The sequence below is a fragment of the Monodelphis domestica genome, chromosome 1 (assembly GCF_027887165.1).
Source record: "Monodelphis domestica isolate mMonDom1 chromosome 1, mMonDom1.pri, whole genome shotgun sequence".
Classification (NCBI taxonomy): Eukaryota; Metazoa; Chordata; class Mammalia; order Didelphimorphia; family Didelphidae; genus Monodelphis; species Monodelphis domestica.
In genome coordinates this window covers 503706982-503771110 of record NC_077227.1, presented here as the reverse complement: position 1 = coordinate 503771110, position 64129 = coordinate 503706982, and the positions used below count along the sequence as shown (strand labels likewise).

General features: G+C 41.9%; 1 protein-coding gene across 2 annotated transcripts; it reads right to left on the bottom strand.

The window, feature by feature from the left end:
• Positions 1-5739: 5739 nt before the first annotated feature.
• PEDS1 (plasmanylethanolamine desaturase 1) lies at positions 5740-49096 on the bottom strand. 2 transcript variants are annotated; one of them, NM_001205090.1, is given in 6 exon segments: positions 6919-7040; positions 7947-8159; positions 9962-10106; positions 11450-11541; positions 36689-36808; positions 48692-48902. In NM_001205090.1, coding segments are annotated over 6 exon segments (903 nt in total).
• Positions 49097-64129: the final 15033 nt, after the last annotated feature.

Here is a 64129-nt window from a genome sequence, read left to right as displayed (position 1 = left end):
AAAGTTGAGTCTTCCTGACTCTTGGCTTAGCTGCCTTTTGCATAGAGTAACCACTAAATTATTAAATATTTATTTACTGATTGCTAAGAGTTATAGAAGGTTGAGGCAGCTGAGTGGCTCAGTGGATGGAGAACCAGGCCTAGAGGCAGGAAGTCCTGGGTTCAAATCTGACCTCAGACACTTCCTAGCTGTATGACTCTGGGTAAGTCACTTGACCCCCATTGCCTAGTCCTTACCACTCTTCTGCCTTGGTGCCAATACACAGTATAGATTCTAAGATGAAAGGTAAATTTTTTTTTTTTAAGTTATAGGAGTTCATGATCACTCTTGGCTGGCTAGGTTAAGGAAGGCTTTTTGGAAGACTTGGGAGTTTGAGTTGGTCCTTGAAGGCAGGTTAAAAAAAAAAAAAGATGGTCTGCAGAAAAGCACAGGTAGAAAATGTGAAACATATTGGGAGAATAATAATGAGTACAGCCTAGAGAGGAAAAAGGTTCATAAAGAGAACCAGTAGGGGATAAAGCTGGAAAGGTAAATTGTAGAAGACTGTGAATTCTGACCAGGCTGAGGAACTTGGAAAGTAAAACACCATAGACATATAAGCTACTATTTACATTAGATTATGCCTGCTTTGTAGGCAATGGAGTTCTACTTTGAATAGGGAACAAGAATGCTCTGCTGTTTGTAAAATGGCTCTCCAAGCATGGGTAGGCTACACTGGGGGATCCAAAGAGGAGGGAGACCGGTGAGGCTTTTATAAGTCATTGGTAAAATGATTATAATAAAGAACACTGGTCTTGAAGCTTAGCAGCTAGATAACCCTGATCAAATCATTCAGGTCACTCTTGGGTTTGTGTATCTAGAAATTGGGAATAATATCTAGGCATTCAGCAGTGGCTGGGAAGAAAACACTTTACAAACATTAAAGTACCATAGGAGCGTACATTATCATCATTCTTGTAGTCCTAATACGGTGGAAGAAGGGTTGGGATTAGAGAGAGGAGCTTTGGAGTGAGTCACTGCACTAGTTGGTACATGTTCCATGCTAGTTCTCAGAAATGAATGGAATGGGAGGTGGTGAAGGGGAAAGAGGAAGCCAACCTAGAACCATTCTTTACTCCTGAACTCTTCCAGAGCCTGTATTCATGTAGGGATAAAAGCTAGTCATGAAACACTGGGGAAACTGTTTCTGATTGCCATCTGGAAGTTATGGAGTACATAGTGGCTACTCCAGCCCTCTCCAGTGTCATTCCCAGATACTAACTCCATGACACGCTTCCCCCTACAACTAGATGGCAGCACCTCCACACACGTAAAATATGCATATCCCTAAAGTTTTGGCCAGAATTCTTCTACCTACCTCATAAGTAGATTAGAAGACTAAGCTTCTTGCGCCTCCAGTGCCAAATATAGGGACTATCCATATTACTATTTTTTAAACCCTTACCTTCTAGAAGTGTCTGAGGTCATATTTGAACCCAGGACCTCCCATCTCTAGGTCTGGCTCTCTACCCATTGAACCGCCTAGCTGCCCCTGATGGTAGATTCTTAATGTTTTTTTAATTGAATCCTGTCAAAGAGGTAGCACGCTTTTTATTATCCCCATCTTACAGAAGAGGTAAGAGTGGTCTGGTCTAAGGCCAGGGTGGAAACTTGTGCCTTCCAATCACAATACTGAAATTAACGGAAGATGGCTATCACTGTAGAATGGATCCCTGACTCTCTGGGGGACAACACTGGAACAGCTTAGGTATACCCAGGTTAGGAAATTAAAAAAAAATGTTTCCTGGCTTACCAACTACCTTTCAGCTAATCATGCACGCATGGTACACTGCTGCCAGAGAACTATCAGTGAGCCATGCTCTGCAGATTCTCGCCAGGTGTGGCAGTGAGTGTACCCCTCACACTGGCAAGTGGGCCAATAGGGTCAAATGGATCCTTGCGGCTCTGGGCTTGATTCAAGCCCCCCATCCTCATTCTGGATCCAGATTCCAAGTGCATGATCACAGGAATGGTTATAGGATGAGTCAGAGTTGGAAGGGAATTTGGAGGACATCGACTCTAGACCCTCATTAACAACCACTTAATATACAGGCCAAATACCCACACTTTTTGTTCATGTATTTACCACAATCCGAACCTCATGTTACAAAAGTATAAAGAATAAGTCTGGTCCCAAATTAGAGGCAGAAGAAGTCACCCACCCCACTCCCTCCTTTGCAAAGGTGGGAGATCCATTATGGATCTGAAACACTGCACATATATATATGTGACTGGTTTTGTTGAATATCTTTGCTCTTATTCCTCCTCTTAAAAAAACAAACTTGTTAAACAAAAGACAAGAAACCTATTTTTTAAGTTAAAGACATGTATTTACCTCCCTCCCAAGTATTGCTGTGAGGAAAGTGCTTTTGAAGGATTATTGAAATGAGAGCTATAAGGTGACAGTTTCTAAGTTGCAGAGGTAGATTCTGAACACAGGTTCCATTGAGCCCTCCTTGCCCTGCATCAAGTTGCCTCGATGACCTGTTTCAAGTATTGGGCATTCTCTAGCACACTGTAGGAACAAGAATGGATTTGAAGTAAACAAAACAGTTTTGAATCCCATCTCAGACACTCTCCTCTCTGGGCCTGTTTCCTCCTCTAAGAGAGTCTAAAGTTCCCAACAACTCTAAAGTTCTATAATTGTCAAGGATGGGTACTTTCTGGGGGAAACATAGTTCTGTTCTGACAGCCAGAACAGAGGATGCCCTCTCCCCAAGGTTTAAGAATGAATGGGCTGGGGGGCAGCTGGGTGGCTCAGTGGATTGAGAGCCAGGCCTAGAGACGGGAGGCCCTGGGTTCAAATCTGGCCTCAGACACTTCCTAGTTGTGTGACCCTGGGCAAGTCACTTAACTCCCATTGCCTAGCCCATACCACTCTTCTGCCTTGGAACCAATACACAGTATTGACTCCAAGACCTAAGGTAAGGGTTAAAAAAAAAAAAGTCTGAATGGGCTGCCTGAGACCTCTCTCCATGGTTCTTAGTTACCCTGAGTGCTGGTGCTTGAGGCAGTAGCTATGTGTGGTGGAGAGGGGATAAGGGCTTTTGCTATCCACCTTTCCAAAATGGAATTATTGAAGGTGCAAAGAGCACCTGCAACTTCACCATGAAATGCCAAGCTGACAGTGCCTCGGACTCCAGGTGTTTTTGAATTCCACCTCAGGGTATTTACAGGGTAAACCCTTTAAAAATGTTTCTGGGTTCTTCCTTCTTCAGACATCTCTCTCATTAGCTAAACTCTAATTGGCTAAGTGGGTCCACTTTTCTCCTTAAAGTCTTTTGGTAATTACTGAGGTACTCTGTGAGAAAGATTATTAGACTTGAGTCATAAGACCTAGGTGAGAATCCTAGCTAGTTATGAGCTGTGTGACTATAGACAAGTTGGTCCATTGTTCTGACCCCATTTTGTCACCTGTAAGATGGTGAGTACATTACTCTATTATGGTGTAAAGAGATTTAGACTCTTTTGAGTCAGAGGATCTGGGTTCTAATTCTATATCTGCCCTTTCTGCTTGTGTGACCCTGGATAAGTCACTTAAATCAGTATCTAGACTTGTAAAGGGAGTTAGAATAGATGGCCTGTGGAGTTGATTCCTGCTGTGATCTTTTAGGATTGCTTTGAAGAAAGCTCTTTATAAACCCTTAAACACTATACCCCAGGCCTGGAGTTCAAATTTGGCCTGAGATACTTTCTAGCTGTGACCTAAGGCAAGTCTCTTAACTCCATTTTTTACTTTATTCACCACAGGGGCTCACTTCTGTCCTGCAGGTGCTGAAATTAGACTCTCGAAAAGCTTAAAAAAAATTCCTCCTCTATTCTTCCTCCTGGGTGGCCCTCTCTAAATGGGCCAGAGGTTCCACAGGGTCCATGCTGTTGGAAGGGGTTAGGAATTTATCATAAAAGGTGTGAGATTAGGAAATCATATTCTATCAGCTACCTGGCTACCCTTCCTTTCCTTCAGTCCATCCTGGAAACTCCTGTTGATCAATCTACAGATGACAGATCAGTGCTGCTTTCAACACAGGATGCCATCCCTAGTTGAGGGATTGGCCAGATGCCTCCCAACATCTCCCAAAAGCTTCCAGTGGCCCTCTATTTCTTCTGCCTTAAATTCGAGCCCTCTATCCCAACTAATAAGACAGGCTGCTAATACATGGTGACTTAAGATTTACAAAGTACATAAATATTCTATCTCATCTGTTCCTATTAGCTTGGTTTTTCTATTGGGTATTATCATCACCTCCATTTTATAGATGTGGAATCTCAGAAAGTTTAGATAACTTGCCTATGGTCACAGTTGGTGTCCTCCCGGGCACAATTGGTATTTAGTGCAAGATTTACACCCAGATCTTTCCTGACACTACACCAAACTGCCTCCCTAACTAGACCAAGTTCCATGAAGTCAGGGGCCATTTTTCATACACACTGTCCTTAACCCCTAGCAATTACCACCAGGCTAGTCTCTTACTTTCTTGTTCAGACCTATGACCTCTCATTGGTGTAACTGTAAGGGATCTTGGAAATCATAGAAGCCACAGCAAACTCCTTGGTAGGATGCATGAATCCCAGCTGTAAATATTTGATGATTAACTAGATTCAGCTTGAATACTTCTGGGGTTAGAAACTCATTACCCATTAGGGCAGCCTATTCCATTGCTCAAGGTTTTAAAATGATAAATTTAGGATTTTAAAATTATAAACTTAGAATTGGAAAGAAGTTAAACTGTTGCTTAAGAACTGAGCCAAATTCTATCTTTATAACTTCCACCCATTGGTCTTAATTCTATACATACTTAATTTCTTCTTTGTCATGGAAACCCTGATGCTTAAAGATTCTGATCATGTCTTCCCTAAATCTCCTCTTTTCCATTCCTAGAGTCTTAACTAGTACCGACACATCTAATCTCTTTTCCATCGCAGTTGTCTTACTCTAAATATGTTCCAGATATGTCCACATTCCAGATCCTAAATGTGGTGCCTGAATTTGAGGTCTGAGAAGGGTGGAAGACGATGGGCCCATCACCTCTGCTGCTTTGTTCAGCCAGCATTTATAGCATTTCAGAATTGGGAGGGACAGGAGTCTCATCTCTCATATGATAATGAATCATCTGATTTACAGTCTCTGATTGGACCAAACACTTCCAGTGAAGGAGATAGCCCATTTCTAGAGGAAGTGCATTCCTTTATTCCTTTGCTGGACTTAGCTTTAATTATGAAGAAATTGTCTCACTACTGAGTCAGAACCTGCTCCTCACTCCTAATAATCTAGCCCAAAATTAGATCAGGATTTCACCTTGCCATTTAAAACTATAGTCACTTGCTGAATTTTGTTAGTCTTCTCAAACCTCATGTTGAATGACTTATGAACCTTAGTCCATACTGACTGCTGGAGTGGGTGGCTCCAGTGGGAGTCATGAGAGTACTAGCTTCCTGACCAATGCTTTGCTCACAGTAATTGCTCAATAAATGTGTCCAAAGAAGGAAATTTATCTATTGTAATTATCTACTACAATAAGCTACATTACCTAATAAGAAGTGGGATCATCCTTTGGAAACAAGTATGGTTAAAGCCCTAGAGGGCAGGCAACATTTGCAATATCGTAGGAGGACAGGTTGAGGCCTTGGGCCTAGAGGAACAGAGAATACCTTTTAAACTCCCCCACTCCCCAGTCTAAAAACACCAAGTAGCAAACAAAGTTAGTATTCTCGGCTGCTTTGTTATAAATATATTATGTACATTCAAAACATCACCGTAAAATATTATTCCATGTTACAGAAAAGATATTAAGGCTTTATATTATTTACATTAAACAAGCAAGCACCTTAAAAAAAACAACCCTCTCCTCTCCTGACAACCCTTTCCCAAGAGGGCTATCATTTCCCTCCCATCCAGTCATCACTTTAGCTCATGGCTCTTGCAGTGCAAATAGCACCAGCTGAATTATCGCCTTTCGATGAAAAGGGAAATGTCCGACTCAAGTCTGCTCCTGTGGGGTGGGTAGAGGCGTGGGGTTCCTGAACTGAGCTGGGAGTCAGGGGGCCAGCACAGGTTACACACAGATCTCCCTCAGTCTTGGCAGAGGTGGGGACCAGACTGGCCCAGGGAAGCTTTCCCCCTTGTCTCCCAAGCTCAATGGGAGAGGTCAGTTGGCCCTGCTGGCAACCCCCATCCCCAAGGGCACAAAGGAGATGTTATGATGAATGAACCGTTAAGAGCATGAAGGTCTGTCTGTTGTGCAGGCTTCTTTGCCTCCAATGGGCTGTTTTCATGCAGAGCAGCCCCAGAGGACTGCATTCAAAATAAAAACTAACAACCGCAATGGACTGGAGTCAAAGTCATGATAACCCTCCTCCTTTTGCTCTTCCTCCTATCTGTTTGGCCCCAGCTCTCCTAGGCATTGCAGAAACATGACAATGTCAACCAACCCCCTGTGAGCTGGTTTTTCCTTCCTTTTCCACAAGCTTCCTTGAGTTTTTATGGAGTGTTGTGAGGAGGGGACTGCCCTACTCTTGAAGAGGAAAGGCACCCCAGGATGCTAGCCAGAAGGCACATGGGCCTTGGCCTGCCCCCCCAGCCACCATGTTAATCTATTATGTGTCAAGTATCATCTTTGTTTCAAAGGAGAGAGAAGCCATTGGTGCTGCCCATCTACTGAGCAGGTCTCCAAGTAATTTCACTTCAAGTCTGGCACTTGGCGGATGGGGCGTGTGTGTGTGTGTGTGTGTGTGTGTGTGTGTGTGTGTGTGTGTGTGTGTGTGTGTTGCGGTGTGGTGTGGTGTGTGTGAAAGAGAGAGAGAGAGATGATGGATGGATGGAGGGAGGCTGTTTGGAAAGGTTGGCAACAAGGTTAGAGCTCATAGGAAAGCTTTTGGGGACTACTTTATCTTCTGGGCCCACTTCATATCATCTGCTCTGGGCTTTTCTCCAGTTAGTCCTTGGATAATATCCTCTAGCCGTCTCCAAAATCCAATCTTCTCCAATGGGTAGTTGAGCCAGCCTGAAAAATGTCAGGGAAGAAAAGAAATAGGGAAGCCTAGATTATTTTCTTGAGCTCCTCTAGAAGAACATCGGGCTCTAAATGAAGATCCTATCTGCTCTTCTGGAGAGGAGGGCAGGACATATTCAAATTCACTGACCAGGTAGGGCTCTGGCAGCCACCTGAACAAGGGAAAAGAATACTGGTTCATACAAAGGCTCACCCCTGAGAAGGTCTCCTTTCCAGGTCATTTCACATGAAAGGAATTAGTGGCCTCTGCTAAAAAGCACTTCTAAAAACTTTTCAATTAAAAACCTTTAGCTTGGCACTCCCAAATCGGAGGAATAACATGGCAGACTGAATGGAGGCATCAGCAAACCACAAGACAGAACTAGAAGAGACTTTAAAAGTCATCCTCTTGCAAACTCTCATTTAAAATCAGAACTTGGTGGACTCTAAAGTCTTATGTTCTTTCAGTTCTCATGTTCTAATGATCAGTAGATTAACCTAGCCCTGATCTTCATTACAGCCCTATCTCCCACTATATCAGAACAGAAATTCCCCTTTGGGCCAAGCTGATCTCCTTGTCTCAATGTATCTCAAGCTCTTCTACCCGAGTAGGCTTAGACTACACTGTTCCTACCACCTGTAACACCTTTAATCCCTACCTTATCCAAATCCTGACTATCCTTCAAGTCCAGATAGAGTCCACCTCTTCTCTGGGAAGCCTTACCTAGTGATACCCCTGCCTCCAACCCCAATTTTCTCTTCTTCCTTTGGGTTCCTATAGCTCTTGCAAGTATTTCTCACCTAGTAAACATACATTGTCTGATCTTTTCACCTATTTATTTCTCTCTTCCCTTTTACTAGAGCTGTCCAAGAGGGCAGGGGCTCTGTAATGATTCCATGTCTACTCCAACAACTCACCTGTGGTAATACAGAAGTAGGTCTCATGGGGGGACACATGGTGGATTCGGTGGTGCTTTCGGGGAAGGATGATGTGCCAGTCCTGAAGGAAAGTGACCCATTGAGGAAGCCCAACGTAGGTATGAGACCATTTGTGAATTTGGTTGGTGAAGGTCCCAAAGATGATGAGACAGAAGACAAAACACTCCCAGGGATAGAGTTGATAAAGTTCATCTATGGGAAGGAAGAGTCACAGATATAGCCATGCTAGTAAAAAGGTTTGCAATATGATGATGTTCTCATCTCAGTACTGTAAATCACTACCAGTGTGACCTTGGGTATAACATAATCTCTGTAGGCTTGTTCTACCCAACCCCCTTATATAAAGAGGGGATTGGATTATATGATCTCCAAGTCTTATGATTTTATCCATACATACCCCGACCCTGGCCAGGATGATAGTGCCCAAAAGTATGTTAGGGACCTAGTTCAGAGGGGTCTCGTTACATCACCACCCTTTACTTGAGACTAGAATTTCCTAAATAAGATCATGTTTGAAATATTCTTCATTTAAATGGCTTTCAAGGAAGAGGAGATCCAGTGTCATTAATTCATTCCTTGGCCGTCTGCTGAAGAAGGCTTCTCTAGGTTAGACGTTCTTCCTTGGGACCAACTTAAAGCCCTGTAGAGGCTCTTCATTTCATAATATCCCTCCTAACAGAGGAAGCAGACAGGAATGGCTTTGCTCATTATGATTCATAGGATATCAAGGATTTAGAGCTTGAAGGAATCTTAAAGAGATCATCTTGTCCTGTGATGGCAAACCCATGACACACATGTCACACGTGTAGCCATTTTCTATGACACATGGCTGCATACAGAGAAGTATGGGGCTGCATGCCAAGGACTTTTTTTCTCGAAGTGACACACCACCTGAGTTATGCTCGGTTTTTTGGCAAATTTTGACACACCAAGCTCAAAAGGTTGCTCATCACTGAACTAGTCCAACCCCTGCATTCATTTAATGGAGGAGAGAACTAAAGCTAAAAAGGTCAAGGGACTCTGATAACCTCGATTAAATCCAATCCAGTAAACATGTATTAAGTGCCTCTGTGTCTGAGGTCCTAGGCAACTTGGTGTAACTAAAAAGATATGTAAAGGGATTTATCTTCTCTCTGTGTGTGAGATGGGTGGGAAGAGATGATAATACCCCCCTCCCCCCATTCATTATCTCATTTGATCCTATACTCCAAAGAGACAACTTCTATAGGTATTCTCTGCATTTCTATAGATTGGGGAAATCAGACTGCCCCAGCCACAAAGCTAGAAAATGTGAAAAATGGAATCTGAGCCCAGGTCTTTCATGGCTTCAAGCCCAGTGCTCTTTTCATTACACCATGTTGACTCTGTATCACAGACAGTAAGAGGTAGAGGCACATAAATCCCAAGAATGGGAACTCCACTTTCAGGTATCACATTCATTGGCACTTCAGTGTCGCCTACTATGTTGCCTTTGCCTAGAATGCACCCCAGGTCTCTTTCCCATTATTCATACTCTGCCCAGGGGAGCCATAACCCTGGGTGACTAGGTCTTTGCCCCAGAGCATCAACATGGGGACAACTTGCTAGTGTTGGCGGAGAATGGCAAGGAGGAAGCATGATCTCTTTCACCTGGTGATACTCTACCTCACAAGTCTTAATTACTCTACCCCACTCTTCCCCATGGGTATTTATGTTATTGGGTCATGCTTGTGTGTGGCTTGGGGACAAAACCAAGAAAAATAATATTAGAGATCAGTAGCTATGAGGACATACTGAGCCTTGGGGTAACACCTTGGTTCTCTGCCTCTTGTCCATGTTCCTCCCACCCACCCCCCTACTTTGCCCTCTAATATGCCAGAACTACAATTATGGATGTTACCCAGATTTTGAGTATTACTTTTTCTATTATTCCCTCTCTGATTCCCAGTGAAGTGTTCTTTCCACATTACCTTGCTTCTGGTTTAAAATCTGTGCCCTCCCCCCACTCTCCTCACCAGGACTAAGGGTGCCGAACTTGTAGGCCATGTTCATCAGAGGCAGCAGCGTCACCAGGCAGTTGTCTCCATTGGTCTCAACAAAGTCATGCCGGGTGATGGCTGTGGGGTCAATGTGGTGCTCTCGGAAGGGCCGGATGAAAGCCTGAGAGAAGGTGTAAGACATCCTCTAAGCACCTCTCATCAGCACCAGGCCAAAGCTCCCTCCAACTCCAGCAACCTTGTCTGTTACCCCTTCTTGCTAATTTTCACTTAGTCTATCAGATAAGTCCTTATTAGCTCACCTTCCCCCCAACACCACCAGAGCATTCATTCAGGTCATCTACACCTTTGCCCATGCCATCCCTATTTCTCAGATCCTGCCCAGTATTCAAAGCCAACCTCCATACAATATATATATATATTTGCCTGATTACTCTAACTCACATTTTCTTCTTCTCTGAACTCCTAAACCATCAAACATTATTTGTCATTTGAATCTAAGATGGTTGGTGTTTTTCTCTACTTCTTGGTATCTCCCACAAGCCTGGACAAAGAGCAGAGTTCAGTAAATTCTTGTGGCTTAATTAAAGCCAGTGCCCTCTGGGAGAGGAAAGAAAGTGAGAACTGTAGCTAGATTTTGATCTCTAGTAGCCACAAGCTATGGCAGTAGCTACAAAGGGCTGCTCAGCCTTGACCTCACTAACTGCGAGGGCAGAACAGACTTGCCCTGAAGCCCTGCTGACCAGGAAGCCCTAGATGGCTTTGTTCATTTTCCCTTTCCATTTTGCTAGTGAATCAGCATGGCTCTAGGATAAGTGTTAAAAGAGGATAGTCAAAGAGTAAATATCATAGTCCTAAACCCTTAAGGAGCTCAGGGCCTAATTCTTCATAAGAAATTGGTTCAGGGGGCAGCTAGTTGGCGTAGTGGATTGAGAGCCAGGCCTAGAGATGGGAAGTCCTAGGGTCAAATCTGACCTCAGATACTTCCTGGCTGTGTGACCCTGGGCAAGTCACTTAACCCCCATTGCCTAGCCCTTACCACTCTTCTGCCTAAGAGCCAATACACAATAATGATTGACTGTAAGACCAAAGGTAAGGGTTAAAAAAAAAAAAAGAATCTTAGAATCAATACTGAATATTGGTTCCAAGGCAGAAGAGTGGTAAGGGCTAGGCAATGGAGGTTACGTGACCTACTCAGGGTCTCACAGCTAGGTTGTATCTGAGGCCAGATTTGAACCTAGGACCTCCTATATCTAGGCCTGGCTCTTAATCACTGAGCCACCCAGCTGCCCCCTGTTTCTAAGATTCTAAAATCAGGAAGATAAGAGTTTAGAAAGAAAGAAATGATCCCAAAGGAAGAAGCTAGGCAGCTAGCCCTTACTGTTCTTCTGTCTTAAGAGTTGTTACTAGGGCAGAAAATAAGGGTTTTAAAAAAGAAAAAGAAATTAACCCAGTATAGTGGCACCCAGAAGGCAAGAGCTAGCAGAATCAGGCTTGAGTACAAACCTTTCCCACCACAGGCAGTTCCACAGAACCCCAGGTATCGGCTCCCCAGTGCACCAGCCCTGACAGGAAGTCAGCAATAAGGGCCCCTGCAACTGAGAAAAAAGAGGGGGAGAGTGAGTATTCTGGTAAGGAGGAGGATAGGTAACAGACTGAGGGACAGAAAAATGTCCCCCTTTTCTCTAACAACTATGGAAACTAACAGCTTCCCCTCCAAAACCTGTCAAGCCCAGCAATACCTGGCAGAAACCAGGACTTTGTTCCTCAGCCTGTCTTACATGGCTGAACCACCCCCAAAGACTGGGACTCCCCACCCCTGTCAGGGACATCCAATGAAGTTAACCCAAGTAGCTCACCTTCCCCAGAGACAACCAACAGAGGCAATCTGAGTTGCCTTATTCTTTTATACCCCCTTCCTTCACCCAAACCTATAAGACCCTATATCCCCCTCCCCCCACCCAGTGGGAACTGCCAACAACTCTCTTGGCATTGGGTTCCCCCTTGCTGCTCCTTTTCCCCATTCCCCTGCCCAGTGGGCCTCCATAGCTACCTCTTCTGGCATTGGATTCCTCCCCACTTGCTGCTCCACATAAATCTTGCTGTATCTCCCTACTCTGTGCTCTTTGTCTCTTGTGTTGGGACACCCCCCACCCACCCCTGTCAGACTGATAGGAGGGAAGGATTCCTACTTGAAACTCAAAGAGTTACTTCCTGAATCCCCAAATTCAAGTTCTATCCCTAACATCCCTGGATAAACCTCCTGCTATGTCCTTTGAGCCCCTCCCACCCAGGGATCAACAAAGTTATCTATATGCTCTACTTAGCTCCCTCCCCCACAGGGAGTCCATTTGAGAATGGAAAGGAAAGTATAGGGGCAGCTAGGTGTTGAAGTGGATAGTTTCTAAGCTTAGCTAGAGTCAGGAAGGCCTGAGTTCAAATCCAGCCTCAGACACTTAACAGAGAGAGAGACAGACAGACAGAGATAGATTGAGTTTGAGGGATGAGAGAAAGAGGGATGGAGAGAATTGAGAAGAGAGAAATTGAGAGTTTGAGAGAAAGGGATTGAGAAAGAGATTGACAAGAGAGAAACTGAGAAAGATTGATAAGAGAGATTAAAAGAGATTGACAAGAGAGAGACTGTGAAAGAGTGGGGGGGGGGGGGGAGAGAGAGAGAGAGAGAGAGAGAGAGAGAGAGAGAGAGAGAGAGAGAGAGAGAGAAAGAACTGGATTTGGAATTTTGGAATCCTGGCTCTGCCACTTACTAATCTCTGTGACCCTGGACAAATCATGTCACCTTCTTGGGTCTCAGTTTCCTCACCTGAAAAATGAGGAGATGGCCTAGATTATCTCTGCAGTCTTTCCCCCCTCTATCTTTCCCCCCCTCTATCATTGTAATTTTACGACTCCAAGAAATTCTTTTGTCTACTCCCTTCCCTTCTCCACGATTTCCCTCCCCCAGGCTAAGGGCAAACTATTAGGGTTAAAGAGTGGCTCTTCCTGTTAGTAAGGAAGAAAGAAAGGGGGGGGGGGGGAGGAAGAAAGATTAAGGATCGTATAAAGTACACCAAAGCTGATTGATTATTACCTGGCTTCCTGTGTGACTGACCCCCTTGGGCCAGGGTCTATCCCTCTCTGGGCTATGGCTTCCCTAGGTGAAATGGGGATGTAACTGATTAGCAAGGAAGCTCTGATGACACACTGGTCCAGAAGAGAGTCTGCCACTCTGACTGACCACTGCTCAGGACCTCTGCTATCACTAGAATAAATACCACTTTGGGAGAAGGGGACACCTGGCCATACCAGTTTCAGAAGGGAAGCCTTGAGGGAGTGCTTTTCTGGAGGAAAAGTCTAGGCTTTGCCTGTTGGATTGTTCACTCTCACCCTCCAGCTTTGAATAAGGTTCCTTACATAGTGTGGCTGAAGTACATTTAGAGGAGTGGATGGTTAACAGGAACAACTAAGGACAAGTGCTCAGCAAAAAATCTGTGATCATCTACCTTACTCAGGAAGGGCCCAGTGCTTGGACCCTAGGAAAGATGAAGATGGGTAAAACGTAACCCTCACACTGCATACAATCCAGAAGGACGGAGGAAAGTGGGAGGAGGGGATGAACATACTGTAGGATAGGTAAAGGGCATATGAACAAGGGCAGCTGGGTGGCCTAGTGGACTGAGAGCCGGACCTAGAGAGGGGACGTCTTGGATTCAAATATGATCTTAGGCACTTTTGAGCTGTGTAACTCTGGGTCTGTCACTTAACACCTCCCCCCCTTGCTCCTCCCTCCACTGTCTTCGAACCAATACATAGTATTGATTCTAAGATGGAAGGTGAGGGTTAAAAAAAAATGGGCCTATGAGGAAAACCATCAAAATGCCACGGCTGGCAGAAAACCTCTTTGTTAGGGAGGCAGCGGTGGGTAATGGAAAGAGCCCTAGGTCTCATGTTTGAGTTCTGCCTCTGCTACTTTCTAAGCTGTACAACCTTGGGTGAGTAACTGCCAGTTGTCTCCTCTATACTACTTATATTAGCTCCTTCACAAGGCTGTGACAAGGATCAAAAGAAAGCCATATAAAGACAGACAAATGTGAGCTATCCCCATTGGCATTACTGTTGTGCACCCTTTATCTATTTGGGTGCCGGGAGGAGCTGCTACCTCTCACAACTGCTCTGATTACAAAGACTGGGCCTCTTTCAATGGCATTGGCATTTCCTTAGCATCCAGGAATGACTCATTCACACCCTCCTTAAATGGGTGGATTGGGCATCAGGGGAAACCCGTGGCCTGTACACCTGCCCTGCAAGATGATGCCCTCCCTGAACCCAGCTGGAGCCATCCTCTACCCAAGAGGAACTTGGAGTCAGCTGCTTCTTGAGGGCCATGCCCAGGAAATCCTGCCTCTGGCACTGCTCGCCTGCTGGGGCTGCCCTCTGTGTGCTGTGCCCAGAGGGTGGGGACAGTTGGCTCTGGTTTCTTGGGCTGCAGGGTGGGGAGAGGAGAAAGAGGAGTTAAGACAGTCCCAGGAAGGGAGCTCTGGGGCAGGCTCAGTGTGATCTGGGCTGGGGGAGGCACCTTAGGGTGTGGCATGCCCCTGGGGCCTTCTTACATGCCTCTGTGTGCAACCACCAGGGCGTGGGCTGCCTCTGGAGGACAGGGCCCCTGAATACCTCCGAGCATAGGCTGAGAGAAGGGCCCTCACGTCCTAGGACAGTGGGAAACCTTGGATGTGGACTTCCTGGGTTACCTTTAGTTTCCTTCCAGGGAAATGAGGGGCTAAACTAAAGAATAAACTTGGATTAGAGAAAAACACTGTGTTTTGATTTCCATTAACCTTCAAATGAGTTTTCAATTATGAATGCACATTCATAACACACATTCTTCTGAGAAGGGATCTACAGGCATCACCAGACTGCCACAGGGGTTCATGACACAAAAATAGTTAAAAACCCCTTCTCTAAGGTCCCTTCCAGGGGTGAGGCTCTATTCTCCTCTGCAGAGCGAGTGGGCTTATTTTCATACAGGTTTCACACATACTCATCTACAGCTTACATGGGAACAAGGGAAGAATATTATAGAAAATGTTCAATTAGGTTCCCTCTTTTCCAAATATATGAGCCAATGAAGGATTTGTACTCAGGAGAGGAGACCATGAAAAGGCAAAAAGCTACTTCACAAAAACAGCTAGTGGCTCAGTGGATGGAGAGCCCTGGTTTTAAATCTTGCCTCAAGACACTTCCTGTGTGACTCTGTACAAGTCACTTAACTCCCATTGCCTAGCCCTTACAGCTCCTTCTGCCTTGGAACTAATATCCAGTATTGATTCTAAAATGGAAGATGAGAGGAAGGGATGAAGGAAGGAAACAGGGAGGAAGAGGAAGGGAGGGAGGGAAAAAGGAATGAATGAAAGAAGGAAAGAGGGAAGAAGAGAAAGGGAGGGAAGAAGAAAGGAAGGAAAGGGAGGAAGAGGAAGGAATGAAGGAAGAGAGGGAGGAAGAAAGAAGGGAAGGAGAAAGGATGGAAAAAAAACTTCAGCACTGTGCTCCATCCCTCTACCCCCCCTTACCCCAGTACATCTCTGATATTATTAGTCTGACAACTACTATTCTGGTTAGAGGGAACTAGGCATAGAGACCATCCCCAAGATTTCCCAACTTGCACATGGGGTCCCCTGTGTTCTGTTTTTGCTATTCTTTAACCCTCATTAGGTGCACTAGACTTTGACACTCAGGCCACAAAAGACAACCACCTTTGGAAATCTGTCCGACCTTGGAAACTCCTTGGCACCACAGGATCAGAAAATCTCAGGGCTGGGAGGGACCCCAGGGAGTCTGAACTGCAGTCTAAAGCAGGAATCGCTTTGACAGTCTTCCCTGAAGAGAGCTTATTCAGCACTCAGAGTGGAGAGGGTATGCTGGATTAGAATATGTGCTAGCCTCAGTCAGGTGTTTTCCATTTGATTCTGTGTTATGATGAAGGTGCTAACTTCCTTAGAGAATATGGCTGTGCAAAGTGTGACTGGTTCACCTATATGGTCACATGCCCCCTTCCAACACTGGGTCCTATTTCTAGGACATTTTTCAACCCCTGAAGTTCCTTTGTTCATTCTTTCCTCCCCTCCTTCCCTTGTAGACTCCCCCCCAATCCCCCCCCCCTTAAAATCTCTAATTAGGCAGGAAGATCTAAGGTTACATCTGCACCCAGGACCTCCTGTCTCTCTTGGCTCTCAAGCCAGCTACCCCACAAACAAGCTTTCTTAGGTACTTCCCACTGATCTTTGACCTTCATCTTATGACTCATTTTCCTTATGTGAGGTTGTGACCTACAAAAAATCTTGTCCTGGGAGATTCTTATTCAATGTCTTTTAAAATACATTCACATTTAACATCAGAAACTCTGTTTTCATCCATTGATATAGGAAATTCTTGGTGAAAACATGATCATATCACATAGGCAATTCTATGGAAAGCTTTTAAGTTAAATGAAAGTTGCCCATCTGTATATCTGCAATGAGACGTGCTGGGATGAGGGTGTGTGAGGGTGTGTGAGTGATAGTTATGGATCAAGAGGAAAGGTTGACTGACTTGTCCAGAATCACACAGTGGCCATGATGAAATCTGAACCTAGGACATATGGATCCCACGGCTGCCTCTCTGTCCAATGTCTGTCCCCCTGTAAATCTTTTATGAAAGTTTTATCCAACATGCCAGAAGCCTTCCTCTGGCTGAAGTACTGAAAATATTTCATGACTTGGGGCAAGTAGATAGGAGAGCCAGGCCTGGAGATGGGAGGTCCTGGTTTCAAATCTGATTACAGATACTTCCTGACTGTGTGACCCTGGGCAAGTCATTTAACCCTAATTGCCTAGCCCCTACTGTTTTTCTGCCTTGGAACTGATATACAGTATTGATTCTAAGGTGGAATATAAGAGTTTTTAAAAAAATCTTCATTCTGACCCACTGTGTTCCCAGCCCTGCTGGTCAGTGTTGGGGGAAGATGTCACTTAGTTAATCTGTCATGGTAGGCAAGTCACATATCTCACCTGTGTGCAAAGTGTCATGTACTTATTAGGAAGGAACTGAACTGCACAGGCCCACTTCTTTTGCTGATGGGAATTCTATAAAAATTTGTCTTACTATGAAAAGTTTTGTTATAAAAAGATGGTCCACCCTGAAATCCAGGTTGATTCCCAGGGATCAACCAGTCAACATGTTGCTACTTTGACATATTTTTAATAAACCACTTTCATTTCTTTGTCCTGAGTTTTGCCTCATTAGTTAGTTAGGGTAAAAGCCCAAAAGAAAAGATTTTTTTCTTTCAATTGGTATCAGGAATTGGGTTCAAATCTGAAATATGCTACTTCCTAACAAAGTTATGGTGGAGAAGTCATTTAATTTCAAAGCCTCAGTTTGCTCATGTTGTAAAATGTGAATAATAATGCTATCACAAAACAATTCCTACTTCACAAGTTAGTGGTAAGGAAAGTGCTTTGCAAGCCTTAAAGAACTATGTATATGTAAATTATTATTATTTGTGTAACCTCAGGCAAATGATTGTCATTTATAAAATGGGACATTGGGCTAGATATAGATAGCCTTTAAGTTCCCTTCTGATTCTAAATCCTACAATTTATTTAAAACAAATGAAATTTTGTAAATGGCACAACAGTGTTTGGATTGTTCATCTGATAAATTGTACCTAGGTTCTGCAATATGACCTCTCATCTTTTCTGGTCATAAATATCCTGGATAACGAGTTTTTTTTGGTTACCAGAATACCTGTGAGTCATCCCTTGTGATGTAATCTGTTCACCTGTACCACTGTGTTTCTTTACTGCCCTTTGGGCTACTGTCTCCAAATAAGTAGCAAGTATCCTAGTTCAGACAGAAGCTTGATCTGTTCTGAGTAGTCCTAGAGGATAAAATGAAGCCCTTTGGAGGAGGTAAGAGGGGATTGGGGGTAGGGTAGGGTGAGTGTAGTGTTACAAAGAATCATAATTTAGCTCAATAATAACACGCTTTTTAATAATTAGATATGCCCAACTGCAGAAAGAACTTCCTGGAGTCCTCATTGGAGGTGTTCAGGAAGAGATTGGATAAGGGGGTCTCCTTATCCAAGTTCCTGATGTTTCTAGGATTCTCATTTCTTAAGAGTAGACAGTTTTTGAAATGTTTGCTCAATAGAAATCCTTTGAAACCCTAAGAGCCTTCTCAGGATTCATGTGAAAAAAAAATAGTCCCGTTAGGGCCTGTTTTCTTATTGATAAAATAAAAATAATATCCTTATTGTACAGTAAAAGCTTGCAAATTGCTCCCTATCTCACTTATGTCACATATCAATCCTGAGTCGGGCATTATACTATTTTAAAGATGAAACTACTTAAGTGCTCAAAACAAGTTGAACATTTTGCCAGGGTCACATAAGACTAATATCAGAGTGGGATTGGAACCAAGGGGTTCCTGACTCCAAGTCTAGCATTCTATCCACTCTCAGCACCCTCATTTAGGAGTTGGGCAAAGATCACAGTCTTAGACAACAAAAGACCTTGAATCCCCCCCAAAGAAAGGGGTATTGAGTATGGTAGCAGGACTAAAGGTGGCAATTTTAGGGTATGCTAAGGCCTTAAGAACTAGTGTTGGGGGCAGCTGGGTAGCTCAGTGGATTGAGAGTCAGGCCCAGAGACAGGAGGTCCTAGGTTCAAATCTGGCCTCAGCCACTTCCCAGCTGTGTGATCCTGGACAAGTCACTTGACCCCCATTGCCTAGCCCTTACCTCTCTTCTGCCTTGGAGCCAATACAGTAGTGATTCCACAATGAACAGAACAACTAGTATAATTGGTAGCTCTCCTTTGTATAAGAAAATGATGTGCATGTATGTATGAAGTGGTCATGGAGGAGAGGCTTCAGGGATGAGGCATGTCAGGGAAGGGAGAAGTGTCTGCATCATGGCAAACAAGTGGGGTGTGGGGTGGGGGTACGTGCTTAGTGTGCACAAATCAAGAGAAAAGTCTACTGCCCCAGAGCCATGTCTGTCTCCTATGCAAACAGCAGATACAAGGTCGATGGAATGTTTGCTGCCAGTACCAGATTCTTTGGCCCCTCAGCCCTATTTCTATCAGTAATTAATAAGAGTACTGCAGCCACTGCACAGGTTGGAATGGGCACCTCTGAAGTATTCCTGACTATAGCCAAGCAATGCTCAGTGACAAAACCGAAACAGATGCAACCATCACAATCCCATTCCAGCTCCCCACACCCCCAACCCCTGCCTCAAATAGTTTAGTGGGTAAGGCACAATGGTTGTTCCTGACTTTATACCCCACAGGCCACCGCTCATAGCCTTCAACTCAGTGGCTGAACTTCAGCCAACTTCAGTGGAGGCCAAGCCTAGAGGACTCAAAACTCAATGGCAGATCACAAAACAAATGACCCAGAGTGTGTGTGTGTGTTTGGGGGGTGGGGGGTGGGGCAGGGCTGGATTTGGAGTCAAGAAAACTTAATTTTAAATCCTAAGTGAACCAATAACTTACCATGTGGTCTTGAGTAAATGTCTCAATTTCCTTCTCCTCTGTAAAATGAGGGTTTGAAGGGGCAGCTGAGTGGCTCAGTGGATTGAAGATTAAATTAACTCTCCCCTGCCCATTTTTAATCACCAGAAGCGTAAACACCCCACTTACACTTGAGTAGGGGAAGTCTGTGACTCACGTGTGTGTGATAGTGGGTGAAGAATCAGAGTCAACTGACTGCCCCCTGGACAGACCTAAGCAAAACTGTAGCTATAATTAGTACACATAAAATGGAAGGAAGTCACAGGAAGTGAGAAAAAGGAATGATCTTTAAAAATGCCAAGAACTTCCTGTGAAAGGGCTTTGAGGTTTTTTTGCCTTCAACTTGACCTTGGAGGAGCTCTGACTGAGGACCTCAGACTGCTTCTATTTTCCTTAAAACTACCACGTGGGTGAGTGAAAAAGGCTGACTCCTTTCCTGGATTTTCTGAAGGGACCAGCCTCGGGAGAGGCCTTCCCTCTTGAGAGAGGCTTCCTGCATCCCCAGGTTCTCAGTTCAAGGCTGAGGCCCCTCCAGCTAAGGACTAATTAGCCCTGCCTGGGTTGAGCCAGGGGTTGGAGCAAAATACTTAGTGTGTAGGTTAGATATCTTACCCTATCCTCTCTCTGACTTTCTTACTTTCGCTCTTTCTATATTTTATAAATAAATTGTTAAAAAAATAATTTTGAAATTGATTATATTCCTGGCAACCCTATTTATAATCCAGTTCAACCTTTTATATTAACCCCTTACATTCTGCACCTTATAGGTTTGAGATTCAGGCCTAGAGATGTGAAGGTCAAATCTAGCTATAGACACACTTCCTAGCTGTGTGACCCTGGACAAGTCACTTAACCCCTATTGCCTAGCCCTTACCACTCTTCTGCCTTGGAACCAACATACAGTATTGATTCTAAGGTGGAAGGTAAGGGTTTAAAAACAAAAGAAAATGAAGGTTTGGACTAGGGTTTTTCCAGGGTCTCACTGAGTCTCAAATTCTAAGATTCTATGACTGGCTACCTGGAAGCTCAAATAAATGTTGAATGTATTTTATTTGCAAAAGGGAGTTGGAGGTCAGGAAAGCCCAAACCATTGGTTTGTTCAAATGTTTATAATGTACATGGCTATAGAGAATGAAAAATAAAAATTGATATGGCTTTATAATATATAAAATAATTCCATATTTAATGTAATAAATATCATAAAATTCATAGCAAATATTTTAAGATGTACTCTTTTATATATATTATTTCATTTGATCAGCACTAACTCTCCTAGAAGAGAATCGCCTCTATTTTATTTATAGATGAGTAAACAGGTTAAAAGTTTGGAGAAGGGTTCAAATTTAGGTCTAGCTCTGAATAACCCATTATACAGGACTGCTTCAAGTACACAGTCTGAAACTTGGAAATGATCTTTAATTTGATTCAATTCAATTTAGCAAACATTTATGTAGCATAGATTGTCGAAACTGAGATTATCTAGGACTGTTTTATAGACAGGGAGAAGGATTGACATTGACAAAGACACAAAGAGAGTTAATGACAAATGAGAGGCCCTAGGCATCTTTCCTTTCCAGAGCTTCATGGAACACCTGTACAAACACCAAAAGTATATTTAGAAATATGGGAATCCTGGGAGCTATCTCAGAATCTGGAAACAGGAAGCAGGAGAGCTGGGAGACCAAAATCAGTAAGATTGGGGGTGGAGTACTAATTACAGACCAATACCTTTGTGGGAAGGGAAAGGAAATTAAGGAATCTGGAAATATATAAATACAATAAAAGGAAAGTTGCCACTTTCATTGCCACTGTCAATGGTCACAAAGACCATCTGTGTCTCCAAAACCTACAATACTTCATTTTTTCTTTCTTAAAATCCAATTCAATTATTTTATTTTCAGTTCCCAATTCTTTCCTTCCCATTCATCCTGCCTTGCAGAGGGCAAGAAAAATAAAACCCACTACAAATCTGTTGAGTCAAGCAAAAAAAAAATCTCAGTATTGGACAAACCTACCACTACCTCATCCTCCCCCCAAAAAAAGGAAGAAAGAAATTAGTTTCAGTCTGCACCCGAATCCTATTAGCTCTTTATCATGGGGCCTTTGGAACTGTTTACTCATATTTCAAGGCTCAGCTTAAGTCTCTTTCTTCAGGAAGCCTTTCTTGACTACCACTGACCAAAGAGGAAAATCCTTCCTTGGAATAATTATATTTTATCACCTTAAATAGATTATGAGCTCCTTGGGGGAAGGGACCTTTTTTGTCTTTATATCCCTAGTGCTTAGCACAGTGCCCAACACATTGGTTATTCAGTCTAGTTGTACTCCTTGTGACCTTATGTGGTTATCTTGGCAAAGCTACACATTTCCTTCTCCCGGTATGTTCCCATTTTCCAGCTGAGGAACTAGGTAAATAGGGGTTAGGTAATTTGCCCTAGGGCAAACAGTTATAAGTGTCTTGAGGTCAGATTTGAATTTGGGTCTTCCTGATTCCAAACCCATTACTTTATCGATTGAGTGCCTAACCGAGTAGATGCTTAATAAACTTGTTGATTTACAGATCTCCTGGAACTCTTCCTCTCAATCTTCTTTTCAATTTCATAAACTTTTTTTTAAAAACCTTACCTTCTATGTTAGAATCAATTAGAGGGAAAAAAAAATAGAACCAATACAATTGGTTCCAAGACAGAAGACTGGTATGGGCTAGGCAAAGGGGGTTAAGTGACTTAACCCAGGGTCACATAGCTAGGAAGTGTCTGGAGCTGGATTTGAATCTAGGCCCTCCCATCTCTAGGTCTGTCTGAGCCACGCAGCTGCCTACCTTGATGTACCAGGCTCTATGCTAATAACTGAAGATACAAAAAGAGGCAAAAAACAATCTCTCCCCTCTAGAAGCTTACAATCTAATGGGGAAAACATGAAAACAAATCTATACAAAGCGGATTATGTGCAGAATAAATAGGAAATAATTAAAAGAGGGAAAGCACTGAAATGAAGACAATTAGGGAAGGCTTCCTTCTTGAGGTTTTAGTTGGGACTTGAAGGAAGCCAGAAAAGTCAATGGTCTGGCATAAGTAGGGGCTCAATAAATACTTATTTGTTAAATAGGTACAATGTCATAGAGACTGAAGTTAAACTCTAACCCCTCTTTCCCTTCTAATCTTTAGGCCACAGTTCAGAGCTGGAAGGATCCTTAGAATAAAGACAAGGGCTGAAGGTGAGGGAGAGCAAAAATACATACTTGGAACCAGGAAGACCGGAACTCAAACACTGCCTTCAACTAGCTGTGTGACCACACACCCCCACCCCAGCAAACCACGTGATCCCATTCCATCCATGACCTCATTCACTTCAGTCTCCTCACCCATAAAATGGAGCTGCTGATAGTGCCAACCTCACTGGGTTACTGTGAGGATGAAATGGAGAACTATATGTAAAATGCTTTTCAAAACTCAAAGTGCTTGTCTGGTGTTGGGAGGACCTGGGTTCAAATTTGACCTTAGATACCTCTTAGCTGTGGGACCTTGGGCAAGTCACTTAACACCCATTGTCCAGCCCTTGCCACTCTGGTGTCTTAGAGCTGATATGAAGACAGAAGGTAAGAGTTTTAAAACAAAACAAAACAAAACCTCAAAGTGCCATTAAATGTTGTGATTACTTATTAGCTATCTAGTTCAGGCTCCAATATAGAAACTTCATCTACAAGATTCCTGGTGAGAATCAGTCAGTTCTCATTTAAACAAAGAATTTCATCTCTTCCAATTCCCTTAAGTCTGATAAGCTAATAAGTGACTTTGATCAAGACAGTGATTCCAGATGCTTCCAAAGGACCCATAGTGAAAAATGACACCCATTTCCAGAGAAAGAACTGATGAGCTTTGAGTGAAGACTCAAGCAGATGACTGAGTTTATTTTTCTTGTTTTTTTTTGGGGGGGGGGGTCTGTGCTTTCTTTTGCAACACGGCTAATATGGAAACAGGCTTTGTATGACTTCATATGAATAACTGATATCATGCTTGCCTTCTCAAGGAGGGAGGAAAAATTTGGAACTCAAATTTTTAAAAAACGATTTGTTAAAAAAAGTTTGGGGGAGGGGGCCAGCTGGGTGGCTCAGTAGATTGAGAACCAGGCTTAGAGACAGGAGGTCCTAGGATAAAATCTGGCTTCAGATACTTCCCAGTTGTGTGACCCTGGGCAAGTCACTTAACCCCCATTGCCAAATCCTTACTCCTTTTCTGCCTTGGAACCAATACACAGTATTGAATCTATATGGGAAGTATGGGTTTAAAAAAAAAGTTTTACATGTAATTGGGAAATATTTAATGAAATAAGTTTAAATTAAAAAAGAAAAGTCTTATAGAGGCAGCTAGGTGGCTCAGAGGATTGAGAGCCAGGTTCAGAGATGGGAGGTTCTGGGTTCAAATCTCAACTCAGATGCTTCCTAACTGTGTGACCCTGGGCAAGTGACTTAATTTCCATTGCCTAGTCTATACCACTCTTCTGTCTTGGGACCAATATTAATTGGGACCAGTATTAATTCTAAGATGAAGGGCAAAGACTTAAAATGAAAATAAAAGAACTGCTAAGAAAGGGCTTCCCTGCTAACTGGGTCCTGAGGTGATGACAGGTCTGGGGGATTTCAGGATAATATGCATGTTTTTGGGCTTCATACTTTCTAATCCTTCTAAGGAGGCTAACTTTCTAACAATGGCATGCATAAAACAAAGAAAATGAATGTTTAAAACATTTTACATGTAATTGGGAAATGAAATAAAAATGTATTAAAAACAAAAAAACCACCCCAAAACTAATGGCATATAAAAACTTTCCCCTTCTTCCTCTAAATCTAAAGGGGTTGAGGGTGAGGGTATAGGACTGTCCTAGAAAAGGCACTAGATTCAGGATCAAGAGACTAATTTAAGTCTCAGCTGTGTGACTGTGACAAATTCTGCCACCACTGAAAACTTCAGTTTTCTCATCTTTAAAATGGGGTGATGATAATATAATCACTAGGGCTGATAGAAGGAAGGCAATCTGCAAACTTTAAAATGCCATAGAAATGTGAGTTCTCCTAACTCTCTTCCTCCCTTTTTATCATTTTCTCCCTACTGCTTTCTACAGGTGCTTCCTGATCCCAATGACTTTAGGGATCTGGGGTGTTCAGCTCCATTGCTGCCAGGAATAAAGGGTCAAGAAAGATCACTAGCAAGGGTTTGTTTGATGAAGGATGCAGGTGGCTTCAATGTCAGATGCTTCAATTCTCCAGCCTTCCTCAACCAACAGACTACACCGTAATGTCCACCTTAAACAGTCTCTCTCTTTCTTTAAGATATAACTCACGGGGCAGCTGGGTGGCTCAGTAGATTGAGAGCCAGGCCTAGAGATGGGAAGTCCTAGGTTCAAATCTAGCCTCAGACACTTCCCAGCTGTGAGACCCCAGGCAAGTCACTTAACCCCCATTGCCTAGCCCTTACCATTCTTCTGCCTTGGTGCCAATACACAGTATTGACTCCAAGACAAGGTAAGGGTTTAAAAAAAAAAGATGTAACTCAGAAGGGCAGCTCGGTAGCACAAAGGATAGAGCTCCAAGTCTGGAGTTCGGAGGATTTGGGTTTGCCCAGGATCACACATTTAGGAAGCATCTGAGTCCAGATTTGAACCCAGGACCTCCCATCTCTAAACCTGGCTCTCAATCCTCTGAGCCACCTAGCTGCCTCTATAAGACTTTTCTTTTTTAATTTAAACTTATTTCATTAAATATTTCCCAATTACATGTAAAACTTTTTTTTAAACCCTTACTTTCCATATTAGATTCAATACTGTGTATTGGTTCCAAGGCAGAAGAGGAGTAAGGGTTGGGCAATGGGGGTTAAGTGACTTGCCCAGGGTCACACAACTGGGAACACAACAGGCTCAGACACTTCCTAGCTGGGTGACCTTGGGCAAGTCACTTAACCCCCACTGTCCAGCCCTTTTCTGCCTTAAAATTGATACTGAGACAGAAGGTAAGTGTTTTTAAACAATAAAAAAATTTAAAAAAAGATGCAACTCAGACATTATCTCCTAGAAGATGCTTTTCCTGATCCCATCCCCAACTACTATTGCCCTCCCTCTCAACTACCTTCTATTTACTTTGTGTATATATGCATGTGTTGATAAACTTTGTGCTTTCTATATTTTTTATGTCCATGTCCTCATCTATTAAGAATGTAAGCTCCACCTGAGATGGGATTATTTCATTCTCTGTAGTAGCACATAGCCCAGAGCCCTGGCTATAGGACACATTTAAAAAATACTTGCAGATTAATTCATCTATTGAGAAGGCAGGTCCTCAAATCTGCTGGGCATTAGGATTTTATCATCACAGATTGAGAGGCCTTGAGGGCTAAAACTGCTGATATTGGCACGTGTCTGTCTTTGGGGCAGATTCCAAAACCAGAACTCAGGACGGCTCCAAAGACTGGCTGCAAGTTTCTCTGTTTATCCCTAGGGAGCTAAAGGAGGAAGTTGGCCATTATAGGTCACCGAGCCATTTGTTAAGCCCGGGCAAGAAGAGGGCACAGTAGGGGGAAAATCATCTCAGGGGATTTAAGCTCATATTTAAAGCTGAAAGAAGCTTGGAATTATCTAGCCCAATCCTCTCAACAGAGGGAGAAGGAAAAGACAGTTCCCTCCTGGGCACGCAGGTCTGCCAGACTCTTGGGGTCTTTCTTGACTCCTCATTCGTACCAATCCTACACATGCTATCTCTTGCCAGGTCTTATCCTGTCTACTTTTCACTGCTTCTCTCCACTCAAACTGACACCCTTCCCTTTCTCCCATGCAGGCTTTCATCACCTCTTCTATACAATTGCAAGAGCCTTCTATTGTTCTGCCCACCGGGCACTCCTGAGTTATAGTACCTAAAAACTTCTAACCCGTTAGGTTTACCCCCTAGAACCTAGGAGAGAAATAGTTAGTTAACCTTTGGGGGCCAGATCTGCCAGCGGGAATGGGGACCCGGGAAGTCGCTCATAAGGAGTTGATACGTTTACAGTAAGTTACAATATAATTTCTGTCCTGGATTTAAACTTTTTGCTAAACTAAAATTTAGAGGAATTTTGTAGGAAAAAGTAAAATAAACTTAGAAATATATATTTTTAAAAGATTATACCCAAGCCAAATTTTGTCAATTTTTACTAACTAGATATAGCAAGGATAGTTGCTACAGAAACATCCCCCAAACCAAGTATATACATCACACAGAAGAGCTTTGCTCCCACTTGGAGAGCAGCACATGAGGTCAAAGGCTTAAGTCACAGTTCCAAGTCTGGGCCCTTGATACTTGCATTAATTGGGGAGGTCAAATAGGATACTTAATGGCTCTTTGACTGTGCTAAGTCACTTAATTAACCATGTCTTAACCTCAGGTCTCTCATCTGTAAAATGGAATCTACCTCAAAGGGTTGAGGTGAGGCTCAGATAATATTTGTAAAGCTTTTTGCAAACTTTAGCTGTTGTCATTATATTCTCAGTTCTTTGATGCAGGAATCTTCTTTTCCATCAAGGTAAATAAAAATCTTAGTTCAATCAATAATAACAACAACAATAAAAAAGGAAAGGAAAAAAAAGGAAATGTTAGTTGGCTTGGGCTACAAAATGCCCACAGTCCCTTTAATGGGGGAAGGGAGGCCAGGCACAGACCTTTCTTTGTCCCTGGGGGGAGGGGGGGGAGTAAACAGAATGCAGTCAGTAGTCAGTACAGGCAGCCACAATGAAGAAAGCTTGATGGCTCCCCTCTGATCCTAAGGCCTGCTGCCTTTCAAGCTTTCCAGCAATATCAAATAGGGTGCCACTAACTCAGGGTGATTTGGGGCAATCCATTTCTCCTGTTAAACAATAGGATTGGCTTAAAGGATCTCTAAGAACCTTCTAACTCTAAATAATCTATGTTCTAAAGTCTGTTCTTGCTTCTCTCTCTATTAGTGGGGACTTCTGCTCATAGAGCCAGCAGTTCAGAGCAGAGAGCCCCAGAGGCTGCCCCAGTCACAGGATGTTAGACTTGGACCTGGAGATCAATCACTCAGTCATCACTTAACCATGAAGAAACTGGGCCCCAGAGAAAGGAAGTGACTTCTTCAAAGTCATATACAATAATGATAGAGCTATGATAGGAGCCCAAATCTTAGAATTCCTAGCCCAGGGTGCCACTGCCTCTAATCTCTTCTCAGCTCACTCTCTAGCATGGTTAAGTCAAAAAGGACCCTAACCGGAAGCTGGCAGTCTTTGGGGATCCTGGTACCATGAAGAAGGGTGCAGCTCAAAGGAGTCCCATATTAAAATGAGGGGCAAGAAAAGAGACCTTCAGTAGGCAGGGCAGGCTTTTGGGCTGCTCTCCTTTCCTTATTCTGTACACCCCAGGAAAGGAGGGCAAGAAGAATCAAAGTCCTCAGTTGCCAAACATTGGCAGAGACTAGAAGGCATAGGGAAAACAAGGAAGATGGGACATGAATGGAGAACACTGAAGACTTTAAGGGTGAAGGAAGAAGAGAAAAATTATCTTGATACCAGAGACAGGATTATCCATCTCCCTTCTTTAATTCCATCCTGAATTTGTTGATTAATTTGATTAAAACGAAATTCAATTATGCTTATGTAATATTCAAAAATCTTTCAAGACTCCCCATTTAAAACTGTAAAAAAGGAAAACTTCCATTTTCAAAATGTTTTCAAATGTACAAAATACTATTCGTAAGAATGAGCACATGAGGTAGATAATGCAAGAATCAGTTCCATTTAATCAAAGAGTAAAAACAAAGGCTCAGAGATTAAATTATTTGCTCTGCCTCAGTCTTGCCCAGGGCCACACAGCTAGTTAGGAGAGACAGCTGGGTTTCTAACAGAGACCTGACTATAGGCCACCATATTGCTAAGTGGGAAGGGATCTTAAAAGTGACCTAGTCCAATCCCTTCACTGACAGAGACAGACACAAATTCGGAGGGGGAACTGATTGGCTCAGGTTCACACAGCTAGTTGGAGGTATAGCTGAGACAAACCAAGGCCCCTGAACACCATGCCAGTCATTTCCTCCTCCATTATACCTTGCTGCCTCTTCATTTTATCATTGCTATTTTTTTAACCCTTACTTTCTGGCTTAGTATAACAAGTCTAAGACAGAAGCATAAGGGGGCAAACAGTTTTAAGTGACTTGCACATAGCTAGGAAGTAATCTCTCTCTCTCTCAAAAAAAAAAAAAAGCATATCTATTCCCCTAACTGGACCATGAACTTCATTCAAGAGGGTAATGACTGCAGCTTTTCTTCCGAGTATCCTCCAAGTACTTAAGAAAGAGCTGATCAGCAGCTAGTATCCAAAAAAGACATGTTGGTTCATTACACTTTCCTGACTGCTGGTCTGAAGTCAGAGAACATGGGTTCTGAGTTCTGGCTCTGACACAACACTAATGTACAGTGTTATCTTGGCCAACACATCTCTGGATCTCAGCTTCCTCCTATGTAAGATGAGGGGATTAGACTAGATGATTTCTAGTTCTATATAGCTTTAAATTCTGTTATCCCTTGAAAAAGTTATGAGCACTGGAAAGGGCTTCAGATGTAGTAAGAACAAACCACTCTACTGACTTAAGCCCAACTAAAGAGGCCCCCGAGTTGTCCCTTTATCGTAGGTAGATAAACTGGTTGAGGTTCTGCAGGGCTCTGGCCCAAAGCTGGGAGAGAGGCCAGGGCAGGGCAGACCTCACCAGATAGGCCTGTCTCTGTGCCAAGCCCTCTGGGAGATGGCCAGGGGCCAGGTCTTGCTTCTGCATGAGGCTGCCCAGTGTAAAACTTTCATTATCTGACTATTTAAATCATACTCATTAGTGGGCATCTCGGGGCCTCCTGGAACAATCCAATTCAGAAAAGATTTCCTTTCCTGTGGACTGGAGAGTAGGTCCTCTCTTCTTACCCTTGCAAAAGTGTTGTGGAGGCTAGGAGAGGAAAATGGGTGCTGCCTTTGGATCCATTCAGGCCTCCTAGTCCATGGCCTCCAGTAGCCCATGAAAAAAGCATCTCTATAGCATGAAGCTATAATGTATAATTAGAACAATTTAAGGACAGGAGAGGGCAAGGTATGCATGCATGTGTGTATATTAGTACGTGTGTGTTCTAAAGGCAGTCTAATGAGACTACCAGCTACTGTATACTTGGAATGCTCAATACTGCCCCTCCTCCACTCCCCACCCCCAAACTCTGTGGCAAAGAGAAAAAATAAAGTCCCAGTCTAGAAGTCAGATAATCTGGGTTTGAATCCCAGCCCTCCCACTTATAGTGTAACTGTCAGGGAATTAGCTTTACTTCTCAGAGCCTCAGTTTCCTCAGCTTTAAAACAGGGGTAACAATAGTTACACTACCACTTCACTGGCAGTTATGAGAATTAAATGAGAAAATACACATGAGTATTTTATAACTGGAAACCACTATGTGAAGGTGAGAAATTCCAATTACCATGGCCATAGTTGCTCAGGCCTCTCTTTTCCATTGTGACTTTAGGCAGATCTTAAGATGGAAATTTTCTAGCTGCAAAGGTTCATTTTCTATCTAGTCTAACTCATCCACTTTACAAATGAGGAAAAAGACTCAGAATGGGGAAAAGCCTTGACTGATCTCACATGGGGTGAGTAGTAGTGCTAGAGCCAGAGTCCAGGTCTGTGACTTTTCCAGCAGATTCTTCTCCCTGTGCCACACTCAGGGCACCTTTCTTGAGCTCTACCACCCTCTGACAGCCTGGGCAAGTGGCTGGATATACGCATAAAATTTGTACGCATCAGATTTCTATCTGCTGCTAGTGGAGGGGAAGTGACTGTTGCTGGCCACAAGAGAAGCAGTGTTAGAAGCACAGGAGAAAGCTTGAGAGTCTTGGTGTCTTTAAGTCCTGACCTTCATATAATCTTGGGGAATCATTTCATGGCTGGGCTTTAAGTTTCTTTACTGTTTATATGGGGACAATGATATTTATAGTACCTATCTCACAGGGTTATTGTAGGGAAATGCTTAGCAAACTTTTAATATAGAGGGGACAGCCAAGTGGCTCAACTGATAGAGATGGGAGGATCTCAAACACTTCCTGGTTGTATGACCCTGGGCAAGTTACTTAACCCCAATTGCCTAGTCCTTACAGCTCTTCTGCTGTGGAACTGATGTTCTGGACTTTGGTTTTCCTTTCTATAAAATAGGGATTAAAATACTCTATACCATGGCCCTTCATTAGTTTGTTGGGAAGAATGTGCACTGTAAATCTGAAAGGACCATAGAATGGGAGTAGTTATATATGATAGAAACCAGAGACAATCTCAGCAATGATAAGGTCTCCTATTCTTTGAAAAATATACAACCTCAATGAATGAAAGTTTCTGGGTCTTGAAGGAGAAAGAGTAGATCACTGGCCAGAAAGGTCTATGCCAAATCTAAATCGATAATCCTCCAGGGCAGGGCCCAGTGGCTCCTTGGCCTGATAAAGCTGAGTAAGTTCCTCAGCCTCATGTCAAGATCATCATTCCTTAGCCTCAGAGGAGGCCTTGGTATCTCACCTCTACTTGGCAGAATGCCCAGATTCTGAGAGGTGTCCCATTCCAGAGTGCAATATACTTATTATTGGGGCAGAAGGGACAAGCCCTGTGACTCTTCTCTGCCTCCCTCCGATTTGCCTCCCCCCATAATCAGCCTAATCCTGGGAGCTACTCAGATAAGGCTCAACAATTCACAGATAATACTGTTTGAACAGGCCCTAATCAATCAGAATAGCTGCCCTGAGATTCTGTGTCAACACTACCTAGAAATTAATGATAGGCCACTTACAGACAGAGACTATAAAGTCCACCAGGGAGCCCAGGCTGGGGAGGACTGGAACAGAGCAGTATAGGACCATGAAAGACCTTCCAAATGACACGGACCTTTCCTTCTCTCACAACCTCTCTCCTACTATCCTCCCTCCTAAAGCCCAGGCATAGGCCCCAGTTGCTTAAATTAGTCAGATTATGTGGTATCGGCTTAGTCTGACAAGAAGCTTTTTAATGGGATCGGGAAGGCCAGAGCTCAATGGCTATAGAACATGTGAGGAGGAGGGGGTACAATACCAGCAACTGCTCCATAAGGGAAGCTCATTGGATCCCCTCTGCTGAATGAAGCTATGGGCCCTTTGAAGAGAGGCAAACAGCTAACTCCACAGTTGTATGCCAAGGGGTTTAAATATTACCAGGGCTGCCTAAATCTACCGGAATCCAATGCCTTCTCAGCAGGCTAAAGAAAAAAAAAATGCTGGACCTGGATTAAGAAACTCTTGTCCTATCTCTACCACTAATACTTTGTAAGACTCAGAAGAAAATAATTTCTTCTCTCTCTAGGTCTCAGTTTCTCTCTATGCTCAATGAAGAAAAGGAGCTAGATGAACTCTATCTAAGGTCCCTTACAGTTCTGAAAACCTAGGATTCTATAACCTCAAAGCTTGCTTAGGTTTGGGGAGAAGAATTTTTTTGGTGGTTGGAAAAAATAATTTTCAGAGGGCTCATACAGAGAGACAATCCAATTCCAAGAGGGCTCATACAGAGAGACAATCCAATTCCAATAAATAATATGAGCAACAATAGTTCATATTTATATAGTATCATAAATCTAGGGCCGAAAGGGATCTTAGAGGCCATCTGGTTTAACCCTGTCATTTTACAGATGAAAAAACAAAGGCCAGAGATGTTTAAGTGATCTGTCCAAGGACACAAAGGCAACAAGGAGCAGAACTGGGATTTGACCCCAGGTCCTCTGATGCCAATTCCAGCACTCTCTCCACTGTTCCAAGCTGCATTGTCTCTCCTTCCCTCTCTTTGTCTCCCCTTCCCCTTTATGGGTCATGGCAGTACAAATATAGATCAGAAAACACTAAATGGAAGTGAAAACTAAAGTATGTGCTCTAGGTCCCATAGCTCACAGCTATTAAGTGTCTGAGCTGCAAACTGAACTGAACCTTTGACTCCAAGATCAATTTTTTTTTTTAAACAACTAAGCCATGTTGGTATTGCCTGTGCTTTCAAGGAGTCCAGTAGCCAGCAGGTAGACCATCAGAAAGCCATACTCATAAACCAGTTACTAACTCTTTATGACCAGTGCCTGGGAAGCCACACTAGAGAAAAGCAAAGGTATCAGATTGTGTTGGCTCCTGGACTTGTCGTGTTTTTTGTTTGTTTGTTTGTTTTTTATCCCTTACTTTCTGAGGGATGAGGGCTACAGTTGGAGTTAAGTGGTTTGAACCTAAGTTCTCCTGAATCTAGGTCTGGCGTTCTATCCACTGTGCTACATAGATGCTTCTCCTTGACTTGTCTTTTGACTTCTCCCCTACAAAGATAGGTCTTCAGTAGTTAGCTCAGGAATAAGAATCCAAAAGCCCCTCGATTACTCTGTGAGTCAGCCCTGGGTGTTCCCACTGCCTAGTCTCTGCCACTGTCTAGGGGTGCAAAGGTTGTTTGCTGTAGCAGCCCTGGGCCACCTGAGGAGATGGATAGAAATGTAAGAGCTAGAGGGATTTTCCTTATTCCCTGCCACCTTCTTGAAATCCTTGATGCATAAAAATTGTACCAAGTCCACAGACAGCAATGACAGATGGTCCTAGGATCATAAAAATTAAAGTTCGATTAGATTCAATTAAAAAAATATTTATTGCAGCCAGGCCTAGAGATGTAGAGATTGTCTTGTGTAGACCTAGGGATGTCTTGGGGCCTCAGACACTTTCTAGCTGTGTAACCCCTGGCAAGTTGCTTAACCCCATTGCCTAGCCTTTACCACTCTTCTGCTTTGGAACCAACACACAGTATTCATTCTAAGATGGAAGATAAGGGTTTAAAAAAATTATCACTTGCCTATTGTATATCAGGCATTTTGTTAAGTGGTTGGGGTTATGAAACGAGGCAAAAGACAGTCACTGTTCTGGAGTAGCTTAAAATCTAAGGGGAGAAACCACATGCAAACAAATACATATAAAACAAGCTATATACCACTCTGGAGAACAGTATGGAGCCATATCCAATGAGCTATAGAACTGTTTTTGACCCAGCAATGCCACTATTAGGTCTGTATCTCAGAGATTAAAGAAGAAGAAGAAGGACCAATAGTTTCAAAAATACTTGTAGCAGCTCCTTTTTGTGGTGGCAAATACCGGGAAATTAAGGGAATGCCCATCAATTGGGAAATGGCTAAACAAGTTAAGGTATACGGTTGTGATGAAATACTACTGTGCTATAAGAAATGCTGAGGGGGATAGTGTCAGAAAAATCTGGGAAGATTTATATGAACTAATGTAAAGTGAAGTGAGTAGAAGTGAGGAGAACATTGTATACAGTGACAGCAAAATTGTAACATTGACCAACTGTGAAAGACTTAGCTACTCAGATCCATACAATGATCCAAGATAATTCCAAGGGGACTCATGATGAAAAATACTCTCCACCTCCACAGAGACACCTGATAGACTCAGTGCAGGGTGAAGCACACTTTTTTCACTTTTTAAATTTTTTTGCTTATTGTTATTTTTTGTTAACATGGCCAATATGGAAATGTTTTATATGACTTCACATGTAAAATGGATATTATATTGCTTGCCTGCTTTCTCAATGGGTGGAAAAGGGTGTGGTAGAGACATGGAGAGGTTTTGAAGGACAAGCCAAGATGCAAGAACCAAGGCTGGGGACCTGTCTATCAATCAAGAAGAAGGTTCCAAACGGAATGTTCCCAAGAGGAGAGGCAGTTGAGGCTGGCTGAAGGACCCTTGGGGGGCTGGCTTGGCTTTGGGCTATCTGACCAAAGGAGGATCTGATTCTTTCTCTCTCTGGGAGTTGAGATGGTCAGGAGAACTGAGAAACTTCTGACCTGGTCTTTCTCCATGTCTACCACAAGGGGCAGGAAGGAATTTGGAATGCAAAAAAAAAAACGTTCTTAATGAATGTTAAAAAACAAAACAAAACAAACCACCAAAGAAAACTATACATAGCATAAATAGGAAAGAATTAAAAAATAATTAATAGATGTTAGAAGAAATCTAGTAGGGGGCAGCTGGGTAGCTCAGTGGATTGAGAACCAGGCCTAGAGCTGCAAGGTCCTAGGTTCAAATCTGGCCTCAGCCACTTCCTAGCTGTGTGACCCTGGGCAAGTCCCTTGACCCCCACTGTTTAGCCCTTACCACTCTTCTGCCTTGGAGTCAATAGACAGAAGGTAAGGGTTTAAAAAAGAAGAAGAAGAAGAAGAAGAAGAAATCTAGTAAAATCTCCTAGTAAAATCTTCTGACTTGAACAAGAAGGAAACTAAGGTCCAGAAAGGTTAAATGGTTTGCTCAATATCACAGGGCCAGAAATTAAAATTTGGTTGTCTAAATCCAATGTTCTTTCCACAAAACCATGGTGAACTAACTTCCTAACTCAGGTCAGAAATTCCTGCCTGTCGGTTGCTACCCAAGTGGCTTTTTTAGAATGAGAGAACTTTTTTTTTTTTCAGTACTCAGACAATGACAATTCCAGTTCTACAGGGCCTACAAAACAACAGAGACAGAATCATGGTCTAGTTATCCAAGTCCCCAGGTCATAAATTCAATCAGATCAATGTAAAGTTAAAGAGAAACCAACCTCCTCCCAGACCCACACCTAACATCTCATCCTCCTCTAGTCTGTTTCAACAGCAAAGATGCCTTGCCAATCAGCCGAAGAAAGAAAGGTAGTCTACTCACACTAGCAATTCTATTATGCTCCTGAAAAAAGAGGGAAGCAGGAAGTGGTTTGACATAAAGGCCCAGAGATAATAATCCTTAGAATTATAAAAAGGACACATTAAAGGTCCAACATGGCCTCCATGGGAAATGGAGGGGGTGGGGAGCAGGCAGGAACAAATGCCTGGGAGGTTGTAGTTGGGCACAATTTAGTCAGGGAGTTCCTATTCTCTCCTCTTTGGGGGAAGGAACTCATAGAATCATAGAATCTCAGAAATGAATGAGATCTTTGAATTCATCTAGTCCAAATTCCTTACTTTGCAGACGGAAGCCAAGAAAAAAAATGACAGGTTCAAGGACAGCAAATTAATGGAATAAACCAGGATATGATTTTAAATCTCCCTCTTTCCTAATTCAGGGTTCATTTTTCCAATATGCCATGCTGATTCCTGGTCTCCTTGAGCACTACCCAAGTTCTGTTAATTTTTCTATAATGTCTCCACATTTCTCCCTTTTCAACACCCTATAACAACCCTTGTCTGGCCCTCTCATCGTCATATACATGGACAAAGGCAAAAGTCTTCCAAATGGTTCTTTTAACCTTGATTCAAAAGGAATCTCACTGGACTGAAAGCTGGAAGAAACCTTAGAGGTCAATCTGCTTGAAATGGCAAAATAGTGAAATTTGAACCCACATCCTTAAGGCTCTGTATCCTCTATACTACAGTGACATCTTTTTTCCAATCAATAAACACATATTGAAAACTATGAGTTTGATGTTCCCTCACCCCCCAGGTTCTGAATTCTAGCCAGGCAACTCTCTTGGGGTAGGATGCTCCCATCAAGAGATGCCAAAAGGCATGAGAATTCCACCCCCAACTGAGTCATCTTGAATTTAAATGGAGATCTTGGGAAGGGAAAAAAAAGAAGAAAAAAGTCTTAATTCAGAAATAATCTGAGACTTAAAAACTAATCAAGTAGTTAGAGAGAGAACATTACCCAGTACAGTTTTTCTTAATCTTCCTTATCTGGATAAAGATCTTAGTTATTGGCTCCAGTGATGGCTGAGATCAAGTCTGTGGTTCCAGCCTGATTGCATTATACAGCTTAGGAAAATGATTTGCAAACCACATTATGTAAGTCTTTGTTGGAACTGGAAGACTCCTTAAAGATCAATGAGTACCATCCCCTCTTTTTTAAAGGAGAAGGCCCAAAGAGGTACACTAAATTGTCCAGGGTCATACAGCAAGTAGCAGGGATAGGAGTCACCTTGAATTTCCCTGACAAATCCACCCTGCCCTTCTATAAGCATGGTTCTCCATCTCCTCCCCTGGCTACCTTTCCTAGGGGTCTTTGGTCGCATGATCTAGTATACAGTTTTATAGGTAAATCCTGCACATAGATTGAAGCCACACAGATAGCTCCCCTCCCCTTTTCCCCTGCTCAAGTCACAAAAAAATCCTGATTTCTTCATACACTCACATATTCCCAGCAGCACCAGGTGTGTGTGCTCCAGGCTGGCAAGCCGCAGAAGATGGCACAGATTGAAGACGATGAGGGAGAAGCAGAGGATCACACAGCACCATTCCTGGAGCCGCTTGCCTGAAGAGGGCACAGAGGAGGAGATGCTGTTGAGTCAGGTACTGTAATACCCAAGGTTGGGGCAGAAGCACTCCCATTAGGGACATAGACCTGAGCTAGGGATGACCGACAGTCAGGAACTCAGCCAACACCCTCTCCCCGTCAGGGTTCTTGGTTATTCCCTATGTCCTCCAGAGGACTTTGGCAGGATTTGCCTGCTGGAACTGGACAGGGTGCACTGTAGCTCCTGGAGGCTGGAACAGAACTGGGTGTTCCCTTGGAGAGGTCAGGCCAAGACAAAATCACTGAGTCTTCCCACCCTGCCCCATTGCCCCCTCCCCCACTATTGCCAGCTGTGTGACATTGGGCAAGCCACTTTCTGAGGCTCAGTTTCTACATTTGTAAAATGGGGTTACTAACTGGTGCACTCCTTACATCAAAGGGCTGTGATGAAGAAAACATTTTTACAAACTTTAAAGCGTTATGAAGCTGCTATGATCATTATTTCTGCTCCTCAATGCAAAGGATACTGGATAGCCCAGGCATGAAGTTTCTAAAAAGAGAAGTTCATGTTCATAGCTTCTACTTTCTCACTTTATAAATTAACCCTTTACAATCTAGCTTCCACAAAGAATCAAATGTAGGATAGTGAAAAGAACACTGAATTGAGAGCTAGAAACCCCAGGTTTAAATCCTGCCTCTGCTCCGAATTCCTTATATGATCTTGAGCAAGTCATTTTCTCCTTTTCTGGGCAAAATGAAAGCACTGGACTAGACACTCTCTAAAGTCTTTCCAGCTATAAATTCCATGCTCTAATGAATGCCACTTTTCTGAAACTAGTTTCTCTCTACAAAGCAGGTCCTAATAAATATATCCAAAGGCCTTTTTCTCAGGTCACACATCTACCTAGATTTCCCTACAACACTACATACCATCCATCACTTCTTGAAGTTCCACCCCTCCCCCTGTCTTCCATAATAATCCATCCTCTTGGTTTTCTTCCTTCCCTTCTGGTCTCCCCTTCTCCACTGCCTCTTGTCCTAAATGTAGACAGCTTCCAAGGCTCAGTCCTTGGTCCTTCTATTTTTGCTTTGTCTCCTTTAGACAGCTTACCAAATTCACTAATTTAACTATTTCTACCTCCAGGAGAATGACTCCCAGATCTACATGCACACAAGCAACTGCTGTCCTGACTTGATTACTCTGTCTCCAAATGATTACTGGATAGCTCTGCCAAGTCATCCCACAAGGACCTTAAATTCATTCATATGCCCCTTAAAAAAAGCTTCCTCAGGGGCAGCTGGGTAGCTCAGTGGATTGAGAACCAGGCCTAGAGACGGGAGGTCCTAGGTTCAAATCTGGCCTCCGACACTTCCCAGCTGGGTGACCCTGGGCAAGTCACTTGACCCCCATTGCCTAGCCCTTACCACTCTTCTGCCTTGGAGCCAATATACAGTATTGACTCCAAGACAGAAGGTAAGGGTTTTAAAAAAAAGCTTCCTCTCTGGATTTTCTGTCTGTCAGTGGTACAAGTCTCCAGTTCTTGCACACAAAAGGTGTTAGTGGATCTTAAAAATGAATTGGAATAATTACTCCTCTCATATTCAATCAGTAACAGTCCTGTGCACTCTTTAAAGTCTCTCCATCTGTACCTTATTTCTTGCCTCTACTATCACCATCTTTGTCCAGGCCCTTATTACCTCATAATGCACGGCTTAAAAAACAAACAAACAAACAAAAAAACAACCCCCCCACAAAAAAAACCCAATTACTTTCTGTCTTAGAATTGAAATACTATGAATTGGTTCCAAGGCAGAGGAGTGGTAAGGGCTAGGAAATAGAGGTTAAGTGCTTTGTCCAGAGTCACAAAGCTAAGAAGTATCTGAGGCCAGATTTGAACCTAGGACCTCCCATCTGTAGGCCTGGCTCTATATCCATTGAGCCAGCTAGCTTCCCCCTACAAACCACTTTTGGTAGCTTCCTAATAGGTCTCCCAGAAGCAATCCTTCTGATACCCTGCTTTCAGATAAGCCTTCCTAAGAAGGTTTAAATACTGGCTTTGTCACTTATTGCCTATGTGGCCTTGCATATTTTCCCATCTCAGTTTCCTTTTTTATACAATGAGGAAGTTGGACAGTAGAAGAATCAGCAAACAGTATTTAGTTTTTGAGATAGTGAAACCACTTTGAGGAGGATAGCCCAAGGAGACCAGAGATAGAGGGAAATGGCCCATGTGTATAATCCTATTTATAGCAGCACCTTTTGTGGCCATAAGGAACCGGAAGTCAAGTGGGTACTCTTTGACTGGGAGCTGTGTAGATGAACAAATTGTGGCATATGATTATAGCAGAATATATAAGACTGTAAGAAAAGAAAAAATGTGAAGGATTCAGAAAAACCTAGAAAAACTAGTATGAACTGAAACACAAGGAAGCAAGCAGAACCAGAAGTAATTTTGCCAGCTGAGTGACATTGGGCACCATAATCTATAGGAAAAGAGCACTGAAAAAATCAACTCAGCCAACGCCTGGGACTGATAGTGACTCCAGAGGCCTGATGTGGATGTGTCTCTCTGCTTTCAGAGGAAAGGTAATATAAAGGGGTGTGGAATGAAGCATCCACTGTCAGACTTGACTAATGTGTGGATTTGTTTTATATACTGTACTTTCTCTTTAAGTGGCCCAGAGAACTATTGGGGGAAGGATGGGGAGTTGGGAATGAGGAGTGCCAAGATAGAGGATTACTGGGAACTGACAGAGGTTAAAAACTCAGCAATAAAATATATATTTTTAAAGTAAAAGTGGTATATTAAAAGGGAATATGAACAGGATCAAGGGTTTTCTTAAGCTTTTTTGTGTCATGGGTTCCTATAGCAATCTGATGAAATCTATGGACCCCTTCCCAGAATACTGTTTTAAATGCATAAAATAAACCACAGAGGATTACTATTGAAATGTTACTATTGGGGGCAGCTGCATGGCTCAGTGGATTGAGAGTTAGGTGGTCTTGGATTCAAATCCGACCTCAGACACTTTCTAGCTGTGTGACAGGATAAGTCACTTAACCTCCATTGCCTAGCCTTTACTACTCTTCTGCCTTAGAACCAAAATAAAATATTGATTCTAAGGCAGAAGGTAAGGATTAAGAAAAAAAAAAGAAATATAACTATCAAATTAAAAAAAAACAACAAAAACAAAAAACAAGTTCATGGTCCTTAATGGTAAGACTCTCTGGTCCAGATGACCTCTAAGATTTATTCCAACTCTAAATCTTATGACTCCATGAGTGCTTGAAAAATTAAAACAAAACAATTCAATTTATAAATTCTTGGAATGCACCAAGTTAAGGACCTTGCACAGGATATTACTAGACAAACACCTTAATTTCCATACTGTCTTTATCCTCTTCTTCACCCCTGTCACTACCTACAACCTAAAGCCTCAATTCTTTGGCCTGCCATTCAAGACCTTTCATAAGGTGACTCCCAAGAACAAAGACTCCAAATGGAGTCTGTTATGTGCAAAGGACAGTGAGGGAAAAAAGACTAAAGAAGATGGAAATCTGGCTGTCAAAGAATTTATAATCCATGGAACACAATTTACATGTAAGGAGTATATTAGGCTTTCCAAGGCATTATCCTTACAACAATCTTGGGAGCTAGAGGGCAAATAAATATTTCTAGTTTGCTGATGAAGTCAATGGGGCTCAAGGAGGAGACATGACCTGTTTATGGACTGACAGCTGAGCTATCAAGTGGAGGATATGAACCCAGGTTTCTAGACTTAAGCCCCAGAGCTTTTCTTCTTATACAAAGGTACTTTATACAACAACTCCTAATTTCAAAATGGACTATAAGAAGTACATAGCTAGCTACCAACAAAGTATCTTTCCAATGTTATAATAACTAATTTCCTTTTTAAAAAAAGCCTTATCTTCTGTCTTGGAATTGATACTAAATATCAATTCCAAAACAGAAGCGTGGCTAGCAATTAGGGTTAAGTGACTTTCCCAGGGTCCCACAGCCAAAAGTATCTGAGGCCAGTTTTGAATTCCAGACCTGGTGCTCTATCTAGCTGCTCCACAGTAACTTGTTTCTCAAGTTACTGTCCCACAACAGCCTTGGAAGGAAAGTAATGAAAAATATTCCTGTCCTAAAGAGATGAACTGACTTGTCATGTCACAGGGTTTTCTGTGCCAGGTTTTCTGAATCAAAATCCAGTGGTCTGTCAGACAACAAGGCTTTTTAACATCATTTCCTTACATATGATTGCTGCAGACTGGTCTGTCTTCTGTCTTTTAAATAGTCCTGTCTCTGTGTATCTCCCTTATTTAAGTCCTAGCCTTCTTCTAAAGCCCAACTCAAGCCTTATTCTTTTTCAAGAAGTCTTGCTGAATTGATACTCAGCCCTCCTCTCCTCCCTACAACCCTGCCTTGTCCCAACTCTGGTGATCTGCCTCCACTCTGTTTTCTTACTTTAGAGGAATGACCATTGCCACTTATATCTGGCCAGAGCTCCTGAATGCCTTCCAGAGTGGGAAGGAACCTTAAAACATAGGATAAGAGAGTTGCCACAGCCATTGAGAACATTCCTGTCCCATCCACTCATTTCAGAGATGAGAAAACAAAAGCCCAGAAATGCTGTGACTTATGAAAGCTCACTCAGCATAGCAGTGGCTGAGTTCTGGCCAGAGACCAGCTCTCTTCGACTCCCACTCTACAGCTCTTTCCATTGTAGTCCATTTCCATGATCTACCAGTTTCTCCATGCTTTTCCCTTGTCCCTTTGGAGAATTATAATGAGTTTCTTTCTATAGCCTTCATCAAAACCCTTGTCCTTTCTATTTTACAGGTTATTAAGTTGAGGCTGGAAGAGATAAACATTCATTACACAGTACCATCAGACTCAGGTCTAAAGTGGGATGGATACTCAGTGAAAAGAAGAGAATTCAGGAAAGGGTGGCCACGAGGCCCATTGATGCTTATGTTTCCAGTGCAGGACATGGTAATTCTGTGAAGGCTGCTCAGAAATAGTGAGCGATAGATAAGGAGTGATTTGAGGAGGCAGACAGACAGGAACCAGGAGACTATCCCAACAACTTGGAACAACCAGAGTACACTAAGTGCTTTGGCAAAAAGGATCCTAAGATTTAGATCTTAAAGATTTTCTAGTCAGGGCAGCTAGGTGTCTCAGTGGACAGAGCTAGGCCTGCAGATGGGAGGTCCTGGGTCTGAGACAAATTCCTAGCTCTGTGGTCCTGAGCAAGTCACTTAACCATGAAGATCTTATTGCTCTTTTGTCTTGGAACCTAAACCTAGTATCAGTTGAAGTTAAAGGTAAGGGTTTAAAAAAGTAAAAGATTTTCTAGTCCCACTTCCTTACTCTAAAGATGAGGAAACTAAGGACCAAGGTTTGGAAGCTAGTAACAATTGATCAAGCTAGTATTTGAACCTTGATCTGATTTAAGTCTAATATTATTTTGACTATACCATATTGCTTTTTGAGAGGGCAGCTCAGGAACACTGAGTGATGAGGGAGAAGGCTGTTTATCAGGGTCATCAGTGGAAGACACTGGGACTGGTGGATGGGGATCTCTGCAGAGGCAGGGCAAGATAAAAGAATACAAAAGGAAAACTATCTAAAGAAATCTCAGTCCCACCCTTCTGCTGGGGGAGTCTTTTCCACCAATCTAGCTTCCTATTCTGGGAGTTACTTGGTAGCAAAAAGGAGATAAGAAGCTTGACTAGCAGGTAGAAGACCCAGATTATAGACCTAGTTCTGCCCTTAATTCAATAATCTTGTCCGGTCTCTGCTTCAATTTCCTCATTTGTAAAATGGGTGCTTAGATTTAATGACCTCTAAATTCCTGTTCTCCTTTTCTAAAATCATATACCTGTACTAGAACAAGGGCCACCTAGGTGATTCAGTGAATAGAGTTCCAGGCCTGGTGTCAGGAAGATTCATCATTCTGAGTTCAAATATGGCCTCAGAAACTAACTAGTTGTGTGACCTTGGATAAGTTACTTAACACTGTTTGCCTCAGTTTCCTCATTTGTAAAATGAGGTGGAGAAGGAAATGGTAAACTACTTTAGTATCTCTGCCAAGAAAATGCCAAATGGGGTCATGAAGAGTTGTACATAACTAAAAATGACTGAATAGCAACAACAACTAGAATAATAGTCTACGTCCTAAATCTCTGCCTGGAAGACAAAAGGAGTGAATCTATTTTTTTTTTTTTTGGTGGGAAAGGTGGTGGTGGTGGTGGTGGTGGTGTCCAAAAACAGGACAAAATGGCTGTGGGTATAGCAATAGTGTTGGTCTAGGAGTTGGAAGGCTTGGATTCTAGCCCTAGGGCTATTATTAACTGACTCTACAGACTTGTCTCCTCTCTTAGCTCTATGTTCCAAATTCTTCCTGCCTGGGCGGGCATTCTATCACTCTAGAGACAAAAGACTGACTCCTGGTCAGCTTTCCCTCAGCCCAATGGGATACACATGGCAAGAGAATTGATGATGTTTGAAAAATGGAATTGGAGATGCTAGAAGCCAGTGTGCAGGAACCTGAATAGGTGGAAAGGGAACTAGACTAGAAAGCTCTGGGATCCAGACAAGATTCTCACTTGCCCATTTCCATCCCAATCTCTGACTTCCAACATTTCCCAAGGGTGGCTGGGCCACGGGCATTTAGAAAACAGTTCTCTCAGCCACGGCAAATTTCTATTTACTGTTTATAATTAGAAACCTTGGTTTCAAATCTAATCAACAGAAGGGAGATCTGGAACCAAAGGGTGGGATGTGGAGAAAATGGGCACATGGGCTGATTTCTGTGAATCCTGCTGAATGTACAAAGACTGAGCCAGAAAGGTGACAGGAAGAAGCAGTAGTCGTTTGACCATAATAAGGCAGGAGGGGCACTATGTGTCCTGTTTTCCTGTCTGAGGTCCTCTCTATCAAAACATACTCAAGATAGGTGGCCCAGTGGGTGGAACACCAAATCTGGAGATGGGAGGTCCTGGGTTCAACTCTGGATGCGGACACTTCCTAGCTAAGTGACCCTGGGCAAGTCATTTAACCTCATTTGCCTATCCCTTGCTGGCTCTTCTGCCTTAGAACTTACTATCAATTCTAAGGCAGAGGGTAAAGGTTTAAAAAAGCAAAAAAAAAAACATACACACACACACACAAAACCAAAATACGCTCTCTCCTTCCTGGCCCCATTCCACTTGTCACTCAAAAAATTATCAGATTTAGAACTAAACTAGAAATTATCTAGTACAACTTTCTCACTTAACAGATGAGAAAACTTGAAGACCATAGAGGTTAAGTTAGGTTACTAGCCCAAGACCACACAAGTAGTAAATAATTAAAAGAGTTAGGAATTAAACCTAGCTCCTGACTACAAAGCCAATCCTTTTTTGCTTTAAATATTGTCTCATATAATTTCAGGGTCTGAAGGGACCTCGAAGATCTACCTGAAGCACAAAGGCCTTCAGTGGTCAACAGAAGCAGCACCCTGCAACAACTGACCTTGCTTTTTTCACAATATTTGGTTTTGCCCTCCTGGTGAGTGAACAAAAAATAAATAACCCTCCCACAGTCCTAAGGAATGGAGAAACTCAGCTGAGTCACCAATGTGTTTCCTCTGGAAGCTCCTTCCTGTCAGTGTTTCAAATTCCCTATGAAGATGAGGGTTGGGCTGTCTTCAGGTCCAGTCATGAGGAAGCTTCCTACTACAGGAAGATGAAAGGCAAAGTAAAACCAGGAACCAAGCTACTCACTCCCCAGAGGCCGAGGTCAATCACTCTCAAAGCCCCCTAAATGTTGAGGTTTCAACATTTAGAAGGGGGAGAGGAGGTCAGATGCCTGGGAGACTTGTATCAACAGCATAAGACAAACTCTAAACTCTAACTTAGCAAATGCCAGTCAGGCAGGTCATCAAGAACGGTTCCTCCTGCCCCTTTGAAAATTTTCCTGAGTAGCAAGGTAGCACAGTAAGTAGACAGAGTACCAGGCCTGGAGTTGGGAGGACCTGGGTTCAAAGACAGTCTCAGACACTTTCTAGCTGTGTGACCTTGGGCAAGTCACTTAACTCTTGATTCCCTAGCCCTTGCCACTCTTCTGTCTTAGAACTGGTACTAAGATAGAAGGTAAGGGTTTAAAAAAAAAAAGAAAGAAAATTCTCTCGTTAGAGAAGATGAAATAGACAGTTACCACTGCCTGTATATCCTCTAACTTCTCTGCCACTCCCATGGGTTAGGTAGGGTCTGACTGAAATGCAGAGCAGTCTTGACAATAACACAAGAAATGTGAATTTAAAGGTCAAGTGCAGGGCCAATATTCTACTTTTCTATAGCAGAAATGAACCAACCTTTTAGGGATCCAAAGAAAAAAGGAGCAGCTAGGTGGCTCACTAGAAAGAGTCAGGCCTGGGAAGTAAAAAAAGAACTGAGTTCAAATCCAGCCTCATTTACATACAAGTTATGTGACCCTGGGCAAGTCACTTCACCTTGTTGGCCTCTGTTTCCTCATCTATAAAATGAGCTGGAGAAGGAAATGGAAAGCCATTCCAGTATCTTTACCAAGAAACCCCAAATGGGGCTGCAAAGAGACAGACGCTACTGAAATGACTGAACAAGTAAAAGGGGTTCAGACTAGAACTAACCAGCCCTTTGCAACACACTTTCTTCCTTTCCCTTTACCAAAGACCTATTATTATAGGTAGTCTCTTTATATATTGCTGAATTAGTTTCCTCCTCTGAAAAGTGAGGGGTTTCAACTCACCTGTCTATAAAGCATTTATATCCTCAAAGCTGTTTAGGATACATTTTAAAATGAATTAAATCTCTGACAAAGTAAACTGAGAAGAAGGTTAGGAATGAGGCTCAGGGAAGTCTTAGAGTAGGAGCTGAGCCCTAAAGACCAAGATTATAAGAGAAGATCGATACAGTTGTAATAACATTCTACTATTGTCCTTTCTAGTTCTGACACAGGGTTCCATGACTTCTATGGTGGGATCGAAATCTAATTCTTACTATATGGCAGAGGAGCCAATTTTCCCAACATGTTAGCTACCTGGAGAACTGCAGAGGGGGGTCCTAGCTGCCAGTCAATACCCTGACATTACAAGGTGACAGTGAGGAAAGGGGACCCTGGGTTCCAGTCCTGCTATGGCCATGATCATTCTGGACAAACTACTCGTTAATTCTGTACCTTAGAATGGGTCCCAAAATATTAATACTAAAGCAACTCTTGCCAGATCCTCTGGTTCAATCCCCTCATTTTTCAGAGATCAGACTTGATATCACAGAGGGTGGCCCAGGGAGAAGCTGACTTGCCCAATGTAATGGCAGTAATGGCAGAAAATAATGGCAGAAAGAGGTCTCTGAGGATACAGAGAATAATTCAGTTTGCTCATACCCTTACAGGAAGATAAACTAAAGTGTTTCCAAAGGCCTTTCTACTTCCTGGGTTATAGATCTCTCTTATTCTAATAACTGCCCAAAACAAGTCCTTCAAACGATATTATTTCAAAGCTCATTTCCTATTCTGGACCACAGCAATATCTGCAAGCCCAAGGGCTGTCTGACTACAAAGTAGGCACAAGATCAGGAAAAAGGTCATAATCAGAATGGAGACCTTACTAAAAGAATTCAGAGAAACCAGATTAACCAGAGACCAGAAGTCTGGAGCAAGAACATGTTAACACATTTCCCATTCCAATTCTGCCCTAGCTTGCTTTGGTTTCTCCCAAGTCTATCTTGGTCCCTTGAGTCTTGGACCTCAGGTTTGGTGATGAGGGCAGCAAAGACATATCAGAGATGTTATTTGTGAATTGGGTCCCCACTAGGGGCTGTGCTCTGTGAAATCAGATACTCTGCTACTTGAGTGGTATGGGGACAGTCAAAGCAAAAGATATATAGTAATCAGAGGGAGGAGGAATGAAGGAAAGTTGGTGCTTCCATTAGGGTCAGAGTTCAGGTAGGATTTTAAATGGAGAGAGCAGAGGTCTGTTTGGTGTGTTGCCCTGAGAGAGGTGTACATTCTACAAGGGTGGGGAGAGGTAGAAGAAGGTGGTGTGATTACTTTAAGAGAATGATGGCCAAAGGTCAGAGCTCAATAAATCATAGAACTGTTCATATACAAGGGATTTCAGGGAATATCTAACCTGATTTCTTCATTTTAACAAAGAAAACCGAGTCACAGAAAGAACAAAGGACTTAGTCCAAGGTCATTAATTTAGTTGATATAATAGCAAAGCTGGCCCCAAGGACCTGGGTCTCCTGACACCATAGTGTGTAGTTCTACTTTTCAAAGCTAAAGTTTAGAAAGCTGGAGGCTCCCACCTCATTTATTTGACCATTCATTCATTCAAAGCACCATTAACACAGTGTTGAGCATTGGGGGGAGATTGATAAAAGTCTTTTTGCCTCAAAGAACTGGGAGAAAATACTAGCCTATCTTTAGAGATTTACAGTTTTCAAAGTACTTATTTTCTATATATATGACCATGATGTATGGTGAGAGATACCAGTGTTGGTGTACCTGTGAATGACCCTATGAACCTGGGGCAGTCCAGATACTCCTCAGTGCTCCTAAGGCAAAGAGGAGCTGTCTGGGTCAATGACACCAACTCCCATCCAGGCTATGCTTTCCACAACAGCTAGCCCAGACCTCTATGTACAGTGGGTGCACAATTAATTTGAATGATGAACCAATGAGGGGGGAAAATGACAAGGCATTTTGCAAACAAAGGACTGTCTCATTGCAGCAGCAACTACCAAGGTTTCAAGCTCTGAGCATGATAGGGAAGGAACTGAGTTTAGCCACCTGACCAATTATCATGATGCCTTTACTAAGGCACTGGCCCCCATCCTATTCTCTTAATTATAGGGGAAGGAATGCAATCATGTAGCTTTTGAAATGTCAGTAGGAGCTTTTTCTCTTAGCACCTTGCCAACTTCTCCCAGCATTTAGGTTATAATAATTCCATCACTTGAGATTTGCTAGGAGAAAGGTCAGAGCCCCAGGGGCTTTGTGTGAGAAAAATAGACCTAAAGCAAAGGCCAGAGAATGAAGAGGAAGGTGGAGAGAGAAAGGGTCCCCAGCGTAAGGATGGCAAAGCTTTGGAAATCTCTGGGTAGGAAGACCTTGGGGAAGAGAGAAAGGTAAAAGGACTTAAGGAATAAGAGTTGAGGAATTTGAAGAGGTATTGGGGATGGTGGTGTTGCCCTTTGATGGAAAGGTAGGATCTGTGATCCCCAGAGTGTAAAAAGAGCACAGGAGCCAGGAGGAGGCCCAAGTTATGGAAAACCCATTGTGGGGAACTCTCCCTTGTCTAAACTGGACAGAGGAGTATGGGAAGGATCTTGTTAAAGCTGGGGGAATAAAGCAAGAAAGCCCCCCACCCCCCTTAGAGACTGGGTAGAAAGACAACGTCTCTCCCACATACAATTCCATTACTGCAGACAGGACACGAACAAACCTCTTTGGGACTGGGGAAGCCCAAGATTATAAAGGGCCTGTAGCTATTTAATACTAGGTCCCATCAGATTTCAGAAAACTTAGAACATCAATCATTGTCTTCCTCTCCTCTTACCTCCAAGAAAGCACTCCCCACTGGGAGGGAAATTAAGTTACGGTAGGGTGAAGCCAGGATCGAGGAGGTGTTTCGGGCGGATCCCTGAAAGGCTGGGAGGACAAACACTGCGGTGGGAATGTTCTAGGCTGGGGCTGGATGTTCCTTCCCCAGAAGAGGGGCAGGCTAGGCTGGAAGATAGCTTCCCGGGACCATAGGGATGGAGATGGGAGAGGGGAGGGGGCAAAAGGGGGAGACCAGGTGCAGGGGTCCTGGCAAGGGTAGGATGCACACTCCGCGCCAGAGAGAGGGACGGTCAATCTGTCCTACCTGGGGAGTAGAGCTGGGCCAGCTCGCGGGCCCCTGCGTGCTGCGCTCCCCAGCGCCGGCCCCCGCCGTTCACCACCGCCGCTGCTGCTGCAGTTGCTGCCGCTGTCGTAGCCTCCCCCTCGGGGCCGCGTCCCGGCTCCGAAGGCTCGTCTGGCTCCGGACATCCGCGCTCTCCGCCTCCTTCCTCCCCGCCACCCCCGCCGCTCGCCATGGCCCCGGTCGTGGCTTCGCCCCCGCGCCCTCTCCCTGGCTCTCTAGTGGCACAGCAGCTCTGGCCCGCAGAGCCGCATGGAGCTATCGCGCCTCCCTATAAACAGGCAAGGGCCGAAGCGGCGGCGGCTAGTTGCTGCTGCTGCTGCGGCGGCGGCGGCGGCGGCGGTGGCGGCGGCGCCGCGACTGGGCCTCGCCCGGACTTCTGCGCGTCATAGCCAATCAGCGGCCGCTCCCGGGGAGGTCCTCGCCAATGGCGAACACGCTAGAGCGCGATCGGAAGCCCGGCCAATCCGATGCGTTCGGGTGAGGGAGGGAGGAGGGACACATCTGGGGGCCGCCCTGAGGCACATCTGGAGCCTTCTCCACCCCCCCCACCCCACCCCCACCCCTAGCTAAGGTCCCCTCTCTGGCTCCAGTCTTGCATAGTATCTAGTGGTTCTCAGTTTGGGGGGCTCCTAAACTGACAGGGGCCTCATTGGAGGGTAATCACAGAGTCGTAGAATTGCAGTGACGACTAGATTTCTAGTAGAAGGAAACGTGGATTCGAATGCAGACTATGCTGCTTGCTACCTTGTGACCTTGGGCAACAGTTTCCTCACAAGTACCATGCAAGGATGGATTAGTTAATCTGAAAGGAAAATTCCTATGAAACTCAGAGCTGGCAAGTCTTTGATCTGGGCTGCACCAGCCCTTTACTAGTTTTCCCTCTGGAATCTTCAGAGGGTCAATTTCCTGCCCTGCCTCTGGGCTGAAGGTGGGGCAGGTCACAATCAACAAATCTTTGATTACTAGTTTATACATTTTCTAGGCAGTGACTTGCCTAAGGTCACTTAGCAAATAAATAACAAGTACAGACCTAGAGACCGCTAGATGGTTCAGTAGATAGGCACAGAAAGACTTGAATTCAAATCCAGTGGTAGGCTGGATAAGTTATTTAACTTCTATTTGCCTTAACCCACTGGAGAAGGAGGGGTAGGTAGGTGGCATAGGGAACAGAATCATCTTCCTGAATTCAAATCTGGCCTCACACACTAACTGTGTGACCATAGGCAAATCATTTAAACTCGTTTGCCTCAGTTTCCTTATCTGTCAAATGAGCTGGAGAAGGCAATGACAAACCACTTCAGTTTCTTTGCCAAGAAAACCCCATAGAGAGTATATGGACCATGGGGGTCATAAAGAGACACAACATGGGCCTAGAGCCCACACACCCCCAAACCCTGATTCCTGGTCTTCAGACAAAGTAAGATTATAGGGAGGGATTAGTAGGTTCCTTTTCCCCACTACTGGATTAGTAACTTTCTTATTTAGGTGATACACAAGTTTTTTGAATGACTGGAACTGTTTGCTCAGCTGTGAAATGAATATGTTTCCAAGGATCCCTTTCTAGCTGCAAATCCTATGATACTGTTGAAGGAAGAGGGACTAAATTGAATTCTATAATGGGAGAAGGCAGTATACAGAATATTTGAAGGGCATCATGCCTCTCAAGGTATGAATTACTCTCCTCTGCCTCCCTGAAATTTTTATCTTTGGGTCACTTATGCCTGAAACTGCCACAGCGTTTGGGATTAGCCAGTTCCTTCTCTTTTCTACTGTCCTTACAAAGATTCCCCTCTCTATCCAATGAATTTAACTTGTGTCACAAAATCCACAACTTGATACCTTCTCTGCTTACCTAAATCAAATCTGTCTTCTACTTGTACCACCCTCCCCACAAAGAAAAATGGAAAATCATCCTCAAATGTTTCTGTAGCTTTCTCTCCTCTCAATCTATATTTCACTCATACTGTATTGTTTTTTTTATGAAACCTGGTGCTGTCCCTTTGCTCAAACTATTCTCTGTGCCTAAAACAGCCTCCCTCATTTGCACCTGTTCAGGCTGTCAACAAGCAAATTTATTAAGTGTTTACTCTGTGCCAATCTCTGTGCTAAGAACTGAAGATACCAAAAAAAAAAAAACCCACTAAAATTGTCCCTCAAAAATAATAGTTTGTTCAGACTTGAAAGACAAAGTCAAGAGGAGACATGTAGTAGGCTTTAAATCAATTGACAGGATTGAGGAGAAGGAGGGAGGATTATTATATCTCTATTTTCCCTAATTTCTAACTGGAAGAAAGCATTTTTTGAAATTGTTCTAAAACATTATTCTGAGTATAGGATTGAAATGGAATACTATTGTATTAGAAATGACAATCAGGACAACAACAAAAAACAACCCTGGAGATTTATATGAAGTGATTGATGCAAAGTGAAGTGAGCAAAATCTTTTTTTTTGTAATTAGAACTTTGTAATTAGTAACAACAATATTGTATGATAACTGACTAGGAATGAATGAATTATTATTAGCAATGCAAAGATCCAAGACAACTCCAACAACAAAAAACTATACACCACCACATAAGGAAATGATGGAGCCTGAATGCAGATCAAAGCATACCTTTTTTATTTACTTTATTTCCTTCATGCATTTAAGCAACATGTGATTTCTTTTACAACATGATGAACATAGAAATATCTATTGCATGATACTACTGTATAACCTATATTATAGCACCTGCCATCTCAAAGAGGTCATAGGAGAAAGAGGGAGGGAAAGAACATGGATTGCAAAATGTCAGAAAATGATTATTAAAAATTATATCAACATGTAATATAGAAAAATATAATATAAGCATTATTCTGAGAAGAGACCTATACTCATTAGAAAGGGTCCATGACACAAAACAGATTAAGAACCCTCATATGGACTCTGAATTTCCTTTCTAGCTCTAAAGTTATGATCTTATTATCTTTTTTAAATTGTATTTTTCCAAATTATATGACAGAACAAATTTTCAAATTTGTTTTCTGACATTTGCGATCCAAATTTTCTCCCTGCCCAAGAAATAGGTTGCACATGTGCTATGATGCAATTCATATTTCCACATTTGTTCTAGTGCATCAGAAAAAGACATTCTGGACATACAAGAAAAAACTCTTGAAAAAAATAAAGTGAATAAAATCAGTATGCTTTGATCTACATTCAGATTCCATCAATTCCTTCTATGTCTGTAGATAGCATTTTTCATAATGAGTGCCTTGGAGTTGTCTTGGATATCTCAACTTTAATCTTAATCTTAAAGAAGTTTGCCTGTATCTCTTCTCTGCATTTAAATTCCATATTGCATGAAAATGATCTAAACTTACCTCATTCTCCCTACTAGATAGTAAACAACTTGTGGGCAGTAACCATGGTAGTTTCTCCAGTGTCTCAGCACTATATACAGTAGGAACTTAATCAATGTTCACTGAATTTAAATGGAATATGCAAATAATTCTTTCAATAAGGACAAAGGGACTTTAGTTAATAGGGTATACAGCTGGGTAGAACTTTAGAGATCACCTAGTCTAGCCCTTTCACTTTACAGATAAGAAAACAACAAGGATTCTGATCAAAGGCACTGAGATTCAAACCCACATATTCTGATACCAAATTTCATGCTCATTTAAACCAAGTCTCCCTGCCTTTCTCAGCCTCAGCACAGAACTTTCCTTGTACATAGTAGGAGCCCAGTAAAAGTTTCATTTAACCAAAGGATTCCAAGTGGTCCTTTGCTTCAGTGATGTGTTTCTAACAATCCTATTCCCTCCTGTGTCAAAACAACTGGTGAAAACAATGGGGGAGGGGGGGAGGGAGTTTTAAAAAAATCAAGTGTAGAAAAAAATCTTAGTTGACTAATTTCATTTTTCATGTTTTAACTTGATGTGTGTACCACCTTAAGTCAAATGGCATTTATTAAAGTTAAGTACAGTGTCTAATAAAAATAAAGGGATACAAAGGGGATATAAAGAAAGATAAGAATAGTCTGGGCTCTCAAGGACCTCACAAATAAGCTCTATAAATATCTATTGTTTTAACTATCTACCTGTTTAATTTTCTAGGATCAGTTAAAGGTTCTCTCAGAGACTAGGCACTAAGATTAAGGAAGACTGAGAAAGGCTTCTTGCAAAAAGTGGGACTTTAGTGAAACTTGAAGGAAGCCAGAGAAGCCAGGAGGCAGAGATGAGGAGGGGGTAAATTCCAGGCATAAGGGACAGCCAGTGAAAACAGTTGGAGAGGGGAGGACTATGGAGTTAGAATGGCAAGGATGCATCTTTGACCCAGCACTTTGGCCCAGACTAGTAGTCTATATCGCAAAGAGATCAGAGATAAAGGGAGAGGACCAAAATGTTTTTAGCAACAATTTTTTAGTGGAGAAGAATTAGAAACTGAGTGGTTGTCCATCACTTGGGGAATGGATGAACAAATTGTGGTATATGGTTGTTAAGGAATATCATTGTGCCATAAGGAACAATGAACAGGATAAGTACAGAAAAATTGAGAAAGACATTGAATTGATGCAAAAGGAAGTGAGCAGAACCAAGAGAACACTGTATACACTAGCAGAAATATTATATGATGATCAACTATGAAGGACTAAACCATTATCAGCAAAGCAAGCTTCCAAGATAATCATAAGGGATTCCTGATAAGAATGCTACCCAGGGTGCAGCTGGATGGCTCAGTGGATTGAGAACTAGGGCTAGAGCCCGGAGGTCCTAGGTGTTCAAATCTGGCCTCAGGCATTTCCTAGCTGATAAACCCTGAGCAAGTCACTTAATCCCCATTGTCTAGCCCTTACCACTCTTCTGCCTTGGAGCCAATACACAGTATTGATTCTAAGATGGAAGGTAAAGGTTAAAAAAAAAATGCTATCTACCACCAAAGAAGGAACTGTTGGAGTATGAGGCAGATCAAAGCATGCCATCTTCCACTTTATTTCCTTCACAAGATTTTTATTGCAGGTTTGATATGTGACTTTTATCATGGCATGAGCAATGTGGAAATACGTATTGCATGAAAGTACAGATATAACCTATATCAGACTATTTCCTGTTGGGGAGAGGGGGAAAGAGGAAAGGGGAAAATTTGAATCCTAAAATGTCAGAAAAGAATTGTCAAAAATTGTTTTTATATATAACTGAAAGATAAATAAATAAATTAAAAAACAACATCATACATACACATGCACACCCAGCAAGGAGACCAGCAGAGTATGTGAAGGAGAGTAAGGTATAAGAAGCCTGGAAAGGTAGGAAGGGGTCAGATTATGAAGGACTTTGAAGGCCAAAATGACAATTTTATATTTGATCCTGCAGATGACAAGGAGCCTACAGAGAACAAAGAAACTCACTAAAATCTTCTGTAGGAGTTTATAAATGAGAAAGTTTATTTCTATTTCCAGAGAAACTTAACCCTAGGACTAGCTCATTCTATAGCAAGTTTCTCAAGGGCAGGGCAATGCTTGCCATTTATTGTTATACTATATGATCATCTAAGTCTTTAGTTCAGGGATTCAGACTTTACAGATGTGGGGCATAATGGCTAAGTACTATTAATAACTGCTTGACTCTTCAAAAGGAGACGAATGACATCTCTCACTTGTTTAACTCAATGAAAGGGAATAGTGGAGCTGGAGATTCTAAGGAATGTTTTTTAAATGACTAGGAGAGGGAAGTCACCCATAAAGGAAATAGCCTGGTACAATGAACAGAACTTTGGATATGGAATCAGAGTTCTGAGTTTGAAGCTTTGTCTTACCATTTCTACCTTTCTGACTTTGGGCAAGTCACTCAACATTCCTGGGTCTCAGTTTCCCACTCTATAAAATAAGATAATCAGACCCAGTGGCTGCTGAGGAGCCATCCAGTTCTAAATTTAAGATCCTAGATGAGTTATTCCTCATTGGTGAAAATATTCAAGATCTTCTACTGTATGACTCCAAATGAAATTGATTTCATATCTCTCTCCTTCATGCACTCTTTTGTTCCAGACAAATCAAATTACTCTCTGTTCCTTGATCTTATTGACACTGCCCTCTTCTGTCTCCCTCCATTTATGCAAGCCAGCCTCCTGCCTGGAATGCAGTGTGGCAAAGTGGTGTGCTCTCGGTGGTCTGAGAAAGCTGAACTTGAATTCCAGCTCTGCTAATTACCATTTGATCCTGGGCAAGTCATTTAAACTCTCACAGCTTCCTCATCTATATAATAACATGATTATCTCTCTATGGACTTTCCTTGCTTGCAGTCCTATGATCTCTTCATCTTTTATAATCTCACATGACCCAGCTTCGATGCTATTTCTTTCACGAAGTCTTTTTGGTGCCCTTCCCACTAGAGACACATTTTCTCTCTTAGATTTTCCTAGGGCACTATGCCCAGGTCTCTCCTTTTCTCTTCATAAACTCTTTTTTGAGTCACAATAACTTGTGTAAAATGTTTATTCCCCCACCATTAGACTGTACACTTCTTGAAGTCAAAGATTCTCTTGCAGCTCATTTTAAATCTTCAGCCTTGAATATATATCAATCAATAAAGCATTTACATGACTACTATGTATCAGATATTTTAGGAAATTTGCTAGGCATTAGAGATACAAAGTCAAAAATTCACAAATCTCTGCCTTTAGGAGATTATGTTTTATGAGAAGAAACAACACGGACATGCCTAAGGATATACAAAATATTTACAAAGTAAATACAAAGTAATTTTTCAGGGAAGGCACTAGCTTGGGAGTCCATCAGGATAGACTTGCTTGTAGTTGGTAGTGACTAAATGGAGCTTTGAAGGGAGCTAGTTTCAAAGAGGCAGTAATGAGAAGAGTGTGCAGCTATTAAATGCTTAACAAATTCGTTGAATTGATTTGAACTAGGAGGAAGACATACTAAAGAGTAGTAAGTTTGCTCAGCTTAGAAAGACAAAGATGGGAGAAATAGGAATAGCCCTCTAATGAGCAGGTGGAGGGAACTGTTGGACACTTACCTGGGCAAAAGTTGAGAAAAAAGAGGCTGTCCACCAATTGTGCAAAGATTTTTTTTTGAAAAATGTATTTAATTAGTCAATTTAGTATATTTTTCTGTGGTTACAAGAATCATGTTCTTTCCTTCCCCCTCCCCCAACCCCTCCCATAGCTGATGCGCAATTCCACTGGGTTTTACTTGTGTCCTTGATCAAAACCTATTTCCATGTTGTTGATATGTGCATTAGGGTGATCATTTAGAGTTCACATCCCCAATTCCATCCCCATTGACCCATGTGATCAAGCAGTTGTTTTTCTTCTGTGTTTCTACTCCCACAGTTCTTCCTCTGGATGTGAATAATGTCTTTCTCATAAGGCCCTCAGAATTGTCCTGGATCATTGCATTGAGACTACTTGAGAAGTCTATTACATTCGATTGTACCACAGTGTATCAGTCTCTGTGTATATTCAAGGATTTTTTGACTCAGATATGGGTGTTGAAAGTGATACCTCCAGGGAAAGGGATTGTGGGTATTAATTAGTACAGGGCAGAACTGAACCAAGAGGCAATTCCTTTCCTGCCCAAAATTGCTGCAGAGATTCCTAGGGTACAGATTTTACCCAGAGAGCAGGAACATACCAATAGCTAACATGATATGCTTGCAAGCCCTAGTGTAAACAAACAAATCTATAATGATATGGTCAGGCAGTACCAACTATTAGTTCAAAACATAGGAGCAGAAATATCATTCAGTAATAAAAGAACTAGTGCTGAGCTTGGAGTTAGGAAGACTTATCTTCCTGAGTTCAAATCTAACTTCAGAAACTTCCTAGCTGTGTGGCCCTGGACAAATCATTTACCCCATTTGCCTCAGTTTCCTTATCTATAAAATGAGCTGGAGAAGGAAATGGCAAGCCAATCCAGGATTTTTGCCAAGAAATCCCCGAATGGGGTCACAAAGAGTCAGACAACTGAACAACAGGTCTATTGGACCAGTCACTAGACTATGTTATAGGTAAACCTGAAGATACAATTACACATGAATCTAAGCAACATTACTAGAGATTTTCGAATCTAGATAGATCTATGTGAAACATGCCTTGCATGTGATTACATATGTTTACTGTTATACATGTGAATTACTCTGAGCTTGATGTTTCTTATTTTGCTATTATGTTCATTTGACTGTTTTGTTATGTTCATACCATAGCAATGCCTTTTAATTGTTTTGTGATTATTCTAATACTTATGATTAAGCTATATTTTGTATATAGGTCTATTTATGATGTTATTGTTTCAGCTAGCTACCTTATTATTGCTTTTGATTGATTGCTGTGTACTAGAGATGTGCATGTACTTTATAAACATGCATGGGCTATGCATGCCCTCTATATATTTAGGCATGTTGTCACTGTAGTATCCTCCCAGGTCAAGTTCTGTGTAGTGCCTTGTCTACTGCATTTATGGTTAATGTACCTCAATTTCTTTTATTTGCAGTGGTATCGTTAAGTTGGTTAGTGAGAATGTCAGAAAAGTCATTCTTGTTTTAAAGTACTGATATATGTATTGCACTCTATGGTTATAGGTTCTGAACTTAAGCTAGCTGATCTTTACAAGGGATTGCAAATAGTTTTGGCCCAGAGGAGGGATGCAACCTTGGCCTCAAAGGGCCAGTTGCATGAAATTCTCTCCTAAATGGTGGTTTCTCTCTGGCTTCTTCAGGCTCCACTGGCTTCTAGCTTTAAGAGAGAAGATACACGATTCCAACCTCTTTTCAGGTCACTGAAAGGAGAAAGACTGGGAAGAAGTCTTAAGAGGAAATGGCAGTCTCTATTATGTCTCTGTCCTCTGCTCTAGAGACAGGAGAATTTCCACTTGGGTGAGATCTAAGACACCCTCTCTCCAGATGGAGTTGTTATCTTGCTCCCAGTGGGAGGGTTCATTCTCTTCATATTATCTGGGATATATTCTCCTACATATACTTTCTCTGATTTCTTTTTGCTACCAACTTGAATAGCTTTATTTGCAATTTGTTATGCATGTTCATTGTGGAATTGGTGTCCGATAGAAAGGAGATTGAATCTGGGATATAAAGCTTGGGACCTTCCTTTTCTATTAAGGAACAATAATCACAAGCTATAGCTTGAACATAAAAACTATCTCCCCAACACTAATAATACTTAAGGGAGTAGATAGAAACAATTCTTTCCCAGTACCCCATCTCGTCATGGAGAGTAGAGTGGCCAGTTTCTAGTCCCAACCTTCTGCTTTCCTTCCTGGCAGGAATCAGTGTCCTTTGGAGAAGGCAGGGAGGGAGAATATTCTAAAGATATATATTCTTGACTTCTCTGAGGACTATATCTAGACAATTTTATGTGAATAACTTATATGAACAAAACAATAGGGCAACTCACACATTTTGTATATACATATAAAGTAAATACAAGTTAATTGTGGCAGGAGTGAATTTTAGCAGTTTAAGACATCAGGAAAGGCTTCATAATAGAAAGTCTTTAATCACAACTTTGAAGGAAGCTAGGAATTCAATGAGGTTAAGATGAAGAAGGAGTACATTTTGGGCATGCAAGACTGCCTATGCAAAACTATAGTGAAAGGAGATGGAAAGTTATATTTGAAGCATAGCAAATAACCCAGTTTTAGCTGGAATCTAGATTGGATGACGGAGAATATTATGCAATAAGCATAGAAGTCAAACAAAGGAGTTTGTATTTGCTCTTAGAGGCAATAAGGAGCTATGGGGTCTTTTTTTTTTTTACCCTCACCTTCTGTCTCAGAATCAGTACTAAATATTCATTCCAAGGCAGAAGAGCAGTAAGAGCTAGGCAATGGAGGTTAAATGACTTGCCCAGGGTCATACAAGTAGAAAGTATCTGGGATTATATCTGAACCCAAGACCTCCTGTTTCCAGGAAAGGCTCTCTTTCTACTGATCCACCTAGCTCTCCCTTCTACTGGGTCTTTTGACAAGGGGAGTAACATGGTCATATCTATGCATTAGTGGTAGTCTCTCGGTGACTGAGAATGACAATGACAGCCAATACAGAAAACCTAGTAGACTTTGAAGACCTGAATCTAATTGCCAGCTAGGCCAATTACTATGATTTTTGGTATCATTCCTTTCCAAATCACAATTAAACAAGAGTTGGATGGATGGCATCACAAGACTACTAATTACTTTCCACTTCTGTTGATTCACATAATTTCTGCCAGAAGGAGTCTAGAAACATTGCAAAGGATTGTGAAGTCTTGGGAAAGAAACTTAATGCCTTAGTTATAACACTGCTGCCAATTATAGGCAAAGATGTCAGAAAAGAAAGGTGGTTTGAGGAAGTGAAAGGCTAGTTAAGAAGATGGTGTCTAAAAACAGGATTGGGATTTCTGGCCCAAGAGAAAACACAGACATAATAGAACCAGATCCTCTGAAATGGAGTGCATTTAACACAGACTAACAGAAATGTATCTGTCTTTCAAATTTAATCAAAGGAACTTGATGTGGAAAACAAAAAGGAAGAGAGAAAACTGCTTACATGGATCCACCAAGGTAAGTAGCACTGAAATTAGATGTGATAGAGGAAAGGTAGCAGTCAAGGTGCCTAAAAATTCATAGAAGGAAAAATTTCAAGAAAGAGGAACCTAGATACTTGACCTTGGATATCTGTTCACAAATCTACTAAACATGAATGGTAAAAAAAGGTGAATTAATAGTCCAAATTGAATGGGGCACATTTGATCTTGCAGATGTTGAGACTTTGTGGCATAGGGACCTTTTCCTGGAATATGGATCTAGAAGCATATATCTTATTCAAAAGAATATAAAAATATAATGTGTGGGAGGAAGGTAAAGAGAATAAAAATGTCTGGAGGCAGAATAGCATTAGATATTGTAAAGATATATCAGGAAACCCATGATTCAAGGGAAGAAATATGGTAGAGAATATTTATATGAAGATTTGTGAAGACAGAAAAGTGATATTATCATTATCCAGGTCACTTGGACAAAAAGAGCAGACAGATGAGGAATGTGGGAAACAGCAGAAGCTTGACACAGTCACTTTTTCTAGACAAATGTTAGGACAGGGCTTCCTCTGCCAGAAGTAGAGTGGCTAATAATTTTATGATTTGCCTTTATGACAATTTCTCCTTCCTTCCTTCCTTCCTTCCTTCCTTCCTTCCTTCCTTCCTTCCTTCCTTCCTTCCTTCCTTCCTTCCTTCCTTCCTTCCTTCCTTCCTTCCTTCCTTCCTTCCTTCCTTCCTTCCTTCCTTCCTTCCTTCCTTCCTTCCTTCCTTCCTTCCTTCCTTCCTTCCTTCCTTCCTTCCTTCCTTCCTTCCTTCCTTCCTTCCTTCCTTCCTTCCTTCCTTCCTTCCTTCCTTCCTTCCTTCCTTCCTTCCTTCCTTCCTTCCTTCCTTCCTTCCTTCCTTCCTTCCTTCCTTCCTTCCTTCCTTCCTTCCTTCCTTCCTTCTCTTCCTTCTTCTTCCTTCTCTCTCTCTCTCTCTCTCTCTCTCTCTCTCTCTCTCTCTCTCTCTCTTTTTCCCCTTACCTTCCTCCTCAGTATCAATACTGTGTATTGGTTCCAAGGTAGAAGAGTGGTAAAGGCTAGTCAATGGAGATTAAGTGATTTACCCAGGGTCACACAGCTAGGAAGTGTCTGAGGCCAGATTAAACCTAGGACTTCCTGTCTCTAGGCCTGACTCTCAGTCCACTGAGCCACCCAGATACCCCCTAATTTCATCTTTAATTCCAACCTTTGTGATAAAAAGGAAAAGAAAAGCTGAGCAGTTTGGTTTGTACCCTAGATTTGGGGAGAGTAGGTTTCCAAATGTTCCAAGAAAAGACTGGTAGGATGGGATGGCCTAAAATTCTAGCAGGGAACATACATTTGCTAAACAATAATAAAAGATTGTAGCAACCTTAAACATTAAATTAAGAAGCTTCTGTACAAATAAAATGAATGTAGTAAGATTTGAAGGAAAGCAGAAAATTGGTGGTGGGGGTGTGTGTTGGTTATAGACAGTTTCTCAGATAGAGATATCATATTTAAAATACAAAGAGAAATTTATAAGAATAAGAGCCATCCCCCAAGTGATAAATGGGCAAAATATATGAACAGATAGTGTTTAAATGAAGATATCAAAGGCATATATAGGTATATGAAAAAAATGCTCTAAATCACTATTGACCAGAGAATTGTAAATCAAAACAATTCTGAGATATCATCTAACACTTATCAGATTGGCTAAAATGATAAAAGGATAAATGTTAGAGGGGATGTGGGAAAATGAGGACACTAATACATTGTTGGTGGAACTGCAAACTGTTCAAACATTTTGGAGAGCAATCTGGAATTATGGTTAGAAAGTTATAAAATTGTTTGTACCCTTAGACTATTTACCCTTAGACCTTATGTCACTGTTGAGTCTGTTTCCCAAGGTGATGAGGAAAAAAGGAAAAGAACCTTTTTGTTCCAAGATATTTATAGCAGCTCTCTTTGTGGTGGCAAAGAACTGGAAATTGAGAAGATGCTCATCAGCTGAGGGATGGTTAGGCAAATTGTGGTATATTATTAGAATGGAATACTACCGCACCATAAGAAATAAGGAGCAGGTTAATTTTTTTTTAATGGAAAGGTCTTGGAAAGACCTACATGAAGTAATGAAGAGTGAAATGAGTAGAACCAAGAGAGCATTTTATACAGCAATAGAATTAATATTTGAAGAATAACTTGTGAATGTCCACTTCCAGAAAATAACTGAAAAACAGAAACATAAAAGACACTATATATCTTTTTTTTAACAGATAATAACATATTGTCATTTAATATACTCCTAGCACTTTCTGATAACTACAGGTATCATTTCTTTTTTTTTTTAAAGTTATATTTTATTTGATCATTTCCAAGCATTATTCATTAAAGACATAGATAATTTTCTTTTCCTCCCTCCCCATCCCCCCCACCCGCCATAGCCGACACGCAAATCCACTGGGCATTACATGTTTTCTTGATTTGAACCCATTGCCATGTTGATAATATTTGCATTAGAGTGTTCATTCACTATATATCTTTTTGTTGGGCAATGTCTTCTGTGGTGCAGGGAGGGGAGGCTGAGATATCTGGAAGTAAATCCTATTACATAAATATATTAAAAAAAAATCTAGCAGGGAAGTCAACCCAGGAGGGGTAATGGGAAGCTCTCAAGAATGAAATCATGAAGACACAAGGAGAAATCATTCCAATGAAGAAAAAAAGATTTATCTAAAGAAATCAGTATAGATACACAGGGAACTCATTGACCAACTCTGATTTTTAAAATTGATTTTATAGCACATTCATTTCCAAACACATCACTTCTCTTGTTCCATAGCAGGCCATCCCTTGTAACAAAGATTCAAAAAGAAAAAGGAAAAACAAGCAATTCACTTGATAATGTTTTATTTTTTCCCTATTACATGTAAAATTTTTTTAGCATGTTCCTTTTAAAATTCTGAGCCTCAAATTCTTTCCTTCCCTCTCTCTCTCCTCTCTCACTGAGACATTAAGCAATCTGATACAGACTTTACATGTGCAATCATGTGAAACATTTTTCCATATTAATTCTTTTGTGGAAGAAAACTCAAACAAAAAAATGAAGAAAAAAGTGAAATGTGGTATACTTTCATCTGGATTCAGATTCCATCAATTCTTTCTCTGGAAGCAGATGGCATTTTTTATCATGAGTCCTTTGGGATTGTCTTAGATCATTGCATGGATGAGAATAGTTCTACTTTTCACAGTTGTTTATCATATAACATTGCTGTTACTGTGTATAATGTTCTCCTGGTCCTGCTTACTTCACACTGCATCAGTTTATGTAAGTCTTTCCAGATAAAAACAATTAAGTCATCAAAATTGACTAATCCAGAAACCATGTTTGACATAGAAATTGCTATACCCTTTGTTCTCCACTTTTGCAAAGAAATGAAAGAGACAATTTCTCAATTCTTCTCTGGGGCCAATCTTAGTTGCCATGATGACATAATGCTTACATTTCACTTTATTTTTATTTACATTTCTTACAGTCACCGTTTCCTAGTTCAGTGTACTTTATTACTACATTAGTTCAAATAAGGCTTTCCAAAGCTTTCTTTTATCACTGTTTCTTATATTACAGGTAAACTTTTCATTACATTCACATGTCCCAATTTGTTTAACCACTCCCTAATCAATGGTCATCAACTTTCCAGTTCTTTGCTACCACAAAAAGTACTGTTATAAATAAATTGGCAAACATGGTACCTTTCTTTCTGTCTTTGACTTGCTTGGGATGCATGCCTAGCAGTGAAATTTATGTATCAAAGGGTATGGATGTTTGTTTTTTAAAGCAAAATTACAATTGCTTTCTACATTGATGGGTCAACTCCATCAACAAAGTATTGATGTGTGTGCACAGGAACAGCAATATTGTGAAATGATCAATTGTGAAAGACTTAGCTACTTTGAGCAATACAAAGATCCAGAACAATTCTGAGGAACTTATGACAAAGAATGCTCTCCACCTCCAGAGAAAGAACTGCTGGAGTCGGAATGCAAATCAAAGTATGGGATTGTTCACTTTAGTTTATTTTGAGGTTTTGGTTTTATATGATTATTTTCTTACAAAAATGAACAATATGGAAATATCTTTTGCATGATAATACATGTATAACCCAGACTGAATTGCTTGCCAGCTTCAGGAAGGGTGAGAACCAATTTGGATCATATAATTTCAGAAAACTTATGTGGAAATTTGTTACTTGGAATTTTTTTTTAACCCTTACCTTCTGTCTTAGAACCAATATTGGTTTTAAGGCAGAAGAGTGGTAAGGGCTAGGCAATGGGGGTTAAGTGATTGCCTAGGGTCACACAGCTAGGAAGTATCTCAGGTCAAATTTAAACTCAGGACCTCCCATCTTTCAATCTGGCTTTCAATCCACTGAGCCACCCAACTGCCCTACTTATAATTGGTAAAATAAAATATCTTTATAATTTAAAGATTAAAAAATGTAAAAACAAAATATTAATGTGTTTATATTCTCACAGCTCCTCCAACCTTGACTATTTATAACTTTTATTAGCTTGGACAATTTGCTGGTGTGAGGCAAAACCTCAGAGTTGTTTTTATTTGATTTCTATTATTGTAAGTGCTCTGGGGCAATCTTTCATATGGCTGTTAAATGGTCTCCAATCTTTTGAGAACTGCTTATTCATATCCCTCGACCTTATCCATTGGGGAAAAGTTACTAACTTAGATTTTTTTAAAATGTACAAAATATGGAAACAGGAGTGGTAATGGAAAATGAATAGGAAAACAATGCACAGTCCTGTAACAAAAGTGTTAGATATGCTAAAGTTTTGAGCAAGATGAGATA

Bases quoted from the DNA above. Each gene is read 5' to 3' on its own strand.
- PEDS1 (XM_016427983.2), bottom strand. From the start codon at position 48,902: ATGGCGAGCGGCGGGGGTGGCGGGGAGGAAGGAGGCGGAGAGCGCGGA. The intron at 10,107-11,449 runs GTTTGTACTCAA...ACCTTCTCTCAG, and splicing joins AACTGCCTGTGGTGGGAAAG to GCTTTCATCCGGCCCTTCCG. The intron at 8,160-9,961 runs GTGAGGAGAGTG...TCCTTCCCATAG, and splicing joins GTTCGGCACCCTTAGTCCTG to ATGAACTTTATCAACTCTAT.